This window comes from Gossypium hirsutum, chromosome D07 (genome assembly GCF_007990345.1).
Source record: "Gossypium hirsutum isolate 1008001.06 chromosome D07, Gossypium_hirsutum_v2.1, whole genome shotgun sequence".
NCBI lineage: Eukaryota > Viridiplantae > Streptophyta > Magnoliopsida > Malvales > Malvaceae > Gossypium > Gossypium hirsutum.
The window spans coordinates 28312734-28384627 of NC_053443.1; the positions used below are offsets into that span (position 1 = coordinate 28312734).

The 71894-nt window shown below is 33.4% G+C and overlaps 6 protein-coding genes, 1 long non-coding RNA gene and 1 other non-coding gene across 13 annotated transcripts in view; 3 read left to right on the plus strand and 5 right to left on the minus strand.

Annotated features, from left to right (window-relative positions):
- Positions 1-1631, minus strand: part of LOC107954631 (protein NRT1/ PTR FAMILY 5.2) — a 2768-nt gene extending 1137 nt beyond the window's left edge. The window contains exons 1-3 of the mRNA XM_041096458.1: positions 1397-1631; positions 1046-1263; positions 1-511 (exon numbers count right to left, since the gene is read on the minus strand). The exon at positions 1-511 is cut by the window's left edge and continues 61 nt beyond it. Coding sequence (XP_040952392.1) covers positions 1-511; positions 1046-1263; positions 1397-1589 — 922 coding nt within the window. The 5' untranslated portion in view covers positions 1590-1631. The remainder of the gene's footprint in view (positions 512-1045; positions 1264-1396) is intronic.
- A 19248-nt stretch (positions 1632-20879) lies between these two features.
- LOC121219165 (leucine-rich repeat receptor-like protein kinase PEPR2) lies at positions 20880-27339 on the plus strand. The gene is made up of 5 exons (XM_041096851.1): positions 20880-21122; positions 21306-21455; positions 21689-22003; positions 26881-26989; positions 27110-27339. Exons 1-5 carry the CDS (start codon positions 20880-20882, stop codon positions 27337-27339), a joined length of 1047 nt encoding a protein of 348 aa, XP_040952785.1.
- A 594-nt stretch (positions 27340-27933) lies between these two features.
- Positions 27934-30998, minus strand: LOC107954633 (acid phosphatase 1). Its single transcript, XM_016890248.2, has 3 exons — positions 28607-30998; positions 28323-28532; positions 27934-28233 (listed from the first exon to the last, which is right to left on the minus strand). The coding sequence occupies exons 1-3, from the start codon at positions 28987-28989 to the stop codon at positions 28056-28058; spliced, it is 771 nt and encodes a 256-aa protein (XP_016745737.1). The 5' UTR covers positions 28990-30998; the 3' UTR covers positions 27934-28055.
- Positions 29839-36817, minus strand: LOC107954632 (uncharacterized). 5 transcript variants are annotated; one of them, XR_001699629.2, is made up of 11 exons: positions 36194-36817; positions 35905-36003; positions 35349-35806; positions 34842-35043; positions 33981-34151; positions 33007-33107; positions 32580-32648; positions 32422-32462; positions 31434-31549; positions 30447-30707; positions 29839-30369 (listed from the first exon to the last, which is right to left on the minus strand). XR_001699629.2 is itself a non-coding variant. In XM_016890245.2 (10 exons), exons 1-9 carry the CDS (start codon positions 36359-36361, stop codon positions 31467-31469), a joined length of 1392 nt encoding a protein of 463 aa, XP_016745734.1. In that variant the 5' UTR covers positions 36362-36817; the 3' UTR covers positions 29839-30707; positions 31434-31466. The 5 variants fall into 5 exon arrangements, 4 of the variants coding, with proteins under 4 accessions (XP_016745734.1, XP_016745735.1, XP_016745736.1 ...); XM_016890245.2 differs by having other exon boundaries at positions 29839-30707; XM_016890246.2 differs by lacking the exon at positions 30447-30707 and having other exon boundaries at positions 29839-30287; positions 36194-36816.
- A 1738-nt stretch (positions 36818-38555) lies between these two features.
- On the minus strand, positions 38556-40368 carry LOC107954635 (60S ribosomal protein L23). Its single transcript, XM_016890250.2, has 5 exons — positions 40293-40368; positions 39965-40191; positions 39586-39870; positions 39271-39312; positions 38556-38788 (listed from the first exon to the last, which is right to left on the minus strand). Exons 2-5 carry the CDS (start codon positions 39975-39977, stop codon positions 38706-38708), a joined length of 423 nt encoding a protein of 140 aa, XP_016745739.1. The 5' UTR covers positions 39978-40191; positions 40293-40368; the 3' UTR covers positions 38556-38705.
- Positions 39398-39540, minus strand: LOC121219745 (small nucleolar RNA snoR137). The gene has a single exon (XR_005916636.1). It is a non-coding gene; the product is annotated as a small nucleolar RNA snoR137 (small nucleolar RNA).
- Positions 40213-42111, plus strand: LOC107954634 (glutathionyl-hydroquinone reductase YqjG). The gene is given in 4 exon segments (XM_016890249.2): positions 40213-40734; positions 40737-41043; positions 41157-41406; positions 41821-42111. Coding segments are annotated over 4 exon segments (1218 nt in total). The 5' UTR covers positions 40213-40262; the 3' UTR covers positions 42010-42111.
- A 9423-nt stretch (positions 42112-51534) lies between these two features.
- Positions 51535-54295, plus strand: LOC107954636 (uncharacterized). 2 transcript variants are annotated; one of them, XR_001699630.2, is made up of 5 exons: positions 51535-52390; positions 52504-52554; positions 52647-53015; positions 53125-53236; positions 53829-54295. It is a non-coding gene; the product is annotated as an uncharacterized lncRNA (long non-coding RNA). The 2 variants fall into 2 exon arrangements; XR_001699631.2 differs by having other exon boundaries at positions 51682-52390; positions 53633-54295.
- Positions 54296-71894: the final 17599 nt, after the last annotated feature.

A 71894-nucleotide genomic window follows, 5' to 3' on the forward strand; every position in this document is an offset into this window, starting at 1 on the left:
GCTCATGTAGCTCTTTGGGGTCGCTTGGAACAGGCACATTCCACTTCCTGACAGCAGCCACAAGCACTTGGAAAATCGTGGTTAAAGGGCTACCCAAGGCCAATTTGTGTCTGTAATGCGGGGTTCCCACCAAGAACACCAAAACAGAGACCAAGAGACCCGCTGTTGGTAGGCCATAGCCAAGGCTCCACCCCACAGTGTCTTGTATGTAGATCAAGAAAGTGTTGGAGAAGAGGGTGCCAAAGAAAATGCTAAACATCCACCAATTAAAAAAGGATAACTTTTGAACCCTTTCCTTCGGCTCGAAGTCATCAAACTGGTCTGCTCCCATAGTGGAAATGTTAGGCTTGGTTCCACCAGTTCCTATTGCGATAATGTATAGTGCACAATAGAATACGCCTTTCTGCAAATCTGAGGCTCTTTTGTTGCAGGCTTCTTCTTTGATCCCATGGCCACATGATGGAGGCCTCAAGGCAGGCACAGAAACTGCTAAGGTCACGAGTAACATTCCCTGTTTATTTCCATCGGTAATAAAATATACTTATTATCTTGATAAATACCCAAATTAAGAGAATTGTGTATATATGTTAATTCAAATGAAATTTTGTCAAGTACATCATATTAAACGCAAGCCAAACCATTAGAATATCTTGTCCTTGTCTTCGGAGATCATTACGAGGTCATATATTCTTCGTAATTAATGAAGCTGGAATATGCCATGGGAGTCAAAATTATGGATGCTTAAGATTATCTATAGAATTACGGATATTCCCAGGAAAAATAATATTAAAAGAATGGGAAAAACAAATACCCAGTTGTTCCCCACAAGGAAAACCATGTCTCCGCATCATAGAACAGCTGTTCCCCACAAGAAAAAAAAATACCAGAAATTCAAGTTGCTTAGACTAAAGGCATAATTATGCATGGGACATGGGCGAGAACGAGTACCAAATATGGAACGTAACATAATGAAGAAAACGAAGAAACGGAAGAAACTGGGCATTTTAAGGAAAGTTACAAAGGTTTAAACTTAAAAGTAAATTACTGTAAGATAAATGGCTGATGCAATAACAAAAGTCCAGTAGCGACCCAGAAAAGCATCTGCAATGTAAGCCCCTACAATCGGGGTCATCCACACTGTTCCAACCCAGATGTTAACGTTGTTTGAAGCCTTTACTGTTCCTTCGTGGAGTTTCCTCGACAAGTACAGTACTAGGTTTGATGCTATCCCGTAGTACGCCATCCTCTCAAACACTTCATATCCTGCAATATTCCCATTAAACCATAATTTCAATTTCAGACAGGTTTATTGACAACCAAAACTATGAATGTTTGAAATGAATTGAAATCTTTTGGGTTTTCTCTCAAAGACGATGATATATATATATATACTTACCAACAATGAAAGAACAAGCTTTCCATCTCCCAGTGTTTGATCTCAAGACAGGCCTGCCCTTGAGATCCACACTTCCATCTTCAGTGTACTCATCTCTTCCATCTGCTGCCCCTTTTTCTTCTTCTACCTTTGTCATTGTGAAAGCAAGAGGAGGGCTTAAAGCCTTGGGATCTAATAAAAGATCATGTGACATCTACATACAACTTTATATAGTAACTCCTCTATAAAATTAATATTATTGTGCTAAACAAATTATTTTAAAGAATTTATTTAATCATAAATAAATTATATTTATAGAAAAACTAGCATATTTAATTTATTAAAATAATGCAGGTTTGTGTACACGTTTATTTTTCTTTTTTGGTATAATCAAGATACTTTCGAGGTTCATTTCATGTTCCATAAAAACTAAACCTTTTAAGATTTGTAATTGTATTTAAAATTCAAATATGAGTTAGCTTAACACTACTTTCAACACTCTTTGGCCAATTGAATTTTAGCTCGATTGGCATAGGTATTGTTGTTAATACAAGAGAATGTAGGTTCGAGTGCGTTGAAACACATTATCATGGGTTGGGGAGGGGCTATGGATAGTTCTAGGCATTGTGTCAAAAAGAGTAGATATAATGAGAACATATAATACAATTATTCAGGTGAGGAAAATCTCAAACACATGAACAGAACTCAAACAGAAAATGAAGAAATAGGACAAGGCGTGTATCAAGCCACTATCTTTAAGGTTCTATTCAACCCCATCTATATTTGGTGTGCAAAAGAGTTTCAAGCAAATGAACCTCGATGATGCAATGAAGTTGATGACTATTTGCGTTTTGTATTGACGAGAATAGTCCACTCAGTATTGAGCAATGTATAACGAGAAAACCAACTTTTATAAAGAATTTCTGCGGTAACTCTTTATAGAACAATCTAATAAAATTAGAAGATGAAGGAAAAATAGAAAGAATTTTTAGAACTTGTTGGTATGATTTCCAAATGAAATCTCATTCATATTTATAGAAATTTCCATGTCTCTTCATAGAGACATCTTTCAACAGGTGTCTTTTATGAATAACAACATTTTTAAAAAGACAGATAGTTATTCAGCTAATATTACAACTATTGAAGTAATATTGTTTGAATAGTTATAATTTTTTTTCAAAAATCAAGTGATATAACTCTTGACCAATAACCAAAAGATTTAACTTTTGATTAATTACACCCTTTCATTTATAGTTATTGGAACACTATAAATATTTGAAAATGTTCCAACAATCTCCCCCCATTTTCAAAATATTTTAGGTTTTGCTATTATTGGAAATCAATTTGCATAAATGAAGGTGTCTTACAATTGAATTTTCACTTAATGAAAACATGTTAAAGTTAATTGAAATTGCATGGTAGACTAAGCTTTGAATCAGCTATCCCATTTGATTAACCGAATACATCTCACATAATGATTTCAACATTGGTCAATCCTCTTTTCATAAGTGTTGTCAAAGTCAAGCCTTTGAGCTCTTAGAAGCGACCACACTTCCACTCACATAGGTAGATCTCATCAAGAGTATTCTCGTAACTATAACACTCTAACGTATTTATGTTATGGATCCATTAAGAGTATATTACTCATCATTCTCTTATCATTCCAAGTACCTAGCACTTTAATCTTAGAATAAATTTATTTATAGTGCTAGTAGTCACATACTAATGATGTACTTTGTCTCATTGAACTCAAGACTTGACGTTATACCAAGCGTTGAGTCGAGTTTCCATCATGTGTGACTCTAATTAATAGGCTTGAGTCTCATCCCTTTTAAGGTCTTGTTGACTACATCTCTAGCCAGACTTTTTGTCAAAGGATCCGTCAAATTTTCACTTGACCTCACATAATTAATAGTGATCACTCCATCAAAGATTAATTGTCAGACATAGCTATGTCTTAATCCAATATGTTTGGACTTTCCATTATATACTTAGCTATATGCCTTTGCTAGAGTAGTCTCATTATCACAACGAATAGAAATAAGTGAAATTGGTTTAGGCCATAGAGGTACATCATAAAGAAAATTTCTCAATCATTCTACTTCTTTAGATGCAGGGGCTAATGCAATAAATTCGACTGTCATGATGGAATCAGTAATACATGTTTGTTTCTTGGAACCCCAAGAAATGGCTCCTCCACCAAGAATAAAGATCCATCCACTAGTAGAAGCATGATCTTCTAAACTCGTAATCCAACTAGCATTCAAATACCTTTCTAAAACTGAAGGATATCCATTATAACACAACTCATAGTTAACAGTTTTCTTAAGTACCTAAGTACTCTAGTCAAAGCTTGTCAATTTAAACTACTTGGATTACTTATGTACCTACTCAATTTCCCAACAGCATATGTAATATCTTGTCTTGTACAAGTCATCATGTACATAAGACAACCAATTAGACTTTCATATTTCAATTGATCAATTTTCCTACCAGCATTAGATACTAATTTTATTTAAGGGTCCATGGGTGTAGATGCTAGTATACAATTGAAAAGATCAAACTTTTTAAACACATTTTCAATGTGATGTGATTATGATAAAGTTATAGTGCTTTCCTCTTGGGTTATTTTAATCCCAAGAATAACATCTGTCACATCCATATCCTTCATAGTAAAGTTTGATAAGAATTTCTTTGTATTTTCTATTTGTTCCAAATTTGTGCCAAATATAAGCATGTCATCTACATATAAGCAAATTATGACACATTTTTCATTTTCAAATTTGTTATATATGCATTTATCAGATTCATTTATTTTACACCAATTAGCTAAAACAATCATGTTAAACTTTTGGTGTCATTGTTTTGGTGTTTGTTTAAGTCCATATAGAGATTTAACAAGCTTACATACCTTATGCTTCTGTCTTGGAACAACAAATCTTTTTGGTTGTTCCATGTATACTTCCTCTACCAATTCATCATTTAAAAATGTAGTTTTAACATCCATTTGGTGAACAACCAAATTATGCATTGAGGTAAGTGATATTAAGAATCTAATCATAGCAATTCTTACTATTGGAGCATAGGTATCAAAGTAATCAACACTTTGTTTTTGTGTAAAACCTTTGGCTACCAACCTTGCTTTAAATTTATCAATGGTTCCATCGACCTTCATTTTCTTTTTGAAGATCCATTTACAACCTATTGGTTTGGAACCCGATGGAAGATCAACTAAGCTCCAAGTTTGATTTCCCATTATTGAAATCATTTCATCATTTATTGTTTCTTTCCAAAACATAAAGTCTAGAGATTTCATTGCCTCTTCCAATGTAATAAGATCAAATTCTGTATTATAATAATTAGGTATTTTATTGCCTATACTTTCATATTTTCCTTTTAGAAGGAACATAATGAAATTTGGTCTAAAATCTTTGACCTTTTTAATCATTTTACTTCTTCTTAATTCTTGACAAGATTTATCATTATTATCAATTTGTTCCAATGGAATCTCATTTTCATTTGAAGAATGAATTAATTATTGTGATTGTAATTGTCTTGAAATAAAATTAAATTTATTTTCATCAAAAATAGCACCTCTTGATTCAGTAACAATATTAATTGAAATTGAATCATTTGGTTCAATTACCATGAACCTATATGCCTTGCTATTATGTGTATATCCTATAAATATGCATTTAATTCCTCTTTCACCTAACTTTTTACGTTTAGGTGTTGAAACTTTGCAATAGCTCTACAGCCCGAAACCTTCAAATGATTAAGGTTTGGTTTCCTTTTCTTTCATTGTTCATAGGGGGTTATTTTAGCTTCCTTATTAGGAACTCTATTCAATATATGACAAGTCGTCAGAGCAGCTTCTCCCCAAAAACCTTAACCAATACCTGAATATGATAACATTGAATTTACCATTTCAATCAAAACTATTTTTCCTTTCAGCTACACCGTTTTGTTGTGGTGTGTAAGGGGCTGAAACTTGATGGATAATTCCAATGGATTCAAAATAACTTGGATTATAGTATTCTCCACCTCTATCCGATCTTAAGCACTTGATAAATGATTCACACTGAAGTTCAACTTCAGATTTATAAACTTTAAATTTATCAAGCGTTTTGTCTTTTGAATGCAATAAATATACATAACAATATCTAGAACAATCATCAATAAAAGTAACAAAATATTTCTTTCCATCTAATGTAGGAGTATTATGCATGTCACATAAATCACTATGTATCAAATCAAGCAACTTTGTTTTCCTTTTAACCTTAGGGAAAGGGTTTCTAGTGATTTTAGTCAACATACATGTATTGCATTTTTCAATATTATTATTAAAAATAGAAATTAAATCTAACTTATGCATTTCATTCAATTTTCTGTAATTCAAATGACCTAATCTATAATGCCATAAACAAAAAGATCCAACCATATAAGTAGAAATAGTATTTTTATTCTTATTAATAATACCGAGTTTGAACATGTCCTTATACATATACCCTTTCCCTACAAAAATTCCTCCCTTAGACAAAATAAACTTATATGCCTCAAAAATAAGTTTGAAACCAAACTTATTTAACAGATTTTTAGACACTAAATTCTTTCTAACTTTTGGTACATAATATACATCATCCAAGGTTAAAACCTTTCCAAAAGTGAATTGTAGTTCAAAATAAATTGTGCATTAATATAGTCTTCATCAAAAGGAACGGAAGTACCTTTTACATAGATAAAAGGGGAATCTAGAGAGTTGACATGGGCATAAAATTCTCACATAATTTTTCCTAAAACATCCTCTAGGTGCAAACAAAAAATATTCCACCCATGTTTTTCAACTATAGAGGACATAAATTCATCGTATCCCATATATAGTTCATTTTAAACAAGAACCCTTGCTCAAAATAGAAAGGGTGCTTCACGATTTTGCTATTATATCTAGTGGTTGCAGCACTGTTAAAAAACGTCTTTGGCTGAGTAGCACCAGCCCTTGATGTTTCAGCAGTTTTTGCGACAGTTTTGATGCGAGCCATTAGAGAAATCTGGAAAAAATCTTGGAGAATGTAGTGGAAGAAAGATAAGAGAGATTGAAGAAAAACAAGTAATAAAAATGAAAACTTTAAGGGAATTTAAGAGACGTGAGCAGTTGAGGAGAGAAAAATAAGGGAGATAGTGATAACAGTTCAGCAAAAGTGAAACGTGCTAGGGAAGTTGTGTGACGTGGAGGAAGAGAGAAGAAAATTAATAAGATTTGGGGAGAATAAAAAAATGTGAAGTGCCTTAATCCATAAACAAAAAAAAAATTAACTACTTTGCCATGGGCTTGCCAAAAATTGGTCCAGCTAACAAAAGAACAAATCTCTCCCTTTAGACTTATCTGCCCGGTCATCCTCACGTTACCCATTTTCCCGTTTGTCGCAATGCTACAGCAAACTTCACTTATTATCACAACTGCTCAGTTCATATTCTTTATTCTGTCTCTAGAAAAAACTATTCAAAAATAAAAATAGAAATAGAAACAATATTAAATAGGTATTAAAAATAAAAATAAAGCAATTAAAGGAAAGACAGATAAAAGAAATTCTTAGCTCAAACATCGCAGAGATCGATGGAGTGCTTGTCTCAATCCACATGAGCACCCCAGTAGTGCTTTAAACGCTGCCCATTAACTTTAAATGTGACCCCTGTTTTCAAATCTTCGATATTAACATCTCCATGAAAATACACTTAGGCTACTTCAAAAGGACCTAACCAACGAGACTTTAATTTACCAGGAAACAATTTGAGCCTAAAGTTAAATAACAACACCTATTGTCCTGGTTCAAATTGCCGCGGCATGACTCCTTTATCGTTACAACGCTTGGTATTTTTCTTGTACAGCTTAGCATTCTCATATGCTTGTGCTCGGAACTCCTCCATTTCATTCAATTCTAACAACCTTTTATGGCCAGCAGCGACCCAATCCATGTTCAGGTTTTTAATAACCTAAAATGCTTTGTGCTCAAACTCAACAGAAAGGTGACATGGCTTACCATAGACAAGCTTAAAAGGTGACATCCCCAACGGAGTTTTGTATACGGTACGATATGCCCACAAAGTTTTATCCAATCTAGTAGACTAATCCTAACGAGTAGGATTCACCACTTTTTCTAGAATTTTTTTAATTTCTGTTAGAAATTTCAGCTTGTCCGTTTGTTTGGGGTGATATGTTGTGGCAATCTTATGTTTCACCCATAATGGGTGCGGCAGTTCATTTGGCTGCTATTGCACAACAAATAGCTCACGAATGTAGTGTTGGAAAAATCGAGTTTGGAAAACGCAGCGGAAAATAAGTTTAAAGAAAAAATCATCTTTTAAAAACTTTTTCAGGTTGTTATATCTAAAGTAATAAACACTTAATCAAAATTGTACATTTTTATTTCATCTATGAGGAACTCTTCGACCGAGTAGTCTTCTCCGCTATCCTCAAGCTCACGTCTGTCGAGTGTGGGCTCATTTCAAATTAGAAAATTTTTCACAAAAAAATACAAGTGAGGCAATTTTGTAATTTTTTTAAACTTCTGGGCCAAGTTATAAATAAGAAAAATATCTCTAGAAATCTTTTGAAATAATTTTTCAGAAAATTTTCTCTTTACAACTTTCTCTTGAATTTAAGTTTGTGTAAAATAATGGCACGACTCTCTTTATATAAAGAGAGTTTAGAGGGTTCAACTATGATTAAACTTTTCTTCGCAATCCTCCTACAATTTTTTCTACTTAGTTTCTTCTTAGTATTTGGATTTCATCCTTTATCTAAAGGTTAACTCAGCATTAACTATTTTATGTAAAGTATATAGAAAAAAATAGAGGTTAATCAAATATTAACTGTTTTGTATATACTGCATCACATATATTTAGGTGAATGTATCTGAGAGGTCACTCTATTATAGGAATATGATCAAATTAGTCCATCTACTATTAAACAAATCAACTTAGTCCTTGCATTATTAAAAAGAATCAAATAATGTCAAATTGGAAAGAGTTAACATTTATTGTGTGAAAGATATCATTTACTATTCAACAAAGTTAATATTTTTAAAATTTTATAGTTCTGCAAATAAAATCTTTTATTTGAAATTGAACTGTAATAAAGAATAATAATTTTCAAAGCATTTTTTATAATAAATACTAACTTTATTACAATTTAAATTTATCTTAATTATTTTAATAATATAAAAACTAAATTAATTCATGTAATAATAAAAATATTAATTTAAATCTGAACCTATAATACAAACACCTCCAAAATACTTTATCATAGGGGTGTGTTTATGTTTCTAAAAAGTATTTTGAGGAATATTTCTTAGAAATTATTAATTTATACATCTTCTGATTACTCGCATTTTTATATGACTTTACGTTTCTTACAAATTATTAATTTATACTTCTTTTAGGCTTAGAAAATCTTATGAAATAACTAAATTATTATTACAATAAATTGACATGAATGTTTTCCTTGAAAATGTATCATTACTTATCATATAGAATAAATAACTTATTGTTTTTTTTAATATCCAAAATACTAATTTTGTATTTCAATAATAAATATGGAAGAAAATTATTTTTCTCGCCCTTATCAACCAGCTTAGCAAGGCACTGCCGCTTTGAACCTCACATGGCCAAAAGAAATCATAAGCTAAATGGTAATAAATCTGTATTAAGAAATAAGGTCAACTACACCTCCTTAATCTATTAATCTATTTTGTGTTTTGGTCATTAAACTATTCAAAAGTTTTAATTTAAGTCTTTGAACTATTAAAATCGTTATTGTTTAGTTTTCTTTGTTTGCATTGCTTGCGTCAATTGAAAACTCTTCTACTCCTCTTCCACAGTTCAATTTTTTCCATAAAATAGTTTTAAACGTCACAAATTTACGAACCAAAATTTAAACAACTTTCTACTTCGATCTAAAAAATTGACCATTAAATTGGCTTGGATTTATATTATGTTATGTTACTTATTAATAGATATTAATCTATCATATTGATTGTCGAATCGTTTGGAGCTCATTGGCCATTTAAAAAAAAACTTTAACAGCATTTTGAATAATTTAATAACTAATTTGTAACGTTTTTTTAAATTGAATAACTAAGACATAAATTTACTAATAATTTAATGAATTTGATATAGTTGACTTTAAGAAATAATATTTATTCATTCTTTTCTTAATCAAATCTTTCGTTACATCTTTGTTTTCATTAACTTTTTAAATCAAGGCTTAAATTGTGTCTAGTAAAAAAAACCCTTAAATTATCTAAAGTTATAGTGATATGTCATTTATCGTTTATTTTTATGCTACAAATTTCTATGAAATATTATAATGCATATTATCAATATTAACTACATATATGCCACTTTTACTTTGTTTTTTTCCTCTTTTGTCCTTGTGTTTTAGGTGAAAGATTCGATTCCCTCGATAAGCATTTATGATGTTAGATTTATAGAATTATTACATAAGAATTATTTGACATTCGCAATTTCTACTTAATAAAATGCCCATTCATTGAATACTGTAAATATCAGATTTGTCCCTATTCAGATCTCGAATTTTTTTAAATATTACCAAAGACCCTGCTCCTTTGGTTAGTGCCACGTCCGATCACTGTCCTATTCATCTGGTTGCTAGCTTGTCTTTTCTTGTTTGAAGAACTCGTGGTCTCAAGTTTGAGAATGCTTGGTTGGCAGAGGAGGGTTTTGCTGATGCGGCTGCTTCGACTTGGGCTGAGTACCCTTCTATACAAGTGTCTCTACGAGTTGCGCTATAATTTCTCTCTCATCATGTAGAAGCCATGTACTTCATGTACCAACTTTTGATTTCTTATGTATTGTAACTCAAGCTTTTAACAAATTAAAATATATAAGTCATACATGTATAATTCATCATCTACTTAAGATTAAAATATGTTACAGTATAAATGTCACAAGTGAATAAATTCATAAACAGATTTAATATAAATTTAACTTGGGTCATGTCCGATGTATTGTCTGTCTAAACAATGACATATTTATCTTCATCTTCTAGAAGTCATTTGTTCCGATGGCCAAGATAAGACACCTTTCCAATTTAACTTTATTGACGAAATGTCAATCGATTTACTCAACTTCAATTAGACTACGAATTGTACAAATTATTTACTAATATAAGTTGTCTTCTCGTATTATGATCCAACCACATAATACAACTTAATATTAGTTAAACATTAGACAATCAATGAGCTAATATTTACTTAAATTTTACATTGAATGCAAAAATCATTGAGAACAAATATAAATGATATTAATGTATAATGAAATTTTATTTAAACCAATATGTTTGAAAAATTACTAGTACAAAAAGACGAATACACTACACTTAGTGGCACTAGATCCTAACAATCTTCTACTTGCTCTAATGAAGTAAATGAGTCATATTTTGCATTCTCATACCCTCTACATGTTTCCCAAAACTCATAAACATTAGAGGTTTGGCAAACGAATTTACAAGGTTATCTTCATATGCAATTTTGACTACATCCGCTATTCCTTCAGACCCTGCCTCTCGGATAATGTGATATTTTTTTATTAATTTTTTTTGTGCTTTTATGATTCAATGTTTCATTAGTATTAGCTATTGTTACTGTAATGACCTAGTTTCCAATGGTGTCAGAAAATGTGATTTCAGAATCTCGTTTTCGTAAACTGAATCCGTAAATATTGAATAAAGATATCTATGTAGTTAGTATATTGATGAATTGAAATTTGGTTAAGCAATTTAACCGAAAATGTGGTTAATTAAAACTTAGAGACTAAATTGTACAAGTTTAATCGCTATAGAATTTTAATTAGAAAAAAGCTTGGGGACTTACATAAGAATTATCTAAGGGACAAAAATAGTTAATAAACCAAATTAGAATAATAGTTAGTGGATTTTGATGATGGTATCCATTAAAAATAAACTATTATTAAATCATGTTAATTAAAGGTAGAAACATGTTTAATTAAACTAATTAAGGTTAATTAATGATTAGTTGAACTATATAAGTTAAAAGATCAGTGGAAAATCATCATCATCTTCATTCTTCATGCTGTCCTCCATAGAAGAAAGAAAGAAAAGCATTAAACCCTTGAACATTTGACCAATTTTATCAAGTAAGTCCCTAAGTCATTTCCTTTGATTTTTTTTAGTTACCCCATGTATCAATTTGTTCAATTATTGAAATGTTAATAAGTTTTTATTTTGAGAAATTGATTATTTAGGCTTGAAATTAATAGAAATTAAGCTTAGATTATAAAAAAGGACTAAATTGTAAAACTTAATAACCTTGTCATTAGCTTTGTTATATAAGGGACAAAATTGAATAAAATGAAAAAAAAATTATGAAACTATGTTAGGAATAGAAAATATAGAGTCCCTAATGAGAAAATGTGAAATTGGACTTTAGTCCGAAGCTATATATCAAAAGTTATACTTGTCTTGGGTCTAGGAACTAAATTAAATAAATCAAAAAATGCCTGATTTGATATTTGATTGTGAATTGGATGAAAATTGATAGTATTATATGTTTTGTGATTGTACATAGCTAACGTCAACGTTGAGCCATCGAGAGGGAAAGGAAAAACGAAAGTTGTCAACGAGTGATGCGAGACCCCGGTTTGTACTCTTATGATTTGAGATCGATTTAATTGTTTGTATATACTCATTAATTGCATAAGTGAATATAGAGGTGAGTATATATTGGTCGAATGAATTGAATTGTTGTGATTGATATTGAATATCGAGATTATGAATTGAATTTAATTGTATGATGGTATTGAATATCGAAACTGTGAATTAGTCTGAGTATAATAAAAATGAGTACGATGTGGGATGTTAAATGATATGCAATGTATGAAGTGAATTAGTAAGATATTTTCATTCAAAATAATATAGAATTATTGAAAAAAATCATATTTTAGCATTATTTAATAGGTTTTGTTCCCATTACAAAAAATATATAATTTTAATAATATTTGAGATGTTTAGTTATTATTATTTGATTATCCGATAATTTTACTGTTATTTAATTTTAATAATATTTAGATAATTATAAATCATATTTATTACTATATTGTGAAATATTACTTCAAAGACAATGAAGTGTGTTGGGCCTAAAAATAATAAAAGGGGTGAATTAACATTTTAAAATTTTCTACAAACCTTTCTAAATGACAAGTTTCGAATGAAAAGCTATTTTAATTTAATATGTTGCTATAGGTTGTTTCTCACTTTTTTTTTCCATCACTTTAAAATGTTCTTTTTTCTCTCTATTATTTTTCAAAATTAATAGAATTTTATTATAAATTCTCATTTAAAATATATATTTTAAAACTAATAAAAATATATTATTTAATAAATTTAAAAAACAAACACATAAAGTCATTATTGTTTGATATAATTAATTATGTCAAAATCATTATTGTTAGTTAATTAAAAATGTATAAAATAAATTTTTAAAAAAATCTTATTATTTCTATGTAACATATTGAATTTATGCTAACTGTAAAGAGGGAATAGAATAAAATAAAATTAAAATTAAAATTTAACTACCCCTTTATCATAAGCATCAGCTTATAGCAATGACTCATCTAAATATAGCACTCTTATACTTAACTCTGATGCTAAGTTCGCTAAGTGATTCACACATTTGTTTTCTTCCCGAAAAATATGTCAAATGCTCACTATCCAGCCTTCAATCGTGTCCAACCTATGCTTTATCAGTATGTCCGAAAGGTAATCATGCTGATGAGGCCTATTCAAGAATTATACTATCAATAATGCATCAAGCGCGAGATGCCAAGAGTTTTTGCAAGGCACAAGTCCACACAGATACCCCAAAGTTTAGATCAATTTTCATCATAAACCCTCCAATCTAATTAGCATTCTCATTGCACAAAAGACCTCCAGTTGAAGCCATCTGAAAACCCATCCGTATTAAGAATGCGTAACTTAGGAGGTTTGTTCCATTTAACCCATTGGGGCCCTCGAACTGTCCGTGGCTTACCGAGACTCGTAGCTTTGCTGATATCATTAGTAAATTTTCTAGCATAATCCATAATTTGCACCACAAGAGTGGATTGTACTCGGACCACAAATTTGTTCTTGCACTTCCATGGGTTTCATGTACAATTGTCCAAGTCACCAAAAATAAAACTTATACAAAGAAATGAAATTTTACAATTAATGATGAGTAAGGTCAAATCCATAAAAATCGATAGTAATAACTAAAACAAATAAAGTAAATAGAATAAAAGAGTTTTGTTTTTAAAGAAAACTTAAAACTAAAATTAAGAATTGAAAACAAAAAAACTAAAGTGAAAGTAGCAAAGAAAACAATAATTAAAACCGGGAAAATCAATAAGATAAACTCTAAGCAAAGCAAAATTTTCATTTATTTAAAGATGATTTTCAATGCTAATAAATTGATTATAGTTGTCGACGATCGCCTAACAACCTAATCTCTTCTTACTTTTTTGATAATGAAGAGAATCACTATGAATTACTTTCCTTATTGACAAACAAGGCTATAACAATTGCTTAGGATTTAATTGATCAATAGCATTAAGAATGAAAGAGACCCGATCCTAACTAACAAACACACAATCAGAGTTTATTTAAGTTAGATCGTCTGCCCACACTACACAAATAAGTATGCAATCATCACAAATATTAGAACCTATAACAGCCCAGTTTTAGTTAAATCGGAACAGTGGTTTCGGAACAACAAATCCGAGGTCAAAAAATTATTTTAATATTATTTTTGGTGTTTATAGCATGTGATTATATATGTGTGAAAATTTCGTGAGCTGATTTTATCGTTTAATTGCTCAATTTGAGAAAAAGGACTTAAGCGCGTAAAATGCAAAAGTTGCATTCTACTTGTTAAAGGTATTAAATAGCTATGGAATATTAATTAAGGTCCTTATGTAATAATTAGACCATTATAAAAGTGTGTGGACATTTATGTGCATGGTTAGTGGAATTTTAATGGTTTAATATCAAGGATAAAAAGGTAAACTAGTAAATAATCTTAAGTAAATAACATAAAAATTTAAAGTCATCATCTTTCTTAAGTTTGTTCCACCAAAAATTAAAAGGGAGAAAGCCATAGTTGAAGACCTAGGTCCGGCCAAAGCATTTTTGTCTATTAAGGTACGGTTTTTGTCCCGTTTTTAATGATTTTTATATTTTTGTGATCATTGCAACTAGTACTAGCTAGCTCGTGTCTTCGATTTCAAAACTGTTAAAGATTTTGATAGTTTCCGTTGATGAGCTTATGTGTTCTTTTATGTTTAATGGTGAAATATGAATATTTGATCTTAGATTTTCATATTTTATAAAGTGATTTTTGATAAAAATGCAAATTAGGGATTAAATTGTGAAATGTGTAAATTGAGGGGTTGAAATGTGAAATAAATGAAATTTATGGGCTTCTAGGGACACTATAGTAATTCGGCTAAGCTTGGGTTATATTGAATTGTGTGAATTTTGTGTATTTGTGAAATAGGGACTAAATTGATTAAATGTGAAAGTTTAGGGGATAATGTGTAAAGATGCCCAAATGTGTGTTTTTGGACCAAATTGAATGATTATATGATTAAATGAGTTAATTTTGAATACATATAGATCAAGAAAAGAGGAATTCGGAATTAGATCGGGGGAAAAGAAAAATTATCGAGTAATCGATTCGATTCGTCATTTCCGAGTATGATTTAATTTCGTATATGGTAATTTCATTATAAATGCATGTTAAATGCTTTGATATTGCATAAAATGTGATTAAGAGATTACAGATATTGTTTGAATTGTGAATACGACTCTATGAATGTGTTCGACGATGAAATCGATAAGTGTAACTTCCCGGTTGAACCTTAGGAATAGTTTAAGATAATAGTGACATGTCATTAGGTTATGTGTTGGCTTCGGGACATGATATTGGCACTACGGGTGCGAGTAATACCTTGATACTCTGGGATAAGTTACCTTGATTTGGCTACGGGCCAATGTATAGGTACTAGGGGTGTGCAAAATTCGGGTAAAACCGAAAAAATTCGGTTAACCGACCGAATTCGGTTAATCGGTTGGTTAACCGAATTTTTTCGGTCGGGGGTCGGTTAATTATTTTTTGATTTTTCGGTTAACGGTTAATTCGGTTCGAATTTTTTCGGTTAACCGAAAAAATTAATAAATAAAATTATAATATATAAATAGGCCCACTATTCATCTAAACCCAATCTAAACCCAAGTATTTAACCCAACCCAATTACCCAACCCAACCCAATCATAAAATTAAATTACAAATAATTTAATAAATAAAAATAAAATTTTAAAACTAAGACTAAAACTAAAGTCTAAAAGTCTAAAAATAATTTAATTATGTAGTGATTCAATTTGGTTAATTCGGTTAATTCGGGTAATTCGGGTAATTCGGTTAATTTGGTTAATTTTTAACCAAAAATAAAAAAACATATAATTTTCGGTTAATTCGGTTAACCGACCGAATTAACCGAAAAAATTTCGGTTCGGTTAATTTTTTTGAAAAAAATTTCGGTTCGGTTAACGGTTAAAGATTTTGAAAGGTCGGTTAATTCGGTTAATGTTATTTCGGGTCGGTTAACGGAATGAACACCCCTAATAGGTACTTATTGATTGAGATCTTCAAATATCCGAATTCTATTTCGAATGGTTCAATGGGTAAATGAATGAGATGATTTAGAAAGAGGTTAGTACGAGACGATACAGGTACGAATAGAACCTATTTGAGTATTTTAATAAAGAAAGATGATGAAATGGTATTTGATCATGTTTTAAGATATGAGAAAGGTTTGTTGTAATTGTATATATGGTGATGTTATGTACAATTAGTTGAATTGTATTTATTTGATGTATTGAATTATTCACTTACGAGCTTACTAAGCTATGAAGCTTACTTCGTGTTATTTTCTTATGTTTTATAGAGAATCAAGGCTAGCTCGAATCCAAAAGTCGTCGGGAATATCATCACGCTGTCGGACATCTAAGTTGGTACTTTTGAGTTATGTATATATGGTATATGACATGTATAGACTAGTTGTAGTACTTTGGTTGTGAATATAGTCATGAGAATTGGCTTGTAAACGAATATGTTTGCTTTGTATAGATATAGCCATGAATGATGGCTTATTTTGGTATGTTTTGGTATAAATGTGGCTAAGGTATTATAGTTGTTCAAATGGTTATATTTTGAGTTTGGTAAATGATCTATATGGTGTGATTGAAGTTGGTAATTAAAGAAGCCATGTGCTTGTGAATACATGCTTGATGATATAAGTTTTGAATAGGTATTTGGCATTGACTTGAGTATTGAATTTCGGTGAATTGGATATGCTATAAATGATGCATTTGAATTTTATTGATTGACAATTTAGTATGATGGTATAGGCTAGTTTTGATATGGTTTATTTTGATTTGTACATATATATAGCCATGCAAAAATGGCTTGTTAATGTTGCTAATGCTTGTGTATGTTAGGTAATGTAATTAGCTCATTTTGAGAAGTATGTTTTGAGCAAGTATAATGTTATTTAGTTATGAAATGGTGCCTAGTTGAGATTTTGTTTTGATATTGGTATGACCTATAGAGGTTAAATTGTTTGATCGAATGCCATTTGATGTGCCTAATCAATGATGTTTATTTGGTTGTAATAATGTTAATTAATGATGTCTAAATTGATGCCAAGTTAAGTTGCTAAAGAAGGTAATTGGAAATTAATATGTGCTGCATTACTAAGTTAATTGAATGAAAATGTTGCTGTTCGAAAATGCCATTTAAAATGTTTAATATATGTATGCCTATTAAGTCGTTTGGGATAGTTTGACTTAGATTAAGTGTTGCGATATATATATATATATACTTGGTATATGAAAACGCAATGTAATAAGCCTATTTGTAATTTGATAATTCGAATGTCTTGATAGTTGATCACATGATTCGACTGTTGGATATATGTGTTGTATGACTTTGATGCATGGTTCGTATTAGTAATATGATTAATAATGCATGTTGAATTAATTGGTTATATGCTTTATATATATATGTATGAAATTGACTTATATGAATGAGTGAATGGTTGCTATCTAAATTTGATAACTATTGTAAAGAAGTCAGTATAATTTGTGCATGAATTTTAATAAATGATCATGATAAACTATGTTTTGTTCGGTAATGCCTCGTAATCCTAATCCGACGATAGATACGGGTTAGGGGTGTTACAGAACCAATCAATCAATTAAGTTTCTAATTGACCAAGTAATCATTCTAAGCTATCAAATACCGACCGAATATTTAACAAACTTGAACAATTGTAATTAAACTAGAAGACATTAAAATACTAAAGAGAAAAGCAAACAATAAGAGCAATTTAATCTCACAAACTTTATAGAATCAAACTTCAAAAATTACTTTGACTAGAAAAGAAATTTAGAAACCCATAAAGAAAATAACACACAAAATAAAATAAATAAATAAACAAAAAAAAACTAAGAGAGGCTATGCCTCCCTCTCCCCCAAGCCTTAACCTAATAATGTATATTTATGGGGAAAATATATTGTAGAAAATAGAAAAGTGTCATTAATTAAATAAAGCAAAATTTTTCTAGACTTCTTAGTAATTTTTTGCTTCAAACTTCCAAACCGTTTTTGGGCACCTTCCAAGAACTTTTTGGGCTCAAGTCATGAAATAAATTTGGTTGAGTTTTTCAATAAACTTTGAATCAATATATTATGGGCCCAAAAAGGAGACTTATAACTCAAGTTAAGGCTAAATTGCTGAACTTGTGCTTATGTTGAAAGTCCAACCTGCAAAAACCTATCGTAGACAAACTTTAAGCTTACTTTTTTCAAATTGTTCCCTAAATCAAATATAACTAAAATATAAGCATAAATAATATAAATAATGTAATTCAGTAATAAAAAGATTTGCCCATGGTAAATTAAAAGTTTATCATATGAGTATCCCCGCTAAAAGATAAGGAGAAAAAAAATCAGTTGCCTTTGTACCACACGAAGAGCTAACCATAATTCTTCAATAGCCAAGTATTCCCGGAAGATGTGTCCAATAGGTTCCGGAGTAAAATCATAGACTACACCGGATGCATTATCAATTATAGACTTTCTCATGCATACCTGAATCATATTCAAGCTATTAAAGTAAGCCTACCAAATGAAGTACCTAATCCTCTTAGGCAAATTTAGGTGTCATATCCATTCTACTCGCATCTCTACAACTGGTGGTTTCTCAAGACTCATTAGCATATTATGGGCCGATCCCATCGAATCTTTGCCACTGCTCTCTAAGCCCCAGCAGCAAGTATCTGGAGTATGTTGGCACTACAACAATTTCCAAACTAATGTTACTGGACAAGTCATTAAAGATCGAGTCTAAATTCCATTGTCCTTCCTCGCATGTAGTTTGCAACCAAATCATTTCTCACCACAGCAATTTGCATTACACTAGGCTTTCAAGCCCAATTCTCACGCACACAACGAAGTTTAACGGCAGAGTGACCACTTCGTAACAAAATGATAACATAAATAACTAAAATGTAACATTTCAAACATAAGTGACTAAAATGTAATATGAGGCAAACAAAAGTGACTGTTTTCATAGTTTACCCTATATTTTATTGTAATCATTAAAAACAAGTGCTAATGCTATGTTCTACACGCTTGTATGTGTTCTAAACTACAATTCCTAATCACCTTCCCAAGAAATTACATGGTTATTGCTAGTCTAGTCTCCATGGAATCATTGTCTTGGTTAAAACTACAGTTCCTAATCACCTTTCCAAGTCAATTTCATGGCTATTGCTATTTGCTAGTCTAGTCCTCATGGAATTATTGAAAGATCAAATGATAGCAATGAAGGGGCAAACTTGGAAATTTTGACACATGGAATGTAAATGCCTATAAGAACGCAGTTTCATTTAAAATTTTACAAACTAAACCTACACTTGAAAGCATGTCATCAACCTTTCCAAATCCTTGTCTTGTTCTTCTCTTTAACGTTGTTTTGCTTTCTTTACTTCCATTGAAGACCATGTTTTCAACACGAACACAAGCAGAAGCACTCCTCCAATGGAAGAGCAGCTTGTCTTTTTCGCCACCTTCTCTCGATTCTTGGTCCTTCTCCAACCTCAACAATCTTTGCAACTGGACTTTCATTACCTGCGATGGTGCCACTAGAGCAGTCTCCCAAATTGACCCCTCCTATGGAAACCTATCTGGTTCCATTGCTCACTTCAACTTCACTTCATTTGCCAATCTCACTCTCTTTAACCTCAACAGCAACAACATTGATGGGTCGATTCCAGTCGCTATTGGTACTCTATCGAAGCTTGTTGTCTTAGATTTGAGCAACAATTCTTTTCAAAGAAACATGCGGGGGGAGATAGGGAATCTGACTGAGCTTCAATACCTGAGTCTATTCAACAACAGCCTCAATGGTACCATTCCTTTTCAAGTTAGCAATCTCCAAAAGTTAAGGTACCTTGACATTGGATTCAACTACTTTGTTGATCCTGATTCATTTAATTTCTCGGGCATGCCTTTATTGATACACCTTGGCTTAGCTTACAATGAATTTGAATTGGAATTCCCTCAATTTATACTCAACTGTCATAACCTTACTTTCCTGGACTTGTCAGTGAATAGGTTGAGTGGTTCAATACCAGAATCATTGTACACCAATCTGAGCCATCTTAAGTATCTCAGTCTCTGTGGTAATTCATTTGAAGGACCATTATCCTCCAACATTTCTAAGCTTTCTAAGCTCATAGTTCTTCAACTAAAAACTAATCGGTTCAATGGTTCAATTCCTAATAGTGTAGGAACCATGTCTCACCTTGAAACTATTGAATTGCATGAAAATTTTTTGAAAGGGATCTTCTTTAGGCCAACTAAGAAAGCTCAGGAGACTTGATCTTCACTCAAATGGCTTAAATTCTACAATCCCACCCGAGCTTGGTTCATGTATGAACCTCACCTTTGTTGCCCTTGCTTTGAATAATCTAAGGGGGGAGTTGCCACTTTTCTTGTCTCAACTAACCAAAATAACTTAGTTGGGATTGTCCGATAATTTTTTTCCCGATGAGATTTCACCATCTTTGATTTCCAATTGGACCAATTTGATCTCTTTACAACTTCAAAGCAATTTCTTCACAAGGAAAATTCCACCAAAAATAGGCTTATTGATTAAGTTGAGGATCCTCTTTCTCTATGATAATAAACTCTCAGGCTCAATCCCTTCAGAGATTGGAAATTTGAATTCATTGAACACTTTAGACCTTTCAAGAAATCAACTTTCAGGTCCAATTCCTCAAACTGTATGGAGTCTTTCAAACTTGGAGGCCTTACAACTTTTCTAAAATAATTTCAACGGTACAATTCCACTAGAGGTTGGCAATATGAAATCTCTTAAGTCTCTTGATATCAACACAAACATCTTCCATGGTGAATTGCCCGACACAATCTCTAACCTCACTAACTTGAATGCATTCTTGGTGTTTACCAATAGATTTTCGGGTAAGATTCCTCAAAATTTTGGTAAGAACAGCCCTCAGTTGGCCACTGTAAGTTTTTCCAACAATAGATTCTCTGAAGAATTGCCTCCTGAATTGTGCAGTGGTTTGGCTCTTGAAAATTTCACTGTAAATGGAAACAACTTCACAGGGTCATTGCCTGCTTGCTTGAAAAATTATATATAGCTAAAGAGAGTCTGGTTTGAAGGGAATCATTTTACGGGTAACATCACCAATGCATTTTGATTTCATCATGTTCTTGACTTCGTTTATCTTAGTGGCAATAAATTCATTGGTGAAATCTCACCATAGTGGGGACAATGCCGAAATCTCACCAAACTACAAATTGAGAGAGACAAAATTTCTAGTGGAATACCTGCTGAGCTTGGGAAGTTGGCTCAGTTGGGTGTTTTAAACCTGGGAGCCAATGAGCTAACTGGAGAAATTCCTTTGGAATTGGGGGTTTGAGCTTGTTGTTCAATCTCAATTTGAGCCAGAATCATCTCAGAGGTCGCATCCCTCAGACTGTGGGAAATTTAGTGATGCTAGAGTACCTTCATCTATCTAGGAACAAATTTATAGGACGAATATCAGAGAAAGTCGAGAATTGCAAAAAACTATTGAGATTGAACTTGAGTCAAAACAAGTTATCTGGTGAAATTCTACGCGAGCTAGGTAGCTTATGAGTTTTGCAGTACTCATTGGATCTCAGTAGCAATTCACTCTCTGGCTCAATCCCTCAAGACTTAGGGAAGCTTGTATCGCTGAAGATTCTAAACGTTTCACATAACGATTTCTCAAGAAGAATCCCATCTTCATTTTCCTTCATGATCAGTCTTAGTTCATTTGATTTCTCCTACAATGAGTTAACAGGCTCAATTCCAAGTAGTGGAGTATTTCGTAATGCTACTTGGAATGCTTTTGTTGGAAATTTAGGCTTATATGAAGATGTTAAAGGATTAACTCCTTGTAATTCAAGTGCTACAAAGAGAAAATCCAATAGCAAGAAGGTTTTTAATGCAATTATTTTTCCTATCTATGGTATATTAATTCTAGCAGCAATTGTTGTTGGAGTGTTTCTATATCACAAACAAAGAAAGATTCTTGATGAGCAGAGTAAAAAGTCCAAAATTTTTTAATCCACCATTTGGGGAAGAGATGGAAAATTCACATTTGGTGACATTAAAAAAAGTACAGAAGGGTTTGCCGATAAGTATTGCATTGGTAAAAGAGGATTTGGATGTGTTTACCGAGCAGTATTAGCCTCGGGTCAAGTAGTTGCAGTTAAGAAACTCAATTTGTCAAGTTCCGATGATATTCAAGAAACAAATCAAAGGAGCTTCGAGAATGAGATTCATATGTTGACTGAAGCTAGGCATCAAAATATCATATAGTTGTATGGATATTGTTCTAGAGGAGGGCGCATATACTTGGTTTATGAGTGTGTTGAAAGGGGTAGCTTGGGAAGTGTATTGTATGGAGAATAAAGGAGAGAAAAGCTAGGATGGGGTACAAGGGTGAAAATAGTGCAAGGGTTGGCGCATGCAGTTGCTTACTTGCATCATGATTGCTCTCCACCTATCATACATAGAGACAAATCCTTGAACAACATTTTGCTTGAGGGAGAGTATGAGCTAAGACTTTCATATTTTGGCACTGCTAGGTTGTTGAGTCTGAATTCATCTCACTGGACCACAGTTGCTGGCTCTTATGGGTACATAGCACTAGGTTAGCAAACAATTTACTTACTTCTATGTTGCAGAATTAAATGTTACTTTTATTTGTTATTGCAATGGTTGAGTTAGTTTAATTTATTGTCCTTTAGAGCTTGCGCTCACAATGCGAGTGACAATGAAATACGATGTTTTCAGCTTTGGAGTGGTGGCATTAGAAATCATGATGGGAAAACACTCAAGGGAAGCTTTTGAGCTCTCTGTCATCAATAACATTGTTATCAAACAACATTGAATTGCTTCTCAAGGATCTACTAGACCAACGACTTCCACCTCCTACTGACCAAATAGCAGAGGAAGTTGTATCTGTTATCACCATAGGCTTATCCTGCATAAGATTCGTGCTGGAGTCACGACCCACCATACAGTTCGTGGCATAAGAGCTGTCAACAAGAACACTAGCTTGCTTGGATCAACCATTGGGAACAATAACCATTGACAAGCTAATCAGTTTCCAAAAATAAAACAAGATTGAAACAGTACATAAGATTTCAATCCGGTCTAGTCATATAAAAGAATACTTGCATTTGCTTTGTATCATATATGAAATATGTATATTGTATAATATCCCATACAACCAATAAGAAGATTGGATTTTTGTGGATGCAAAGGTAATTTTCTATTGCGTAGTCCTGGATTGACCCCATTTTGGGGACCAAATGTTCACTAGTTCTACTTTTCTCCTTCCTCAAATATCAATTACCATTAGAAGTGCAATACTCAACTATTCTGTTCAAAACTCTATTTTTTAGTAAAAGTACCATGGACTTGAAGGTTACTATAATAGAAGTCAGATTGCATTTTACTCCCTCTACTTAAAACATGAGCAAATTAGTCTCTATATATTAGATCAAAGAGCAAACTAGATCTTCTGTTACAAATTTCATCCATTTTTCCTGTTAAAAGTTTATTACTATACACCAACATGAGTTATTAGTTATTCTATCAATCACACCAATTTTTAATGGTATAAATACACGAAATTTTTAATTAAAAATATCAATTTGTTCTTTAATTTAATGTATAGGGACTAGTTTACTCATTTTTTAAATAGTGGTAAACTACAATTTAACTCCTAATACAAATATCTCCATAATACTTTTACCTTCTATTCATCACCTTTATTACTATTTGCTTTTCTGTGGTGATAAATTGACTTTTGACTTCTGTTTGAACCTTGACTTCTACAACACATAATGTCCACTAGACTTTAATAACTTGTGTTAAACTTTGAATTTGATTGACTGACCAAACTAACGAAGATGTCAGGATGGTGCAAATATTTTGACTTTTTTTTTTCAAATATGACCTAAAATGTTTGATTAATTATGAAAATGACCCACTTACAAAATCATATACAAAAATGACTCGTTTTGAACAGAAAAGCTCAATGTCATCATTGTCATTGGCGGCACCACCCTTCATAATAGGCTAATCATTGGCTGGTCTAATGAAAAAATAATATTTTTGGGTGTCACTATTATCATTGACGGCCCCAGTATGTATATTTATGCGGTCACTTAAAAATGTCAATATTTTGAGGGGAAAAAATACTTTAATAGGTGTCGTTGTTGTCATTGGTGACACTTATGTTTTCTTTTTAAAAAAAATTATGTTAAAAAATTAGTGCTGCCATTACCTTCAGCAGCACCCGTTTGATTTTTTTTTTAAAAGGCGAAGTTGAATTGAAAATAATTGGAATCAGGAGATAGGCTTTGCAGTGGATGCAACGACAAGAAGGAGAGTCGTTGGTCGAGTGAAACAAAGAAATGAGACCAAGAAGCAATGGGTCGACCGAATCATATGAAGGGACGTTGACTTGCTCACAAAATGAGATCTAGAGTTGGGTTATTAAATCTTTAAAGAAGAAAAAGAGAGAAAAGAGGAGAAGAGAATATGAAAGGAAACTATAAAAAAGAGAACGAAATCAGAAAAAAAAAAAAGAAGGGAATTAATGATGGGGGATGAAAGAGGAGTAACGATTCAGAGAAGGGAAGGAGAAGCTAAAAGGTTAGGGAAAAAAATAATTAATAAAAAAATGAAAGTTGCTAACAATTGACAATTAATTAAGGCATTTACTTCTCTATTTTCTTTCCTTCCGAAGGTACACCATTTCCCTCCCCTTTCTTTAACTTCTTTTCTCTTTACCTTTTCTTCTTCCTTTTCTTTCTGTGTTGGATTCATCCCCTCTTTCTTCTCCCTTGTTTCAATCATTCTCCTTTTATTTTTCGGTTCCAGGCTTTTTTTCATTTTTTCTGACTTTTTTTTCATTATTTCATGGAAGATCGAGTTAGTTCAAGTTTCAGAGAAGTTATAGAATTCAACGTGTCTTTCACTCTTGGAACCTTCATTCTTCATTCATTGTTTCTGCTTCCCTTCTACTCTTCTCTTCAGTTTTGCTCTTTTCTGTAATTGAAGCTATATTGGATTTGTAGGATTTTAAACAACAAAATTTTCTTTATTAAATTAACCGATGCCGCCAATGAAAACTGTAGCAAAAAAAAGTTCAAATTCTTTTTTAAAAAATTTTTTTGAGCAATGACACCAAAAACACTATTTAGAAAAAAAAATTGGTGGCACCTATTAAAAAAATTCTTTCTTTTTCAGGGAATACAAATATTTTAAACTGGTGTGTACGTGTATTTATACTGGTGTCACCCATTCAACGGCGAGACCCAAAGAAATTATTTTTTAATTCCATGGGTCAATCATTGGGTCATTGTGATGGGTGGTAGGGATGTGCATAATTCGGGTAAAACCGAAAAAATTCGGTTAACCGACCTAATTCGGTTAATTGGTCGGTTAACCAAATTTTTTCGGTCGGGGGTCGGTTAATTTTTTTATGATTTTTCGGTTAACGGTTAATTCGGTTCGAAACCACCGAAAAAATTAATAAATAAAATTATCCAACCCAGCCCAAACTCAATTACCCAACCCAATTACCCAACCCAATAAAACTAAAACTAAAGTTTACCCAATTACCCAATCCAATAAAACTAATACTAAAAGACAACCCAATTTATTAAAGTCTAAAACCCAATTTACTTTAATAATTTATAATTTTTTTAAATTTTAAAAATAAAAAATAAAAAAAAATTGGGTAATTCGGGTAATTCAGGTAATTCGAGTAATTTTTAACCAAAAATAAAAAATACACAATTTTTGGTTAATTTGGTTAACTGACCTTATTAACCGAAAAAATTTCGGTTCGGTTAATTTTTTAAAAAAAAATCGGTTCGGTTAACGGTTAAAATTTTTGGAATGTTAGTTAATTCGGTTATAGTAATTTCGGGTCGGTTAACCGAATGAACACCCCTAATGGGTGGTGTCGTAAATGGTAATGACGACACCGAGATTTAGTGTTCAAAATGGGCCATTTACGTACATGATTTTCAGGGTGGGTTATTTTCATAAATAATTAAAAGTTTTTGGTCATTTTTATAGAAAATTCAAATATCTTTGTTAACACAATTTTTTTTTTTGGTAAAAAATGTAGCAGCAAAAATAAACTACAACATAGCTCTAAAGAAAATTTTCCATGGTTCCAAGTTGCTGAAGACCAGCTGACAACAATGCTCAAACACTCAATGGAGGATCTTTAAAAGTGCAAACCGTATTTAAATCTCTAATAGCTATCTTAGCCAAGTAATTTCCAACATTATTTTGTTCCCTTGGAATATGTCGAAATCTAACTTGTTAACCCTTCACAAGTAGAGAGTGGATAAGTCGTACCTCTGAAAGGCTATTATCCATTACATAATAGTTGCTAATAATATCAATCAGAATGGCATTGTCACTTTCCACTTCAATCTGTCCGAAACCTTCCTTTCATGCAATAGTAAGTCATCCTTGCCTTGGTTTGTAAAACTCTCGATTTGTCAACTATCATTGTAAAGCCAAGTAACCAAGTTCCATCTTAATTTCGGAACACCACTTATTGCAATATAGGATTTTTAAGAAGAGAAACATCCGTCATGTTAAGTTTCACCCAACCTATTTATGGTATTTACTAAACACTTTTCGTATATGCTCTTCTATGAAATTTTTGTGCACTTTTTGAAAATTTAAAAAATTATAAACAAAATTTATAGAACTTTTAAAATTATAATTTTATATTAAAAAATAACAATTCCTACCTATCGTGGGCTTGGCAGCAAACTCTTGGCAATTACCAGATGATCGATGGGATTTGGTTTAGAAATACAAGGGGCGCAGAGAATTGGCCAATTTCGCCTTTTGACAAATTTGGAAGGTGTAGAAGGGGTATGAGTCGTGTAGCATATGTGGGCACTATGTAAAGTCAATTTCGCATGCTTACATGACTGCTGCGCAGCTAAGGCAGTGTGGTTGAGAGTCACTCCTACCCTCACAAAATTATCGCAGGTTTTTCTCTACAACGCCTGAGGCTGAGGGGGTGGAAATTAGACAATTTTCAGAAGGCTTTTAACATTCAGTTTCCTGATTTGAGTGGCCTTCTCTGTTGGAGAATATGGAAGAAGCTCAATGAAGTTATTTTCCAGCAAAGATCACTCTTCCAGCTTCGATGTAGTCTCATAGCTGGTCTTAGGCAACAACAATCTAAGCTTCTATGGCCAACCAACCGTCCGTGGTAAGTTCTGTAGTGAAGAATGCGGGTTGGCAACCCCCACCACCGAGGTGGGTCAAGGAGCAGTCATGGCACTACCTCGTTGGCATCTGCAGGAGGTGCTATCACAGATTGTGAAGGAAGTTGGATAATAGGCTTTTGTCATAACATTGGGATTTGTTCTAGTCTGACAATAGCTTGGAGAAATGCACTGCACTTAGATATTACGGAATCTTTGGCCAAAAAAAAAGAGTCATTGTGGAAACTGAATGCGTCAAGGCTATAAAGATTTTGATCTCAGGCAGTAAGGATGCTTTCCCGTTGGCTTTACTTGAATTTACACATATTTATCGACAGGGGAACATAGTTGCGTATATCCTTGCAAAGTCGCTACAACTTTGGATAGAACATAAGACACTGTATTTTATTACCGGCCATTTCTGCTTCTCTATAGATTGAACAGGCAGAGTTTATCGTTCTGAAGTAGCTCTTATTCACCAGGCTTCGATGTTGATTGATTGAAAATTGGGGAATTTTCTATTAAGCTCTAAATTTCTCTTCTGCCAATGGTCTTTTTTTGGTTTCATCTGTACGCTTATAAAATCCAGTATCTGACCAACTATTAGAAGATAAATATAGATATTTTTACTGATATTTTATATTGGATTTCTGAAAACAACCGCAAGCAAATACAAAAGCACATGAGGTGGGAAAATGAGTGCATAAAAATTTATTCAGATGAAGTTAAGACATGTAGTAAATGGAATTTGGCAGCTTGAATGTTCTCTTTGCTTCTGGCAAACCCTTTAAGCTGCTCCATTGATCTCCAACGATTCCCCATATGCGGTACCCTTGATCCATTAATGTTTTCCTCACTTGGGACTTGTATTGTTCCACATGCATGTATTCATCTTCGAAACCCCTTTATTCATTCAATTCATAAAAAAATCAATCCAAGAGAAATGTGCAGAGAAAAAACACATGAAAACTCAGGTAAGTTGCATTGCATACCTTAAGAAGAGCCTAGACCATCCATGGTATCCAACATTAATGAGGTTATCAACGGTAGGAGATCTAAGGGTTTCTTTCCTTGAAGAGACTAGAAAGATTTTCATCCCTCTATCTTTAATGTCATGGAAGAGCTTGAATGTGTGGTCGAGAGCTGGTGCCTTGCTCTCTTCCATCCATGCCTCCAAAGAAGATGAGTTCACCTTCTCTCCCCTGGTTTTTTAGTTTCAAATCAACCAGATTCATATGTAATCAAAACTTGAAGGAATGGAAAATTTAAGACTTACCCAAAACCATGTTTCTTGAAGTAAGGAATGGTGGAGATGAGTGTATCATCAACATCGAAAATCCATGCATCTTTGCCATCACCTTTCAAAGAGCAACAGCGGCTTAAGTATAGTGTCACTTCCTCGATAGCTCTCTGGCAGTCAGCATCGTACTGTGATGAAGTCATGTACTTCTTGATGTGAGCAACGCATTCTTGGGGCACTACATCGAACTCCCTTATGTTGTTCAGCTCCACATTGATCCTCCAACTTTCACAGTAGTTTTTCAAGCTATCTTGTCTTGCATTGATATTCCATATTGGGTTCAAGATGTTCCAGTCAGCAGCTGCTAGCCCAATGCAGAGGCATCTCAGTACCAGAATGAGCACAATTTTCCTTGCCATTTTTGCAGAGAGTAGGTGAGGAATGAAGAGTGATATGAAATTGGAACGTTGATGGTGGGTAATAAAAGGAAAGAGATCACATGGGGAGGTGGGGTCTTACTCTAGGCTGGAACCATGATCCTGTCATGTAGTTATGGAATATCACATGGAATGATGATCTATTAAAATGGAAGATAGTAAATTAGTTGAGGGTTAAAGGATATAGGGACTAACCCAATGCGATTATGGCAGTCAAATTATGGTGCCTAAGTCACGTTGTTACCACGTCATGCCATTTAATTCTCAGCTGGCATGGATCAGTTTAGAAGGCACATCCATCCTCACTGTTTTCTTGGATGCTTGCCCTATATGATTGCTGGTCTCTCAATTATTTCAGGGCCAGAAGAATAAAAATACGCCCCCCGCAGTTCTTGCCATAAAGCACGGCGATGTTTTTAGTAATAATAATGACACTACACTTTTATGCTTCACGAGGTGGAACTTTTTTGAAACTTTGAATATCACCATCTAATGTCTGGGGGCTAACCCAAGATAAGATCAAAGATAATGAACCTTTTTAAAATTTGCGAGGCATGTAAATTTGGATTCTAGCTCAAGCTCAACATATAACAAAAAGTAGAATTATGTCTCGATAAAAAGAGGAAAAGCACCGGATGGTGGAGACGGCCAAATGCCCATCTCTTTTATCCTTTTTGACAGTAAAACAGATGGTTGGCCAGTAAATAATGTATGTTTCTAAACGGCTTGTTTTTCCACTTCTTTTTCCCTTTTTCCTATTTTCCTTCTCGTTTAAAATTACAGTTGAGGGGAAAATGTCGGTACATGGTTTGAAGATAATGCCATCACAGATTCTGAAACTAGTTATCACTGTTATATCATAGGAAATTCAGTGGGAGTGACAACAGACAACAGTTGAGACCAACAGGAAACCCAATAAACACAATATGGCAAAACCTTTATTTACACATCAAGTTGCCCCTCAAACGACCGAAGATTTATTTGGAGATCAGAACCGAAAGTTCGTGGTGCTGAACTCAGTGTATTACATGTTCGCGAGGAAACCCATCATCAAAGTTGAGAGAATAGCTGTGGAAGTCATAGCTGAACTGCATGCTGCCTCTTTGCAACCTCATAGCTTTCCTCCACTGGGACTTGAGCTTCAAAACAAACTGCTTCAACGCATATAATTTTGGGCAGCAACACAAAGTCGGCCTTCTTTCTGCCTCGATAAGTTTGACTGCATGCTCATCGTTTGCTATTTTCTTTTCCCACTTCAAGAACTGAATCCTCTTCACGATCTGCATGCTCAGAATTTTCAGTTCTAAGCTTTTAAAGCTAACTTCTCACTTTATATCCACTCAAAGTTGAGAGCCTGCAAGTCTAAAAGCAATAAGAACAGTAAGATATATAGTTTCAAAGAAGCATGAACTGAGCCTTTCATGCATCTAATTCCCTACCAAGAGACGTCACTGTCTAAGATGTTAGATGGCACTTAGCCATTTGTCTGACATTAGAACCACTATCACCTAATGTTCTTTCCACTTTGCTTTGCCATCATTCCTAGGTCATCCATTGTCTCAACTTGGAGAAAGAACTAGTGATATGATGTCTGAGATGGGTACTTTCTGGATTAAGTGATTAACCTTCCAAAAAGTTGCTAGCGTTTATCATTTGTGATTTTTCTCTTGGTTTACGCATGAGAACTTGCTGCAAATAATCTAAGAAATAAGAAAACAAGAGAGATTAAGAGTAGGTTGGACATGACTAAAAAGTTTATGCCGTCCATGGCAAAGTCTGACCCTTCTAGTGCTGAAAGGAGGAAACGAGAGAGAAGCAGTGCCCCTTCTAGTGCCTAAGTTTGACCCTATTATTTGCCCCACGAAAATACTTTTGACTTTATATGGAGAGTTAGGAAGGCCCACAAAGATGTGAAAATATTTTCGTTGGGCAGCTTATTTCAGATGCTTGGTGATAATAAATAGTAACAAAAACAGCCACCGAAATTACTGTATACGACAATAAGTTTCACCAACATTTCTGCGAAAAAGAGAAAATGATAACTTCCTGCTATGAGAATATAGCGATTTTCAATACCAAGTTTGGTATTTTACATCATTTTTTCAAAAAATGTCTCACTAGTTTCTTTTTTTTCCCTTTTGGGGGGAGGGTGTGGGGGTGAAATTTCACATCCTTTGTTTCACAGATTAAAATGAACCTTTTCAAAGCCTTCAATCTCACATAGTGGACCACTAACATCTATGTATTGTTGATTTTGAAGACTGATTTTTCTTGATTGCACTTTTAAGATCCTAGCTAAGGTCCACATACAGTTAGTTCTGAACATGATCTTTAACAACAAAAATTTAGATCAAAAGTAGCTCTTACTACAAGTACACAAAATGAAAATGCCACTTTCAGCAATAGATATAGAAAAGAAAACGAACCTTATTGAAGACCAGCACAACAAATTTCAGCTATCAAGCACCACATGCACCATTTATTATTTGAGAGCCACAAACATGAAAGATGTAGAGACACCAAATTCTCTCAGCAAGTTCACCTGGGAATGCATCACAGTATCTACTTATATATTTTATACAATCTTCATTTTCAAAATTAAAGTTCTTTAAATTATCAGAGAAAGAAAAGATCATCTATTTGATATCCCAGATACAAACAAAGATTAGAGTGAACTATTTCAGTTGACATAAAGCATAGAATCTCAATAGAGATGAAACAGAGAGCTATAAGTAAAAATCAGGGGTAGGTTCCCTGTTGTCCCTATATGATTGACTAGGCGTCACATGGAAAGCTTGTTTGGATCCAGAATTCCGCTCTATTTAGCTAACATGCCTATGCCAATTGTGGATGTTATACCTATGGCTTTCATCTCATAAACATGATCAAGTGTGGGTAGCCATAGGTATTAATATCTATTAAAGTGATCTACATAAATGCAGCCACCTTATGCCAGCAGACAGAAGAGAATGGGTATTAAAGTAGCAAAAGCCAGCCTCCTTTTAAATCAATCAATAAGTGGTCATGTCAAAACTACCAGGTAGGCAGATTCTAAGCAAAAATGGTAATTGCTTATTGTCTTAATCTTCACCTGCAGGGTACAAGCAAAGCAATTATAATTGGGAGATCATATTTGACAGTGAGGGTTGATTGACAGCATTGACAAAATTGTATGTAAACCATGCATTTGCTAGAAATGATTCTATTCTAAGTTTTAGGCTGGTATTTCAACAAGGCTTTCTCAAGCTCCGCTTGGAATAATACCATAAGGCAAATAGCTGACAGCCTAAGTTAATCTTGTGGCATTTGGTATTTAGCCATTTTAAGGTTCCTGACTCAGCAAGGAATGTAAAATTTACATCTATATAAAAGCATCCATAAGGAGTTTATGGATATGAGAACCAATATACTCACAGTCTTTATGCTCATTCCTGTCTTGAATACAACTGCAGCATCTGCAAGACAACATAGAGAGAGAGAGAGAGGAATTGAGATGTAAATACTTTCCTTTGATTTACAAATTTGAGACATATTATAATGATCAATTAAAATTTGATTTACGAATGCCAAACCTTATCATAGAAGGCTTTCCCTTGAATTGAATCTCAATTTCACTCAGGTAAAGTCTAAATAAGGTAGGCCTGCAATACCAGTTACAACCATCTTGAACCGTGAAGCAGGTAAACTACAAGCACTCTCAGAAATATCCAATTGCCCAATGGAAATGGACTCATTCAGTAATGAGGAGACATTCAATGATCATCAATATTCTCAATACCAACAAGCGTTCATACTTACTATATTATTTCTGCCATTAATGTTCAGTAGGTGTATACAATAGGCAATATATTTAAAATGATGTAAATTTGTGCAATCTCCAAAATTTTAGACATGCATAAAATAAGTGTTATTGCTCACAATGTAACATACAAATTGTCCTAATTATCTGGTCCAACAAAGACAATTCATATTATCCAAAGCCACACAGATTAATAGTACCAGAATGGAAGTGAAACTGCTGCCAGAGCAGGAGATGATTTCCACAATAGGTGTATTTGACCACCCAACAGTCCCATCAGATAATCAAGAATACCTCCTTCCTAATTGAGACAACCAGAATAAACAATAAATAGTGGCACAAACTAGAAGGTTAGAAGCAAGAAAAAGATGGATTTGGAGCTATAATGGTAACCAACTATAGCATGATACTTCTCATATAACTTCGAAACAAATTTGCACTACAATTGAAGATGTAAAATGCAGTGCTTCTCTTTGAGGGGCAAAATACATTCATTTGACTCATTCTCAGTGTTTTGTTGTAGATATTGCACAAATTGCATAGAAATAGCATATTCAAAATAGACACTAAAAATGTCCAATACTTGACAGACTACAAACTTAAAAGATTTGATCCTTCCCAGAGCAACAGTTTTTATGCTATAGCTAACCACAACAATTAGGCTAACAGGAGCTTTCTTTTCAGCATCAATCAAACAAATCTTTTTGAAATGTTTTTGTGCATTTATCCAGATGAAAAAATGGTATGAAGAAATGCAGTTAAACTATACATAAAGCTGCAGTATCATTCTAAGGAAAATCAAGGGGAACTCTGGGTATATTGAAGGTCTATTCAGATTCTGAGATCAGTAACTGCAAGAACAGAATCAATGACTTCTGCTTCTGCAGCATCAGGGGCTTAACATAGAACTGTGGCCTGTAAATCATTCAACTCCTTATGATACAATCATAGAAGAATAAAACCACCTTTACTATTTTAAGGAGAAGCCCACATAAAAAAGAATGCTAAAAAAAGACCAAACCCAAACTAAGCTCCTCCATTACATGTGTGCATAAATAAATAAAAAATACATTAGCACAAAGCTCATAAACACAAGTAAACCAAAATGGTTGTACACCAAGAAAATAGACATATGCAACAATCACTGATGTTAAAGTTAATCCTCAAGAAATACCTTTGATTTTTTTATTTCCTCTATTTGATGACTACTTTGAGATATTTCAAAGACCGAGTTAGCAAGCACATGATATTGCTTTGAGATGGTAACAGAATCATAAGATGCTGACATCAAGTGTTCAATTATGCAATTCCATCTGCTTGCAATGCTTCCTAGTAACAAGAGCTCCTGGTTTTCATGATATAAGGAGGAGAAAACAAGGACTTATAAGTAAATTAATGCTTAAGGAGACAAACACCTCCAAATAGAGGCTCATATAAGATAACAGGTATATCTTGAACAGACACCACATCTACCACTACCAATCTCGGGTAAGCAAAGATAAAGCAATATGAAATTAGTTAATCACATTGAGTCCAGAAATGAGAACTGAAACTATGCACTTCTAAGAAAGAAGAAAGAAAATTTCTGTTGCAACCAAATTGCAGTTTGTCTCAAATAATTGACAGTTTTAGAACAAGACCATCTCTTCCCAACAATTAAACAAGTTTTCAAGTCCCATTACATCTACCATAAACATAAAACAGTAAAAGGAAGAAACAAAATATCCTTTTCTTATCCTGATAAATCATAAACAAAAGTTACCAGAAATGTACATTCAAAGTCCAAATAAGCAAAAGGAAAATAATGCAGACCATAGCATACCAAAACTTCATACTTCCCAAGCTTTAAAACCTATCATAGCTATATTAGATGGACACGTGACATGACGGCCAAAAAACATAGAACAAATAAAGTGCAAGAACTAGACAAGTAATTGCCATGAACAACCATGGTACACTCACTGCTAGGATACACATCAACCATGGTAAAGCAAGCTTCCATCATTACTATTTATATCAAGTAGAACGAACTTACAATTGCCTGGTGCAGATCATTTTTGCTACTTTTGTCAGAAATGTGCAGCTGCCCAAACACTTTTTTCCATTGTGCATTGGCGTCTGAAAATATTAAGCTTGCACCAGACACCATCCTAATGGTTCTCTTATCAAGAAAATATGAAAAAGCCCTTGATTTCCAACGGTTCCAAGTGACAACATCAACTAATGCATCTGCACTTCTATGTACAGAAACAAAGCACATTGGCTCAGACTTTATGGAAAGTGATAAAGAGTAAGCATTTGATCTGTTGAAGAATCTTGCAGACTGCAAATACCACATCAGAAAATTGCTAGTTGAAATATAAACAAGGGAGATCCATGAGTTACAAAGAGAACAATAGAATGGCCTTTTTAGACTCTAAAAGGGTGATGTTAAGAACTTAACAGATTCCATCACCTTTTACAAACTATGATTCGCCATTCATATTTCTCTACTTCCATGGTTTCCAACAAGGAATTACTAGCAATAAATATTGTTACCTACCGCAACAAAGCTGGAACTGTTTCATGATTCATTTGCTCCCTAAATAGGCTAGATTCAGAGTCAGTCCGGCTGCTATGTCTCATGGCATTAGAAAGAACATCCAATCCTTCCTCAATAACTGAAACGCATGACACAGAAGATTGTCTCCTGAAGAGTTCATGAAGAGCAATTTTAGTAAAATTATCAGTACCAGACTTTTCGGTTTGAACAGTCGGAGTTAAATCTGGAGATGATGTACTGGTATCCCTCATACAAATCCTGCTTTGCAGTGTCAAATTATTCAAATATGCATTGAGACAGTCATGCTCTGTCTGCGAAAGGTCACTAAGATCCATCTCCACAATTGCTGTAATAACAGCTCTTAGATGTGAATCCCTCAATGGCAAATTATGGAGCAAGTGTTCCGACAAAAAACTTCTTGCCCTTCTAAGAGTAACAGATGACAAATGTGCAAGACCCTAGCACCATTTAAGAAAAAAGAAAGATATTAATAACAATACAATCTCATTGAATTTCAATTAGTAAATAAGAAAGCAGCATATATAAAGACCAGAACCTGAGGAAAGGACGGATGCGATGTCATTTCGGACAGAGCTGCATCAAGCTCCTGAATAGACTCTTGATAAACATCCAAGCTGCTTAAACGCCTAAAAACCTAAACAATAGGGTAAAAGAAATTTCAATTAATATAGTTTGCATAGCCTATTCCAGATGATGGGGGGGTGGAGAGTCCTTTCTTTTCTTTTCTTTTATTAAATGGAAAGATCTTGAACAATCATTATCGTACATAGTAAGCCAATCCACGAGCTAGTAGAGAAAAGAGAAAGAGGGTACAGACTACTGACATTTTCAAAGAAGAGGGCCCATTGAAAGGCTCGCTTGATGTTATCAGAGTCCCAGTGAGCGAGAAGACAAGAGGATTGATACCCAGAAGCCAAAACCAGGATATCAACAAACCCTTCTATCAGTTTCATCATTTCTTCCAGCGATATGTCTGGGTGAATCCATCCCATTTTCTGGTTTTCTTCCTTGAAGTCTGTTGTGAACGACGTCGATTAACAATGAGACAGAAGATAAGGAAGAGGTGTGAACCCAAGCAGGGTTTGGATCGCAAGAGAGCGGGTGCAGAAGATTGCTACGTTTTCAATAGGGGAGTTTTCCCGCCACAGCTTATAGTTTCAAGAAAGGCTAAAAATGAGAAAGAAGATGAAACTAAGTTCTACTTTCGGGTTTGTTGTCCCTTTGTTTAATTGACTCAAAAATACTCGAAAAATAAATAAGCACAAAAAAATCGCTCAGCTTCAAAAACAATCACTCAAATGGAGACTTAATGACGGATACTACATTGATTTTGGATCCATTCATTGCTTATGATTGTATCAAGCTTAAAAATTTTAATTTTTTGGGGTTAGAGGAGGTCGACACCTGAATATTTTTTTCATACACTTTCACACCAGTATACATGTATACTAATATTTGAAAAAAAAATTAGTTGCTGATAAATGGCCGGCACCACTTTATAATATTAAAAAAATAATTTATTTTTTAGTGATGACATATTTATGGCTTGCCCCTACTTTATCAAATAAAAAAACTTTTAAAAAAATTAGGTTGGGGTACTAGATGGGAAAAAATTTTGATGATCAGTGGTGATTGACGGCATTCGGCGGTGGTCGATGGTGGAACTTACGGTGGTAGGTCAGTTGGGGTGGTAGGTCAGTTGGGGTTCAAATGGGAGTTTTATAGTGGGAGGCCATTGGGGGTGAGGGAAAATTAGGAAGAAAAAAGGAGGAAAAAAAAGAAAAAAAATACCTGAGAGCACTTAACCTGTGCCTTCGGGTCACATCAGTGCAAGCCTGAAGCTGGCCAACAATGACACCGGCTATCTCATTGCCACTTAGGCCTGCTTTGCGTGGCCAGCCTGGGCATATAGTGCCCCCAATAAAAAAAATATCTGATAAAGTGGGTGCCGACCATTAGTGTGCCAACACTAAAAAAATATTTTTTTAATATTATAAAATGGTGTCGGACACTTATCCCCCAATCAAATTTTTTTTCAAATACTAATATAAATGTATATAAGTGCGGTATTGTTTAAAAAAAAATACTCATGTGTCGGCCATTAAGTCCCTCAACCTCAAAAATTAAATTTTTTTAAGCTTAACACAATCATTAGGCAATGGTTGGGTCCAAAATCAATGTGGTGCCTGCCATTAAGTCCCCTCAACCCCATTTTACTATTCATTTTTATAATTATTTATTTTTTTGGTCATCTCGGTAAAATAACTTTAATATTGAGGGGAACAACATATATGGACTTACTACGATTAGTAGTCGGGTCTTTGTCGCATGGAACGGGTGTTACGTTTGTCTGCTCCGAGAAGACCTCACAAAACAAGCCTTTTATAAGGTTCCTTACTCGACCGCAAGCAAACCCAGCTCTCATTTCTAGGTAGCATACCTCAAAACTCATTTCTCTTAAAAACGGGCTTTATTTTTTATAATCAAAATCAACTATTGCAAACATTAAATCAAAATTTCAAATCCTCAATTTTAACAGCACAATCAAAACCTAAAAAGCATCAGGCGATTTTTATATTATATCACAAACTTTTATTGGGTGCCATTTTTTTAAAGAAACAAAAAATAATAATAACTACGTGATTAATTTTGATCTTCAATATTGATTTAAATGTATCAATTCATTATTTTATATATGGATGATATTAACAATTTATGAAAACTAAATAAAAAAATTCAAAATTTAAAATTGTACAAATAAAAAATTCATAAAAACATTCAACATTAGATCATGTACAATATCAAGATTTATCCTAAAATATTATTCTCAGTAACATTCTGATCCAGGATGTTAATAAGGTTAGTGTTTCACAGTCGGCAACAATAGAACAAGATCAGCAGAATCATGCTGATGTGGTAACTGGTGTGATAAGCACATCAATTTGCATGTATTCAAGGTCTGGCTGTTTGGTAGATTCTATTGAATATTTCCCTGGGAATGTGAAGAAGCGGGTAATGTGTTAGAACTAAAGCTCGATGATTGCTTCCTATAGGGTATCATGTAGTCACAATGGGTGAGTTCTTTTTACCATGGACTGCAACAAGATCAACGTGGCTAGATATCATTGAGAGGGATCAGTCGCCTCTGCTTATGCTAAAAAACATAAATAAAGCATGTACAGAAAATAATTAAAAATGAGTTTTTAGACAACTAGATATAAGAAAATAAGTTTACAGGTTCACTACCGTTTCGCCAAAACCTCTCAGAAACATGTTATAAGTAACAGAAAAATAACATTAAAACTACAATGTCAAACAAAAACCGTGAAAAATCTTTCAAACAATAGCATTGGCAGCACTTGCAATTCTAGGCCACAGATCGGCACATTCCTTTCCAATGGGGCCAGTGATAGCAGATCCTGAAAACACGAAATCAATAAGCACCAGTAAGTTCCAAATACCCAATCAAACAAAGTACCACTTTCTGCCACTTAGCTACGGATCAATAGTGTAACAAGCCAACAAAAGACAACTGATTTTTCTTAAGTATTGCACTAACCTATGTTTCTTCCAACCATCAATATTGGGCACATGCCTTTATCCATCACTCTCAACCAAACCCAGATGTAACACAATTTTTACTAAGGGCAGAAATTAGAATAGCCACAGGCGCGTTCGTTTCAGAATTATGGTATTACCAATAGCAAAATTCCAGGAAAATTCACTTGATCTCAACTCTAACATGGCAAGAGCAATAGAACCATAGCAAACAGGAAAAGGAAACATTTAAAAAGCGATAAGAACAACATAAACATCTGAAGTTTAGATTCCCACAAGTACTCGTTGAAAACTTGTAATTTATAACTAGATATAATGAACACGATGAACTGAGTTGGTTTACCTTTCATTTCCCCTTTGGGATTGACAATGACACCAGCATTATCTGTAAACAGATAATAAACTCAAATTACATTTTGAAAGGAAAGGCAAATAAATGATAGTAATATGTAATAAGTAATAACTAAATCAAATATACCAGCAGACAGGTAACACAATGCAATAGATAAACAACATCATGCTGTTTAAAACTGGCGAATTCCCATAATTCTATGCTTCTCATTAAGAGTAACCAACGATTAAAACCAGCTATCCAATTATCAAACGAAGCAACAAAGACGAAGAAATAAAAGGAAGAGACAAGAGGAAATGTTTGGACCTTCGAAGTACATGTAGACGCCATCCTTTCTACGCCAAGGCTTCCGCTGTCGGACGATGACAGCTGGCAACACCTTCTTCCTCAAATCTGGCTTTCCTTTCTTGACGGTAGCCATGACCATGTCGCCGACACAAGCCGATGGAAGCCTGTTGAGACGACCTTTGATTCCTTTCACTGAAATGATGTAGAGGTTCTTCGCTCCCGTGTTGTCTGCGCAGTTCACCGTCGCTGCCACCGGCAAACCCAGTGACATCCTGAACTTGTTCCCCGCACTACCTCCCCTTCCTGTTGCAAATGAAAAGAAAAATAAACGTCGAGACCAGCAAAGGTGTTGGTTGGAGAATCGGAAAGTGAGAGAAAATGAAGGGAAAATGTTTACCTCGCTTCGACATTCTTGAACGGCTCTGATCCGCTCCGCCGTTTGCATATGTCTGTTTTCTTGAGAAAGGGCCGCTGCTTCATTATATAGGCTGGCCTAGGGCTTTACTTGAGATTTTTGGACTGTTTGGCTACACAGATTCAGGTTTTCACTTTCTTAAACCAAAACGCAGCGTTTTATTTAAAGGAGATCGAGCCAAGAATGATATCCTCTCCACCGTTCTTCCTCTAAAAAGATAATTGTAAATAAAAATAAAAATATTGAAAACGGTTGCAGAACTTAATAAAGAACCAAAGCAATGCATTGCATTTCGCTGCCCAGCTCTCACCTGCTGTTGCACTCTCCAGCCAAAACTACCTTAAAATTGGCATGCCACGTCAGCCCTAGAATGTTCTTCAACGACAGTGCTACTAATAACAACAGCGGTAGCACAAATGGTTTCAGTCTAATAAAAAACGTCTCCAAGCTGCTCTGGGGCGCATCCCTCCCTCCTGGAATTCTAATCTCAACCGTCCGTACAGCATGGACTTCCACGTGGCAGATCATGATGTCCCAACTGGCTCCCTCCGATCCCTCCGGCGCTTACACCAGGCCTTTCTCAAAATTCCGCCTCAACCCAACCGCCGCAACCACCAAACTTCACCTCTACGTGGGCCTCCCCTGTCCATGGGCCCACCGGACCCTAATCGTCCGTGCCCTCAAGGGCCTCGAAGAAGCCGTCCCCGTCTCCGTCGCAGGCCACGGCCTCGACGGCTCTTGGGAATTCAAAGATGTCCCGACAAGGACAATGATATCCTGGTTCCTACCATGGATAGAGTAAATAGGTGCCGGAATTTGAAGGAAGTTTATAGGCTAAGAAAAGGCGGGTATGATGGGCGGGCCACGGTGCCAATGCTGTGGGATGTAGAGAAGAAAGAAGTAGTTTGCAATGAGAGCTATGATATTATTGAGTTCTTCAATTCGGGTCTAAACGAGTTGGCCCAGCACCCTGGTTTGGATCTCTCCCCTGTGGAGCTGAAAGAGGAGATTGAAGAGTGGAATCGGGTGATTTACCCCAATGTTAACAATGGAGTTTACAGGTAAAAAGAAATTTTGAAAACTTTGCTTGATAAAATTACTTTTAACGTTTAAAACTTCTATGGTTGCATAAATTACCCCAGTTGGTTTGAGTATGATTTGGATGATGTTGTAGATGTGGATTTGCTCAAAGCCAAGAGGCATATGATGTTGCGGTGAGTGGTTTGTTTAGTACATTGGATAGGATCGATGATCACTTGGGTAGTTCACGCTACTTGTGTGGAGACAGATTGACTCTTGCGGATATTTGCTTGTTTACTACATTGATTAGGTTTGATCTTGTCTATAATGTTTTGTTCAAATGTACCAAGAAAAAGCTGTTCGAGTATACCAACCTTCACGCTTACATGCGCGATATTTATCAGGTACCGCATGGTTAAATGTTATGAAATTGTTCAGATCATAGCTGTAAACAATTATATGCATATATGTCTAAATTCTCGAACCCACTGCACTTTAACCACTCCAACTAAGCTCAAGCCGCTAGTTAATGTGAAAGAATAAGGTGATTTTAGGTTGCTTGGCAGTTCAAAAAATCCTCAGCTGTGAAATGTAGATCATTTTCATTTCTACTTCTGCTTTAGCTTAACTTGGCCTAGAAGACCTTGTTGTTTCTCCATATTTGGGCAGTGAATTTAGTTGGTAATGCTTGTATAGAGCATCTTGTATCACTCACTATAAGTCTGTTTAGGGGCATCGATTAGGATTCTGTTTTTGTTAAGGTTTTCTGACTTTAAAATCTGTAGTATGTAGAACTGTAATGTTGTGCTTCTTATCAGATTCCGAAGGTAGCCGCCACTTGCAATTTTCTGGAAATTATGGATGGGTATTACCGGATGCTTTTTCCGTTAAACCCCGGCAGCATTCGACCAGTTATGCCCTCAGTGTGTGAGCACGAATTCCTCTCTAGACCCTCCAAGAGGGAATCAATGTCTTCTGTAGGTAAAAGAGTGCAACATGTTTTGTAAGTACCTCCTTAAGTCTAAACTCATGTACATCTGTTTAATTTTGGTTTATAATGTTAAATTGGTAAAATATATTATTTTATGAAATTATGTTAAATTCTGTCACTGTTCATTCCTTTCTTTTGCATTTTGAAAAGCAGATAATAAGGTATAAAAAATGAACTCCTTTACATGCAAAACTTATTTCTTTTCACATTCCAACTATATATATTTCCGTTTACCATTATTAATAGGAACCATAAACAATAAGAATAATAAGAATACAAAGACATGATTCATAATACAAGAATTGATGCTCAGATGTTATGGCTGCATAATAATCTTAAAAAAGGTGAAAGACAAACTGGCAATAACCACAACATTGGAAGAATTTAAGAATAAACCAAAGATGCATCACTTTGATCAAACTGTTAAAAAATGTATTGTAGCATTGCTATCATCAAATCAACCTGACGATAAACTCTAATAAATTAAGAAACCACTTCCAAGAGACCTGCCGCATTAATGATGCACAAAAAGTTAAGTTATAGACTATCTTCCTGTTCATCATCTCGAATTCCAACCTTATATACATTATCAGTGTGTTCTATCATAATAAGGCTCTCCAAGAATGATAAACCACTATAGAGCGAAACACTTTTGTAGACAAAAATCACAATATTGTGAATTGAACTTAAAAACAAAATAAAATTCAAATAATAATATTAAAGAAATGTAAATATACAAATAAAAATCACAATATATTTTTTTATGAAATAAAGTGGACACATACATACATGTATATAGACCACCATTTCTAAGTCAGTCTAGTACATGGAATGCATAAGCAAATGATACGTACTTAAATATAAACACGTTTATATATTTTTAAAATGCCTTAAGAAACACTAGAATTTATTCACACCCGCAGGATGAAAATATTTTTTATAAAATAATTATATTTAAAATTGAATTAAAATTATATAGAATAATTTCTAATTAAATAATTATTAGTTAAGTTTTTTTACAATTTTGATTTATTTTTATATCACTTAATGTTACTTTGAAAGAAAAACATAATTTGAAATATTTATTGAAAGAAATTATAATTGATGAAACTGTGGAGCCATAATGAGGAAAAACTGTACATAACTACTTGTGTTTATTCAAAAATTTTGAAATTGTTATTTAAAAGAAAACTTAATGCACACTTTTGGTACTAAAATATATTGTTTTTTCCATGGTTTTTAAAGTTTTATTTTTACTCACTTCAGTTTAGGATCAAATTTTATTTCATGGGGTTTACATGAGATTTCTCTTTCTTATTCTTAAGCAAGTCCTCAAGAGGGCTTAGTTGATCCATAATTTATGTTTCAATTTATGTTTCCTTTTCGCTTGTTTCGAGAAATGTATCGATCAATTCCGATTCTTTCTTTTTCTATTGATTCTTTTCCGATCGAGATGTATGGATCCATGAATTTATGTGTCTATATCGATCTTGTTCGTGGATTAATGAAAATGTGCAAAAGCTCTATTTGCCTCTGCCATACTATGAGTATCTTCCTTTTTTAGTATGGCATCGCCACTCCCTTTGGCAGCATCCACTAATTCAGAACTTAATTTGAAAGTCATATTTTGACCCAGACGTTTTCGGGATGCCCCTAATAACCAACGAATAGCAAGTGTTTTTCCTTGTGTGGATCCTATTTCAATGGGAACTTGATGAATCGATCCGCCTATACGTCTTTCTTTTACTGCTATATCGAGAGTTACTCCACATGTAACACCCCCAACTCGTATCCCTCGCCAGAACCATGTTACAGAGCATTACCGGAGTTTACAAATCAAACAGATAGAAATTTTATCATTTCATATAACATAACATTCATGTCAAAAACCTATCAAACTCATACATATTGTCCCTTATTCAAGCCCTCGAGGCCCAAAGTACGCGTTAGAAATAAGTCGGGACTAATTTGGAAACTCAGGAAATTTTTCGGAATACATTAAAAATTTTCAAAGCTACAGGGGTCACACGGCCAAACCACATGTCCGTGTGAACATACTGACTTGCAAACCTTTACAAGCCACAGGAGACACACGGCTGTGTCACTTGACCGTGTGTCACACACGACTGAGACACACGCCCGTGTCTCTGACCTTGTGGATGAAAATAGGCTATTTTATAAGCCATTTTTCTCACCTAATTTGGTGTCAACCTACAATCAATATTATGTATATAAACAAGTCATATTATAGCATCTAAAATCAATACCTAAACATGTAGTATATTCACATAAAATCAATATGCCCTTAGGCATCTTAAATGACCAATACAATTATGTTTAACCATATATACCATGTAACCAAGTAATCAACTAACTTTTACATCTAATCACATCAATACACAACATGTAAATCATTTACTAAAACTTACCATTTGGTACCAGTTGTACCACTTATTTAATAACATAAAATACATATACACTTACTAAAACATAGTACCAAATCACACCAAGTTATAAAACATACCTCATATGCATTTTCAACTACTATTTTGTCTTTCATTATTCCACACATCAACATTATAAGGAAAATTAAGCACATACTAAAATACCAAAACACAAACCAAATATATGACTAATCTCAACAAAATACATATAGACCAACATTTAACCAAAATAACCTATACATGTCATTATAACCAAAATCAAAACATTCAAAAGTACCGAGAGAACCAATGGATAGTGTGATATAACTCTGACAAGCTTCCAACCCAATCAAGCTTCTGATAATCTATGAAATAAAGGATAAACAACTACGTAAGCAATGAATGCTTAGTAAGCTCGTACAAACTTTAAACATAATATTCCAATTCAATAATAAATTTTATATATTAAATATAAAGCTATACCAATGCCTCAAGATTTATCAACTACATAACCACCAGCTCATAAATAAGTAAGTCTATCAACATTATATATATTCATTTCTAATTTAATAGGATTTTATAAACATTATACACCATCATTAACCTTTTCATAAAACTACGAATAACTTCTTTGACTTATTTTCCATTCTATTTATTAAACATAAACTTAAATAACAACATCAATTAACTAATTAATATATTTATTCATAACATAGGTAAGTTTAACCATAACATACATAATTTCTCATATATATAAGTACATTAATCAACTCATCCCTTTTTCATCATATCACATTTTAATTATGAACTTGCCGTTTCATTTGTATAATACTAGACATAAGTATATACATCAATCATAATCTCAAGCTTGACATAAGCCCAATCACCATCATCTATACACAATATAGTACATTTATGTATATAACTCATTTTCATGTTTCAAATCACTATCCCATTTTCAATTCTCATACAATATCATCCAATATCAATCATAGTACCGTTTTCTTTAATTACCCCTATTAAAATGACTCGGTCTCGAACAGATACATGGATCCAACAAAACACATCAGTTTGGCACCTAGTGCCTCATCAGATAATTCGAAATAGTAAATTGACACCCTGTGTCTCATCGGTTAAACCGAAGTAAGTTGGCACTCAGTGCCTCATTGAATAAACCTGAAGTAATAAATTGACACCCAGTGTCTCATCGACTCGAAGTCGAATAAATCCCTGAACTCTTCCAATCCTATGGCATGCATCTATATCCGACTCAGCCCGATACAGTTAATAGGGTTCCAATTCATTTTTCAAATACAACCAATATTCATTTCAATTCAAATAATCAATACATTTAATATATATATTAATTTCAATCCATTCAACCAACTTGAATTCAATTCAATAACAAAGTGTCAAATACTCAAATTACATATGCTAACATCTTTTATTTAATTAACAATGTCCCAATTCACACAATTTCTATATAAATAACTATTCACATATCAAACCACAATTGTTTATACATTGGCATTAGCCATTCAATACTCAATTCATGAGTACATAACTCATGTATCTCATTTAGTCACAACATATCTCATTTTCATTTATGTTCGGGTCAATATTCAATAATTAACAAATCTTTCAAATTCATTTAACAATTTACCTTATCGAGATTTTTCATACGAAGAACGACTTACGGATAAGAGTACATCATCAACAGAAGCTCATAGAACTAGTCCACCAGAACACACCAACAGAAGCTTATAAGAGCTTGACAGAAGCTCATGAGAGTTTATCCATCCAAATCACTCCAAACAGAAAGTAAAACACGAGAGTTCGCAACAGATGTTGAACCTCGGTTTACTTGGGTAATATTCTGATGTCTCCCTCCAATACCACCATACACCAATTTACAAATGTACTCAAATTTCGCGTTCAATCCAAACTAAGTATTAAATTCGATAATATATTTCCAATAATAATTCAATTCCAACAATATAACACACATATATATAATATTCATCACCAAATAACGTTCATTTTAATCAAAATTATACAAAATATAGTTCATACGAACTTACCAGGCTAAATTGCAGAAATACCAAGATTTAGGGGCATTTTGGTAATTTTTCATTCCCTCAATTTTTCACTTGATCTTGATCTAAATTAATAATTTCATTCAATTTATTAATTTAAATAATAAAAAAATTCATTTCATGCAATTTGGTTATTTTTGCCATTTTTAAAAAATTGCCCCTAAAATTTTTATTTTATTCAATTTAGTCCCTGAGCCCAAATCATGCAAATTAACCATTTTTAATGCAAACCTATGCTAGAAGAATATTCATGGCATTCAATACAGCCCAATTTTTCAATAATTTCACAACAAACCCTTGTATTTTTACTATTTCAACAAATTAGTCCCTAATCAAAAAATTAATCAAAATTACTTAATAAAATACTTTTAAATACCACCCAACATCTCAAATTCATAATTTAATAACTAAAATCATATAGATTCATCAATGTCAACATTCAAAATCTTCAATAAAATCAAAAACTAGAGTAAGATTTAGTTAGACTTAATTTTAACAATCTCAAAAATATAAAAATTACAAGAAATGGGTAAGAATTGAACTCACATGAAGCTCTCCCATGTCTGTTTTTGAACCGAAAATTTGGAGAAAAAATAAATAATTTCCTAGAAACTTTCTAATTTCACTTTTATTTTATTTTAATTTCAATTTAATTACAATTTTGCCATTAATGGCTTTATCTTATTATTTTTTCCATGTTATGCGGCCTCATCTTTTCATTTAAGAATAATTGTTATTTAGGTCCTTCATTATTTATTAATCAAGCCATTTAGTCACATTATTATTATAATTAGAAAGTTTTGCATCTTTTTTCAGTTTAGTCCCTTTTAATTAATTAACTGTCGAAACGTTAAAATTTTTCAACGAAACTTTAATACTACCTTAATGACACTCCGTAAATATTTATAAAAATATTTATGGCTCGGTTTATAGAAATGAGGTCCCAATACCTTATTTTCTAAAACCACTTGAACTAGAGTTTTATCACTCGAATCTAATAATTTATTATAAGACATAAATTACTAATTCAAAATTTTTTTAAAATCATATTTGACTCATAAATATTAAATAATAAAATTTACTAGCTTACTCGCCGAATTTGGTGGCCACGAATCACTGTTTCTGACATCACTGAAAATCGAGTTGTTACACTACGTATTGCTTGACGTAAAATAGATAGTGGATTTGTTTCTATTTTTTGTTGAATCGTTTTCAAGGCTCGGTTAACCAACATGTTAACTAATCTATTATGATAAATTGGATCGGATTTTACAGTTTTTTCTTCTACAGTACCTCGACGTGACATGAGCGTAAAGGGGTTCAACAATCCATTTTCTTTTTATAATGGATAAAATCATTTATTTTGACTTTTTGACCCCATATTGTAGGGTGGATCTCGAAAAATATGAAAGATCTTCCTCCAAGCCGTACATACGACTTTCATCGAATATTGTTTTCCGTAGAATTTCATATGTATCTATGAGATCGAGTATGAAATTCTGTTTGCTCACTTTAAATTGAGAATCTGTTTCCTCCCTTCCCTGCTAGGATTGAAAATCCTGTATTTTACATATCCATACGATCGAGTCATTGGGTTTCCGAAATAGTATAAAAAGAAGTGTTTCAAATTATTGCTATTTGACCCAGACTTTTTCTAAAAGAGTCGAGGCATTTCGAAATTGTTTGTTAACACAGACAAAGTCAGGAAAAACCTTTGAAATTATTTCAATATTGGACCTTGGACATATAATAGTTCCAAATCGAATCTATTTAGAAAGAAGATTTGTTGTCTCATGGTAGCCTGCTCCAATCCCCTTACAAAACTTTCATTATTGGGTTAGCCATACACTCCACATGTTTCTAGCAATTCACATGGCATCATCAAATGATACAAAGTCTTAGATAAGAATCTACAACACACTAGAATGCCCTTGTCGGTGATCCTTTACTCCGATAACATTACCAGACGTTCTTAATTTGGTCTTTTAGATATTAAAAACTAATAGCTGAGGTATTCAATCAACCATATGCTACCACGTGTCATGCAATGATACCATTAAGACGCCATCCTTCAAAAAAACCTTAAAACATCTTCAAACAATGAAAAAAAATTTAAAAACTTACAAAAAAAATTATAAAAAATGAAATCATAAACATTATTATAATAATACTTTTTTCACTTTAAATCATGTGAAATATAGAAAAACAAGCTTCATAGATTTCAAACAAAAAAAAATCATAATTTTCAAAATCTTTTACCACTTCAATTAAAGCTTCATTTAATCCTTAAATCAGTTTTTCCTTTTATAAATTTATTCGTTACATAATTTTTTTAATCAATAATTTTTGTGTTATAAGCCTCAATTATAACTGTTCATATAACTACTCTGCTATAACTTGCAAATATCGACTCTTCATTCTAAACTTAAAATTTGATTGAATTTTATTATATATTATGTCCAGCTTTTAAATTGTATTAATTAACTACCATGTGTTTTTATTTATTTTTGTTTTAGGTAAATTACACAAACAGTCCTTAAATTTTATTTTTAATTTTATTTTGATCACTCAACTTTCAAAAGTTACATTATAATTACTAACGCTATAGAATTCTTACGTTTTGATTACTTACTCATTAACTTTGGTTAAGAGGATAATGTGACTTATTAATTTAAAGGGTTAGTAGTTAATTTGACCCTTGAACTATAACTAAAATACCATTTTCGGTATTTTTTAAAATTTCTTAAAAATAATTCTTAAAAAATAGAAAAACTTAAACTAATTAGAAAATCTATAAAAAATAATTTTTTTAAATTCATAAAAATCTTTAAGGGTAAAGTACAAGAATAGTCACCCAACTATTCAATTCGTTCTATTTTGGTCACCCAACTATTAATTTTTTTTGTTTTAGTTACTTAACTTTTTAAAATTAAATATTTAGTTACTCTTCTATTAGTTGCCTCATGAAAGTCCAATGTGGGCTTTTTTTTATTGGCCTAATATTTAAAAAATCAACAAATTTAGCCATCAATATTTATAAGATTTGTCATTTTAGTCCTAATTATAAAAATTATAAAAATATTCAAAAAAATCTTAAATATTTTCTTTTTTAAGATTTTTGTACCCAAAATGTCTTTCTATGGTATCTTCCACTTTGTTTTTTCTTTCATTCAATTGACAAAGTTGGAAATATCAAATGTCATGGCCTTGACTTAAGTTGGAAATATCAAATGCCATGGTCTTGACTTGCAATCTCTCTAATGCTTGAGCTAGATATGATAAAGACATGAGAACACTAGAACCCGGAATTGGTACTATCTCTATAGCAAAGAGTAAGGCAAGTTGGTGTCATCAACCCAACCATTTTTCTGGGTTTATAAATTTGTTAAGTTTGAGCTTCTTTCAGGGTTTTAATTAGGCATTTGAGATGAACAACGTAGCAAAAGAAAAAAGGGACTAAATAAAAAGAGATTGAATCAAAAAATAAATTTAATTTCTAGGTTTTTCACATGTTTGGTTGATGAGAAAATGAGCATGGCCGATGAGAAAAAATAAATATAAATTATAAAAATAGTAAATATAAAAATATTTTAAAGATTTTTTAAAGATTTTTTATAATTTTTAGAATATAATTAAAATGGAATTTTTTTTTCTAAAATTGAGGCTAAATTTATTGAAGTTTTTAGAATTGGGATCAAATTGATAGAATGTGTAAATATTAAAGGGCTAAATTTGTTATTAGGTCAAAATATTTAATTTTGAAAAGTTGAATGACTAAATCGAAAAAATTAATAGTTGAGTGACTAAAATAGAACAAATTGAATAGTTGAGTGACTATTCTTGTACTTTACTAAATCTTTAAATATGTATAAATCTAAAAATATTCTTAAAATTAAAACTAAAAAAAATTTAAACTGACATTTATTGCAAAATTTATTATAACAAAACTTAAAATTTTTAAATTAAATTCCATATGTTTTCCGTCGTTGATGAACGTCTTCAACCTCGTCAACAACTTCATGATGTTTTACCTAGAAATTGCTCTACAAATTTTATTTTGTTTTATTTTTTCTCAAAGCACTAAAAGTCCTGGCAAAATATATCTCAATATAATATTTGGTTTCCACTATTAGAGTGATTATCACTTCTTTAGTTTTCAAGTAACAAAATATGGGCTTACAACACTCATTTCATTCTTGAGAATCATAAAAACTTCAACCATCAATGGTTTATCTCTAGAATTTTTCTAATAATTATGAAAAAAAGAGAGAAAAAATTAAGGAAGAAGAGAGCAAGAGAAGAGCAAAATGTTTTATTATATTATCTGGGTTCTTTGATAAGTTTCAATTTTTGGAAATTTGGGTTTTTTTTTCCTTTTAATTTATAATACAAAGTACCCTTCTTCCTTTCAAAACTAATCATTTCATTTTCTAATTTTGCATTTTTTAATTTATAATAAAAAGTACTCTTCTTCTTCTCTAAACCTACCATTTTTCTCTTAAATTACAAGTCAAGATTTTACTTTTAGCTATAAAAAAACATAATTATTTTTTATTTTAATGATTTAGGAACAGCGAAGCTGTTGTTGATTTGCATGAAAAAAGAGGAAAAAAAGCAAAGAAAGATAATAATGAAGAGAGCTTAAAACAACAAAGCAAAAAACAACAACAAAAAAAAAACGATTAGGATTAAAGTGAATGTGTGGAGTTCAAATATTAAATTTTTTATGAGATTAGATATGAAAAAAATTAACTCCAAATTTCTTGGTTTTCCCTTAACAAATGATTTTCTTTTATGAATGAAAATCTTTTAGATTATATAATTTTTTTTTATTCTTTAATATATGTTTTCTGAAAGTTAGATGATGCATATACAATGTTAAACAAAAGTTAAGAACTTTCAGTAAAATTTTTCCTTTTATTTTTAATAATAATTATTAAATATGACTTTTTAATGGCACATGTGAAATTAAAAAAGAAATCCTCCACCTCTTATATATCCAACAATACCTTTTAATATGGGACTTTGCATTAAAGAATGGGCTTTGGCCAACAGTTTGTACAAAAACACAAAGCCTCCAATAAAAAAGAAACTAGGCCTACTGCAACTAACAGAAACTTTTCTTAACCTAACCCAAAACTTAAATAAACTTTCCTAAAACCCACCAGGCCCCATTTCGGTACAACCAATGCCCAACATTCAACCTGAGAAAAATCTCTTCCTCTCCCAAGATTTTCTCATTGATGATCCCAAGATTTTCTCATTACCATTTCCAGATCTTTCTTTCCCTCCTTTCGCTGCCTAATGACTCTCATTTTCCTTTTGTCAGACACGATTTCCAAATCTCTCTTCTCCTCCCATCGCTGTCTGGTGTCTCGCATCCTCCTCCAACACCATTACCTCCTTTCTTGGTAGTCGATAATCCAGATCGGTACTTCTTAAACTCGTAACTGCTTCTTTTGTAAGTTCATGTGCTACCCCATTCCCAAATCTAAACACTTTCTTGAACTGACATTCTTCAAATACTCTGCTTAATGTTTTTATGTCATGTATATATAAGCATAAAATTATTGATCCTCATTTGCTGTTTGGACCCGTCTGATAATACTGAGAGCATCCTCTTCAATTGCTACCCTTCAGAGCCCCATTTCTACCCCTAGTTGTACTACCTGCAAGCAGGCTATTGCATCCGCCACAAAGGGTGTAGGTATTCGATCGTTGACCGTCATTTTGACACCTAAAATTTCTCCTTTCGCGTTTCTACAAATTATGCCCGTACCTGATTTTTTCCTCTGTTTATCACATGCCCCATCGGAATTTATTTTGGCCATAAGTTGGTCCGGCAGTTTCTAGCGTTCATCATCACATCTCTATCCAGGTACGCTATTATTTACTGTCTTCCATTCGCTTATGTATTTATTAATAAACCGCACTGTTTTTGTCACTGACCTTTGGATTCCTTCGTGTGAAACTTTGTTTCGTCCTATCCAGACCGCCCATATGCTTCCAAAAAGGAGTTGTATTTGCGAGGCTGTCGTTTTGGTGAGTTGCTTCCCAATCCATGTCTAGAGGTTCTCATTTGGTTCTTCGTTAGACGCCTTAAACCCTAACTCTGACCATCTCTTTTACTGCAGGACAATCTCGAATAGCATGTTCCAGAGTGTCTGTGCCATCCCTACACCTGAGGCATAAAGCCGAATTACGGACTCTTCTGTAATGTAGATTATCAAACGTAGGAATATAGTTATTATAGATTCTCCGGTTCGTAATTTTAATTTTGCTAGGCAAATCTGCCTGCCATAGATTGTTGTATTACTCTTTGCTTTGTATCTTTGCTATTGTCTATTTCTGGGTTTGTACTCCCCCTTAGTAGCCTCTTGTATCCGCTTCTGACTCTGTACTCCCCCGTTGGTTCTCCACTCCAAACTCTATTATCTTCTCGCGGATGCTTTGCTAGAGGGATGTTCAGTATTGCATCTGCCTCAACGTTAGTGAACAATCTGGTAATAGTTTCTTCCTTCCATTGTCCTGAGTTTGAGTCAATTAAATCAGCCACTTTATTCACACTATTGTTCCTTACTGACTCCTGTATTCTTTTCTTTTCCAATCCAGGGACCCAAGCATCCTGCCAAATTGAAATGCAATTACCATTACCAACTCCCCAAGTCATCCCATCCTGCAGCACCTTTTTAGTTACCCATATACTTCTCCAAGTATACGAAGGGTAATTTCCTAACTCTGCCCGCATGAAATCGGTGTTTGGATAATATTTTGCCTTCAAGGTCTTTGCTAATAATGAATATGGGAATTCCATTAATCAACAACCCTGTTTTGCAAGAAGGGCCACGTTCTTCGGAAACCCATCCTACCATCCTCCTTTAATCTGCATGACTTATTCCAACTGCACCAATGTATTCTCTTCTTACCCTTCCGTTTTTGCCACCAAAAATCTACTAATTATCTGTTCCATTTCTCTACATAATGAATTTGGTAACAAGAAACACGACATAGCATAGGTTGGAGTTGATTGCAATACACATTTTATAAAGACCTTTTTTCCACCTTGCGATACGGTTTTAACGCACCAATTATTCACACGTTCTGCCATTTTGTCTTTTAGGCCCAGAAAGCTTTTCCTACTTTGTCTTCCTACAACATTTGGCAAACCCAAGTATTTTTCTGGATCCTCCAAACATCTTACTGTCAACACCTGCAAGATCAAGTCTTTTCCCCGCCTCGAGCTGTTAGAACTAAAAAAATAAAGTTGGTTTATCTAAATTAACTTTCTGCCCTGACATGCTTTCATATTTTTCCAGAATACCTTTTGCTTGCCTTCATGATACGAGCCAAGTAGGTGACACTTAATGGGTTATTTTTCCTAGTGGTCTAATCACTTGAAGCAAGGCACGACAATTAAAATCAAAGATGAATGCTTTTGTTCAAGACTTTGTTGCTACAAGTTTAATTCATCATGTTCGTGACGTTGACAAATACGGGAATGCAATTCACTGGGCCAATCTTGGAATAGTGAAAGCCCATAAATTGGTGGATTAATCTTTGATGTATCTTATTATTATTATTATTTTACTTAATTCTCATTGGTTGGGACACATCACTTATGAGTTTTACGTAATTTTATTGGTTAGGTTATTATTTATTTATTTTTTTAGATAATTTTAAAGAGTTTTATTAAGGTTCAATTACTCTTGTATTTTGCCTATAAATAGGCTTGCTTTCTACACATTGAGGGGTGGAATAAAAAGAGAGTTTGTTTTCTTCCAAATTTGTGTGAGGCAAATTTTTGAGAGTAGAGTGATTATTCTCTTTCTATTTAGTTTGGAGTTTGTTACTTTCGAGGGTATTTCGGAGTTACAATTATTCAAATTTTTTTCCCGTTCATCGGTGTTTCTAGAGGTTCTTCTTCTAGGGGTTTCGTAGGGAGCCACTCAATCATTGGCATTTTTGGTTACAAGTTAACCAAGGGTTCTATAGGGCAAATCTATCCTTTATTATTATTATTATTTAACTAATTTTATTTATTCTCGTTTTATTTCTAATTTGTGTTTCTCTTGTGTCTAGATCTGGGATTTCGCATCAGTTGGTATCAATTTCAGGCCATTCGGTGTTATTTTTGAAGCTAAAATCATATCCAAAACGAGTCAAAATACTAAAAACACTTCTCATCGATTTTGTCGATTCTTTTTTTTCTCCTCTTATTCTTTAAAAAAAGCAAAAATCGCAAAAAAAAAAAAAGAAAAAGCAAAAAGCGCAAAAAAAATCGCAAAAAAAAAGTTGCCTACCTTTCATACGTAGGTTTCTTCTTTTCTTATTATTGTTATTATTTTTATTTTATTTTTCCCAAAATTGAATTTTTTTTCCTTTTTCTTTTCTTAACTCAAGTATAATTAAAGCTTCAATTTTTGAAAATCTTAAGACACCAAACGTTTCCGATTTTTGTTTTTTTTTTAAAAATTGGGTAGAGTTTTCTTAAACGTTCTTCTTATTAAAGCTTTTCTTTGACTCTAGAGTTAAGGATCGTTGCAGGTCTACGCTTTTTGTTTCTCTTACGTTTTCTAACACTTTGTTTCTTCTTGTGTTAGCAGATATTAAGGGCACGCACAATTCCTTCATCCGTGTAGCCTCCATTACAAATTGCCTTGTCAAGTTTATTGGCCTCTTAGAGCAATTAGGGTCTTCATTGTTTCTTTGAAGTTTGCACATCCGTTATTTGATCTTGATTAGTAACCTTCTCCAAACATATTTACAAGTTTTGAATCATTCAGAGAGTTATTCTTTTGAGAGCTAACGAGTGAGGTTATTATTTGATCTTTCTTATTTCTGTTTGTTTGATCTTTCACAGATACCATGCCGCTCACTAGATCCCAAACTAGTAAAAATGAAGAGGATGAGCAAAAAAGAGAGAACGATCCTTTGGTCGAGTTGTTACAAAAAGAGATGAAAAAGTTGCAAACTCAATTCGAACATCGCATGACCCAGATGTTACAAGAGCAAAGGGAGTATCTTGATACAAAACTTACAACTCAAGAGAGATACATTACCGATAATTACAAGAAGTTGAACGAAGCCTTTATAAGCCGATCAAATTCGCGAGATCGAACTTTTAAACGAAGGGAGGACCATGTTTTTGATGATGACTTTGAGTCCGAGTATGCACCTAGAGAAATGTTGGAACGAAACAATGACACCCCAAACCGAAATTTCCTTCTTTCTCAGGGAAGAATGATCCTGATGCTTACCTTGATTGGGATGAAAAGATGGAATCAGTCTTTGCTTGTTACTATTACTCTGATGAGAAAAGGTAACATACGCTGTCGCTGAGTTCATTGATTATGCACTAATATAGTGGAATCAATTATGTAAAAGCAGGATTCTTTATAGAGAGCAACCTGTTACTACTTGGGTTGAAATGAAGCGCATCTTGCGAAAACGGTTTGTTCCACCATACTATTATCGAGAACTCCATCAAAGACTCCAACTTCTTGTTCAAGGAGATAGATCTGTGGATGACTACTACAAAGAGATGGAGACTATTCAGATTAGAGTCAATCTTGTTGAAGAGGCTGAAGTGACTATGGCTAGATTCCTTGCCGGCCTAAAGCCTGAGATTGCAAATCGAGTTGAGTTACAACACTACATAGATGTTGAAGAGATGCTTCAAGCCGCACTTACCATTGAAAAGCAATTACGAAAGAAAGGGACATCGAGGGGCGCTAGTTCAGTTTCTAATCCTGCTTAGAGAGGAAATTGGCAAAAACAAGATGATAGATTGTGGAATGGGAAAGATGCATGGTTCAAGCCAAATGAGCCTGGAACTTACTCCAAAGATAGAGGTATGCCTAATTCATTTAAAGGTTCTACTTCTACTAATCGAGCTCTATCTTCTTCTTCTACTTCTCCTAGTGTCATTAAGCAGCCAAAAGATATTACCTGCTTCAAATGCCAAGGAAGGGGTCACTATGCTCGAGAATGCCCTAATAAAAAGTCATTGGTGATTCGAGAAGATGTCGAGGTTGATTTTGAGTCTGATAACGAAGATGAGATGCCTCTTTTGGAAGATGCTGATGATGTGCATACTCATGATGAGTATGAAGAATACTTGGAATATGGTGAGAAAGCACTTGTTGCTCGAAGGGCTTTAAATGTCCAGTTTAAAGAGGAAGAGCGCGAACAAAGAGATAACATTTTCCACACGAGATGTTTGATTGGTGGACAACCTAGTTCATTGATCATCGATAGTGGAAGTTGCACCAATATGGTGAGTTCTTCCCTTGTTGAGAAACTTGGCCTACCTTGTGTGAAGCATCCAAGGCCATACCGCTTGTAATGGCTGAATGATAGTAGGGAGGTAAAAGTATCTAAACAATGCTTAGTTTCATTTTCCATTGATAGATACTCTGATAAAGTTTTGTGTGATGTTATTCCAATGCAAGCTGGGCACATATTACTTGGACGGCCATGGCAGTTTGATCGACGAGTAAATCATAATGGTTTCCTTAACCAATATACCTTTGTGTTCCTTGGAAAGAAGTTTACTTTGGCTCCACTTCCTCCTCAAGAAGTCTACAATGATCAACTCAAACTTGCCAGTGAGATGGGTAAGGGAAGTGAGGTAAAATCATTGAAAAAGGCTGAGAGTAAAGAGGCCCTTAGTGTTAAAAGCCAACTTAAAGGCCCAACATTGGTGAGTGATTGCACACACAAGTCACGAGATGAGAGAGAGAGTTTATTCGCTAGGTTTCGAGATATCAAATTTGCTCTTTGTACAAAACAAACATTTGTAATTATTAGGTTTAGGGAAAACTTTGTTTTGACTAACCCTAATACACATTTTCCTAGTTGTTTTGTTGATCTTTTGCAGGATTTTGAGGATGTATTTCCTTCTGAAATGCCTAAGGGATTACTTCCTTTACGAGGGATTGAACATCAAGTTGACTTTGTGCCTGGTTCGAGTATTCCGAATAGATCAGTCTATCGAAGCAATCCTGAAGAAACTAAGGAGTTGCAAAAGCAAGTTGAAGATCTCTTAGAGAAAGGGTTGATTCGTGAGAGTCTAAGCCCTTGTGCGGTCCCTGTACTTCTCGTCCCAAAAAAAGATGGTTCTTGGAGAATGTGTGTTGATTGTCGTGCTGTCAACAAGATTACGATAAAGTATCGACATCCAATTCCTCGATTAGATGATATGTTGGATGAGCTTAATGGTGCATGCATTTTCTCTAAAATTGACTTAAAAGTGGTTACCATCAAATAAGAATAAAACAAGGTGATGAATGGAAAACTGTTTTTAAGACCAAGTATGGCCTGTATGAGTGGTTAGTCATGCCATTTGGCTTAACTAATGCTCCTAGCACATTCATGAGATTAATGAACCACATACTTAGACTTTTTTTAGGAAAATTTGTCGTTGTGTATTTTGATGACATACTGATTTATAGCAAAACTTTGAATGATCATGTTGGGCATGTTAAATTAGTATTGGATGTGTTAAGGCATGAACGACTCTTTGCTAATCTTGAAAAATGCACCTTTTGTATGGATAAGCTTGTTTTTTTGGGTTTTGTGATAAGTTCTACAAGAATCCATGTGGATGAGGAGAAGGTAAAGGCAATTAAAGAATGGCCTATCCCTAAAACTGTTTCTGAGGTAAGGTCTTTCCTTGGGTTAACCGGTTTCTACCGCAGGTTTGTTCGTAACTTTTCCACAATTGCTTCGCCTTTGACTGCACTTATTAAAAAGGATGTATCTTTTCATTAGACAGATAAGCAAGAATTAGCATTTAATGAACTTAAAGATAAATTGTGTAATGCTCCTATTCTTGTTTTACCTAATTTTGAAAAGACCTTTGAGATTGAATGTGATGCTTCTGGTGTAGGTATAGGTGCCGTCCTCATGCAAGATAGTAAACCACTAGCCTACTTTAGTGAGAAACTTGGTGGAGCACATTTGAACTATTCGACCTATGATAAAGAGTTGTATGCCTTGGTAAGGGCATTAGAAGTTTGGCAACATTACCTTTTACCAAAGGAGTTTGTGATTCACACTGTCCATGAATCACTTAAGCACTTAAAGGGACAAGGTAAGTTGAACAAGTGACATGCGAGGTGGGTTGAATTCATTGAATCTTTTCCTTATGTTATAAGGTATAAGAAAGGTAAAGATAATATTGTGGCTGATGCTCTATCAAGGAGGTACACTTTACTTAGTATTTTGCATACTAAGTTATTAGGTTTTGAGTATCTCAAAGATTTATATGCCACTGATTCTGATTTTGCAAGCATTTATGACGCATGTGAACATGATGCATTTCACAAATTTTATAAGCATGATGGCTATCTTTTTCGAAATAATAGACTATGCTTACTAAAGTGTTCAATATGAGAATTGTTGGTTCGAGAGGCTCATAGTGGTGGTCTTATGGGTCATTTTGGAGTCACTAAGACTTATGATGTTTTACATGAGCATTTTTATTGGCCTAACATGCGAAAACTTGTTGAGAAAATTTGCTCTACTTGCATTACTTGTAAACAAGCTAAATCCACTGTGATGCCTCATGGTATATATACTCCTCTTCCTGTTCCTAGTTCACCTTGGACCGACATTTCAATGGATTTTGTAATAGGTTTACCAAGGACAAAGTGTGGACGAGATAACATCTTTGTGGTTGTGGATCGATTTTCTAAAATGGCTCATTTCATTCCATGCCATAAGACTGATGATGCAACCCATGTTGCTGATCTATTTTTCCGTGAAGTTGTGAGATTACATGGAATCCCAAGGACTATCGTTTTCGATAGAGATGCAAAATTTCTTAGTCACTTTTGGAAGGTGTTATGGGGTAAGTTAGATACTAAACTACTTTACTCTACTACATGCCACCCTCAAACTAATGGTCAAACCGAGGTGGTAAATCAAGTTTTGGGATCTTTGCTTAGAGCCATAATAGGTAAGAATGTTAAATCTTGGGAAGAATGGATACCCTATGTTGAGTTTGCTTATAATCGTTCTGTTCATTCTTCCACAGGTTTTACTCCTTTTGAGATTGTATATGGCTTTAATCCACTTACTGTTTTAGATTTGCTTCCTTTACCTTTGAATGAGATTGCTAATTTAGATGGTGAAAGGAAAGCTGATTTAGTGAAAGAGATCCATGAGAAGGCTCGTGAAGCCATTGAGAAAAAGAATGAGCCCAATCTCATCGAACTAATAAAGGGCAAAAGCAAGTCTTGTTTGAACCTAGAGATTAGGTATGGGTGCATATGAGGAATGAACGATTTCCTTCTAAGAGAAAGAATAAACTTGATGCACGAGGAGATGGACCATTCCAAGTACTCGAGAAAATAAATGACAATGCTTATCGCATTGATCTTCCTGGTGAGTATGGTGTTAGTGCTACTTTCAATGTTTCTGATCTTTCTCCTTTTGAATTTGATGCAGGTTCAGATTCGAGGACGAATCTTCTTGAAGAGGGGGACAATGATACTAGCCAATGAGGTGACACTCAAGGGGTTGTTTTTCCTAGTGGTCCAATCACTCAAAGTAATGCACGACAATTAAAATCAAAGATGAATGCTTTTGTCTAAGACTTTGTTGCTACAAGTTTAATTCATCATGTTCGTGACGTTGACAAATACGGGAATGCAATTCACTGGACCAATCTTGGAATAGTGAAAGCCTATAAATTGGTAGATTAATCTTTTATGTATCTTATTATTATTATTTACTTAATTCTCATTGGTTGGGACACATCACTTATGAGTTTTAAGTAATTTTATTGGTTTGGTTATTATTTATTTATTTTCTTAGATAATTTTAAAGAGTTTTATTAGGGTTTAATTACTCTTGTATTTTGCCTATAAATAGGCTTGCTTTCTACACATTGAGGGGGTGGAATAAAAAGAGAGTATTTGTTTTCTTCCAAATTTGTGTGAGGCAAATTTTTGAGAGTAGAGTGATTCTTCTCTTGCTATTTAGTTTGGAGTTTTTTATTTTCGAGGGTATTTCGGAGTTACAAATATTCAAATTTCTTTCCCATTCAGCGGTGTTTCTAGAGGTTCTTCTTTTAGGGGTTTCTAGAGGTTCTTCTTCTAGGCGTTTTTGGTTACAAGTTAACCAAGGGTTCCATAGGGCAAATCTATCCTTTATTATTATTATTATTATTATTATTATTTAACTAATTTTATTTATTCTCGTTTTATTTCTAATTTGTGTTTCTCTTGTGTCTAGATCCGGGATTCCGCATCACTTCATACCATTTAGTTTTCTCTCATTTTTTACTGTTCTCATTAATGTTGACAAGCCCTCCCCATAAATTAGAAATAAGTGAGGGATAAGAGGATTGCCTTGTCTTAACCCTCTATTTGGCTTAAAGCTTTTCCTCCTCTCTCCATTGAATCAAATTGAGTAAGAAACGGTATTAATGCACTTCATTATAAAATTTATCCACCTCACATCTAAATCCTTTCTCACCATCATCTTTTCTGAAAAACTCCATTCAACTCTGTTATATGTCTTGCTTATATCGAGCTTAAGTGCAAAAGTGCCCTTTTTCCCCAATCTTTTCTGTTTTAACATGTGCAAAATCTCGTAGGCAAGTAGCACATTATCAGTAACCATTCTGCCTAGTATGAAAGCAATCTATGCTTTGTCAATGCAATCATTAAGTACTTTTTTTAAATAATTAGCCACTGTCTTTGAGATGATTTTATATAAAACTGAGCAAAGGCTAATAAGTCTAAAATTTTTTAAACTGTTCGACCTAGAAATTTTTGGGATTAGCATAATGAGGGTAGAATTAATACCTTTCATATAATTTCCTTCGTTAAGAATGCTGAAGTGATATTCTCCCACATCTTATCAACAATGTGATGTTCTCCCACATCTGTATCATCCTTGGTAGCCTTCAATGAGGCAATTTCTTTTAGCGCTAAAAGGATCTCAATTTTGTACTTCGCAGTTAACTCTCGATTCATTGTCGCTGTTATGCATCTCTCAACGCCTTCAAGCCCACCCACTATAACTCCCCTTCTTTCCGATGTGAATAAGTCAGAAAAATACTTCTTCAAAATTTTGGGCATCTCTTGTTTATTCGTTTCGATCGAACCATCCTCCTGTTTAAGTTCCTTAATATGGTTAATTCTATGTGTAACAGCCCGATTCTAGGTCTAGTCGGAATAGTGGTTTCGGGACCACAAATCCGACGAGAGAAAATATGATTATTATTATATTTTCATGGTCTACAATTTTACGAAAGATTTTCGTAAAAATTTCGTTCGAAAATTTTGACGTTTGGGCACTCAATTTAGTCAAAAGGACTAAATTGTAAAAAGTGCAAAAGTTGAGTTCTACGTGTTAGAAGTGTCTAATTGTTATGAAATTATAAATTGGGGGTCCTTATATGGTAATTAGACCAATAGTTAATTGATGGACAAAAATAGACATAAGAAATGAGTGAAATAGATTTTTTAAATGGGGGCATTTTAGTCATTTAGTAATAAAAAGAATTAAAAAGGGAAAAAGATGGCAAAATGTGCTCATCTTCTTCATGGTGAACGAAATCAGCAAGGGGGAAGCCATAGTTAGGGTTTTTAAGCTTCTAAGCTCAATAGTAAGTGATTCCAAGCCCCGTTTTTAATGTTCTTTACGTTTTTGGAGTCCCGGTAACTTAATTTAGCTTATTCTATCAATAATTCGTGTTAGGGTTCATATTTGGAAAAATACCCATAGTTGAAATGTGTTTATTTTGCTGTTTTATGGTGGAATATGAAGCTAGAAATTATGTTAAACAACTTTTGCTAAGCGATTTTAAACGAAAACGGGTAAATTGACATAATTGGTAAAAATAGTTAATGTTCAAAAGTATGTGTTAGAGTGAGAATTTGATGTTGCCATAGAAGGGAAAAATGTTCAGCATATCATAAAACCTAAGAATAAGTGATGAAGTTTAATTTCCGAGCTTAGGGACAAAAGTGTAAATATGTAAAAGTTTGGGGGCAAAATTGTAAATATTCAAAAAGTTGGGTGGAGGATTATTTTAATAAATGTGAATATTAAATGAGTTAAATTTACTATTATAGATCAAGAGAGACGGGAAGATTATCTTAAACGAGGAAAAGAAAAGATAGTGGAGTGAATTGCAAAATTACAATATTTTGCACCGAGGTAAGTAAACATGTGACTTAATGTATTATTTTGATATTATTTGATTTGTGTTGAGATTTATTTGAATATAAATAAATGTTTGGCAAGATTCCAAAAATGTTGTTAAATTGGGAAATGTGGTAAGGGGTTGCAAAACACGGTTTTTGGTTGAACACTCGGAATAGGCCGAAGCATATTGCATATAAAGGGGTTGCTGTGTGCTGATTCCCCGATTCATTGGTGGTTGCTAAGTGCTGATTCCACCATATTTTAAATGTGAAAGGGGGTTGCTAAGTGCTGATTCCCCCGAGGGGTTGCTAAGTGCTGATTCCCCTATTCATTGGTGGTTGCTAAATGCTGATTCCACCGTATTTTAAATGTGAAAGGGGGTTGCTAAGTGCTGATTCCCCCGAGGGGTTGCTAAGTGCTGATTCCACCGCATCTGAAATGTGAAGGGGGTTGCTAAGTGCTAATTCCCCCAAGGGGTTGCTGTGTGCTGATTCCCCGATTCATTGGTGGTTGCTAAGTGCGGAATCCACCGATAACGGTTAACATTCCGAGTGTTCAACGAGTAAATTGGGAAGGTGAATATTCATATATGTGGTGGACAAGTTTATGGGAGGGATATTGGGTTTGATACTTAATCAACCCATGTATAAGATGGGAGGAAAATCAAAAATACAAAAAGAGACAATTTGAATGCAAAACTGTTTTGAATGGCAGCAGTTGGGCAACTATGAAAAATCACCATAAATGGTGGAAAATGAATTAGAGGTTAAATAATATATGAAATTGAATCTGAATGAGTATATTTTCATATTAAAGAAATAGAGCAAGCAAAAGAGTTGTATTTTTTGAGATATTTGAATTTTACTGAGACAGGGCTGGATTGATTTCGAAATCCCATGTTCCAATTTTGGAAAATCACCAAAAATTATAAAAAAATAATTATGGCTTGAAATCTATATGCAAGGATTCCTTTTTGAGTCTATTTTTAATAGAAACAAACTAGAAAATTTTTTGAAACTTTTACGGAGAGTTATGTGAATTTTTGTAAGGGGAGGTCAGGACTGTCGGGCAGTGAAACATGGGAAGATTTAAAGAATAAACTGTACTAATTGACTCGACAAAAAATTCTGAAAATTTTATGATAGAAAGATATATGAGTCTAGTTTCAGGAAAAATTTACAAAATTCAATTTGGAGCACTGTAGCTCCAGATAAAAATAAATTAGTGGTCATGATGCAGAAAACCGGCTTGCTGGAAATTACACAAACAATGAAATTTATTTGTGAATAAATTTATACTATGGTGTAGTCATGTGAGAAATTTATTTATTTGTCATATGTTTACTTACTAAGCTATATGCTTACTCGTTTTTATTTTTCCCTGGATTATAGTGATTTCCATCAACTCGGAATTGGGACGGAGTCAGACAATCATCTACACTATCATCCACGTTTGGGTATTTTGCTACTAGTATTCCGGAAATTATGGCATGTATAGACGACTTATGTAATGGGGCGTCACCATGTAAATATATGTTATGGCTCGATTTAAAATGTAGTGTTTATTAATGGTTAAATTGTGTATGTTTATACAACTGAACTTGGTTGGAATATTGAATTGTGTTTGAAAACTTGCAGGAGGTTTAAGCAAAAATAAGCAAAAATGCTGTCGAAATTTTTTTAAAAATTTAGTAATACCTCATACTCTGTTCCGATCAAGAATGCGGGTAAGGGGTGTTACACTATGCCTCTATGAAGCAAATCTATGAGAAAAAGATGTACAATCTCCATATTAAGTTCAAGTTTTGCTTCAATTAGATCACCGAGTGTAGCATCCATTCGGTCCTCTCTATTAAGTTCATCTACCTTTCCCTCTAAATCTTTTATCTTAACAAATTATTGCCTTTTTAATTTTCTGGCCCATCGCATTAGACCCTTCCCCAACATTATAAGATACTTTGGAACCTTCGTGTCACTATTATCCCATAAACCACATATTTCCTTTTCACATGATTCCTTTAACAACCACCATTGTTCAAATCGAAAGCGTTTTATTCGGGTTCTCTGATCATCAAACTCCATTTCCATTAATAGTGGACAATGATCCGAAAAGGAATGACTCAAGTGCTTAACCCTATAATTTGGGAACAATGCCTACCACTCTATATAGCCACAAAACGATCAAGCCTATCTCTTATGTTGTTACTCTCAAAGTTTCCTCTTTCCTATGTAAACCACGGGCCAGTGAACCCCAAATCCTCTAGTTGACATTGATTTAGAGTTTCTTTGAAAGCCCCCTTTCTCTCCCACTCTCACACCACTCCTCTTTTTTTTTCTCAAAGGAATATAAAATTTCATTGAAATCCCTACCAACAATTCATGGAAGCCTCGTATTGGCCCCAATGATTTCAACAGATTCCAAGTCATCTCCTTGAAATGAACATCTAGAGAACTATAAAACCCTATAAATCTCCAGCTTCTAGCTACAGACTCATCCTCTACCTCAACATCAATATGATTATTTGAGAAGCTTTTCAGACTTACATTAGTTCCTTCCATCCATCCTAAACTAAATCCACCTCTCGTACCTTCTGCTGGTACATCGATACCATTGTAATACCCACATTGTCGTTGAACACGCTCAATCCTTCTACAATTTAGTTTGGTCTCCATCAAGAAGACCATGTGGGGACGAATGGCTTTCAGCACATGCTGAAACCTTTTTCGAGCCCGAGGACTCCCCAGTCCTCAAACATTCCAACAAAAGATTTTTATTGTTGTCGTTTAGCCAACCTCTTGGCGATTGCCGATCTTTTTTGTTGGCTGAATGACCTTTGACCCCTCGAGCAATCCATTGAATCTAGACTACCTTCCAAAACTTGACTCCCCACTGAAACCCTCTGCCTCTTTTTCCCTTCCACTTCCTTTAAAAGCGTATCCTCTTCCTCTTGTGTTGTTTACAGTTCTTTCATATCATCCATATATCGTTCATCTCCCCTCAAACCCCCTTTAGTTCTCCTTTTAAGTTAAAACCCAAGATTGGGTTCACGTACCGTTCCCCTTCAGAATGTGACTTCATCTGCTCTCCATCCCTTTTTCCCTTCACTTTGTACCTTTATACCGAACCTGCATCCATTCAATCTACTTCCATCATCCTCCACTTGTGGGTATATTTGTTATCCTATCTTGCACCATCAAAGATGCATCCTATCCCCTAATTCAAGCTCCTGCCTTTTACTCCGAATTTGTAGCGGACAAAAGTTGTCGCCATGGCCTAGGTGACCACACAAGAAGCAAAAGAGAGTCAATTTCTCATATTGGAATTTAGTGTATAATTGTTTTTCGCTTGGTGTCATCAATTTTTTCCTTCCTTTTAAAGGAACCCTCACATCCACCAGCACTTGTACTCTCATATAATTTTGATAGCCCTTCCCAATTTGTTTTGCATCATATTCAACAAAGGATTCAATAAAATCTCCAAATTGTTTAGCCACTGCTTTCGACATCATTCCAGGCAACAAATCGTGAATTTACACCCAAAAAAAAGAATAGGTCAATGGTACCTTTATCGGGTCCTTATTCTCCAATAACATGTGAAAAACCAACAGATGGTTATTAAAAGCCCGTGGGCTCCCTTAATCACCCTCTCAATATCCACCTCATGGTAGAATTTAAGCAGAAATCTATTCTCCTCCAAATTTGAGATAACCACTACTCTAGTCGGATTCTAAACCTTGGCCAACGTATTCTTCATGGCTTGAAAATTAACCATTTGCGCAGTCGAAAAGCAGCCCACCAAGCAATAATCTTGGTTCACCTCCTTCATGTCTTCTTCCACCGCCAAAACTTCCTCCTCCCTGTCATGTATTTTCAAATTAGCAATACCGTCCTCCATCAAAATGTTTTAGTTTTTGATTGGAATAATGTTTCTTTTTGCCTATTAAATAGTGTTTTACCACCCAGACGTTGAAAAAACAACCCCTAAAACTTAATAAAATTAAAAATCCTATTCTAAATCTGCTACCCTAACAGACCAACTTTGGGAGAAAAACTACCATTGTGGCAAACCCTTTTTACTTACTTTTTAAAATGAACCAAAGATTAATGGAAAAAAAAATATTTTGTTTAATAGTTAATTAAGTTGTGAATTTTTTAGATTTGATAAATATGAAAAAAATATTATTTATTTATTTTCTACCAGAACCAACTAGAAATTATATATATTATATAGCAATTTAAAGTTACAATTAAAGCCGATTGAGTCTTAGCTCGGTTGGTATTGACATTTTTTGCCAGTGCAAGAGGATGTGGATTTGAGTGTGTTGAAATGCGTTTATCCTCCTATTTAAGGGTTAGGATGGGTTAAAGGTAATTCTAAGCACTGTATCAACTTAAAAACTTTTAGATACTTTCACAATTGAATTAGATTTCAAAAAATAAAATAAAAAGTTACAATTAAGGAAAGATTTCCAACGTTTCAAAGTCAAGAAATATCCACCTGGCAAGCTAATTATTTCCCACGTGTCTTTATTGACTAAAATTGAAAATGAATATAATTTCAATCTAATTTCCTTATAAAAATATATCAACATTAAAAACCTGTTCATATAACAAAAATCGTCTATGTCAATAATCTTTACTATAATTAATTTAGTCATAAATTATGAAAAAATATAAATATGTGCATACTTAGTCCAATTTTGTTTTTTTTCTTATTATGTCTTGATATAGAATTTTTAAAATCCAATATTGAAAAATATAAATATTTTCTTCAAGTCTCTAAAATTTAAATTTTACTCATTCATTCAATTTTAAATTATTGAAAATTGTGTTTCATATATATTTTATATAATATTTTTTTCCTTTAATAGATAAATGAAAAAGATATTAAAGATATTATTGAAATAAGACAAATTAATTTATTTATTTAGTTACTAATAAATTTTTTTACATTTTCCTTTTGAATAAGCATATATTTTTTTCTTTTTTTATACAATTTTTAGTTATGTATTTTTTGTTTAATAAATTAATTTACATAGTTTTTTTTTCTCTTTTAATCTTTAAATTATATTCCACTCTTTTTTTAAGAGTAAAATTATAATCAGGAATAATATCAAAAATCATTTAAGATTATTTTCAATATTAATTTATATTATTTTCCTTTTTCAATAATAATATTTATGAAATATTAAAAATTTTTAATAATATAATATAATATATTTTTATTAATACACACAATCAATTCGTAAAAAGAATTTTAATTTAACTAAAATAAGACAAATATTCAATCCTTACAAAACCTAAAGGAAATAACATACTCAAAATTCATACTGCAGTTTTAGAAATTAAAGGTATATTATTTTTAAAATGTTATTAAATTACTTTTTGGGTACATTTTAATTAATTTTCTTTTGAATGAATTGTTTTTCATTTAACATACTGTTCTATTAAATTTTAAAACAGTAAAAGCAAATGATATTCTCAACTCTTTTTTTTTTTTTGTTTTTTACTTCCTTTAGTAGTTGTTGGAAAAATATATTGTAATATTACAAAAGGAAAATTAAGGCCACTTCTGAAAATTGATAGTTTGCTTTGCTTTAGCTTAGTTATATGCTAAAAACTAAGGAGATTTAGTTTTTTCGCCGGGTCCGAGTTATAAGGTGCCACATTCATTGTTAGAGAAACTACAAACAATTTATAATCTAATTCACATCATTAACCATTAAATTTCGAGCAAATTAAGTATATAAATGATATATATTCATTTTTCGGGTCTTATACGAGCTTACGAAAGTTGGGTATATGCCAAACTTAAACAAAAATGGAGATATACAAACATTGCTAAGTCGGGGATTACTTTTAGGATGCTGGATCTACAGCTTGAACTACCGAGAATATACTATACCTGCTTACAGAGAAAACAAACCATACGTTGAAGAAATACGCTTAATGGTATTTTTGTGATTCAAGCCAACATTATACAAGTTTAAAACATATGCATACATTCAATCCAATTTCAATTCATAGACCATTATTATATAAGTTCATACTAACAACTTACAATACATTATAGACATACAAATAATCATTTGAACATATCAACTCACTATTTATATATACCAACTTACAAAATACCATTCATTTCACATGCTACCTAACCAATTCATAATGCCATTATATGTACTTATGGTTATTCATCTATTAACATCAACAATGACATATATATTCGATTTCATGTATGTATTTCAACTATTCTCGAGCCTATTGGCTTTTCATACTCATTCGGCCCCTGGGGCTCGTTTTCGATTCATTTCGCATATTGTCACATATTGCATTTCAATTTCATTTATCATTTTACATATCATTTAATCAATTCATATTTTATAACCTTATTAAGTAGACATGGATTCGGAATAGAAACATGGATCTGTCACCCCGAGTTGCCCGACAACAATGGTTTTCAATTAATAATTTGACCCTATGACATGCCAACTATATTCGACTTGGTCCAAACAACTAATAGGGTAACCAAATTTCTAGTTCAAGATAAACAATTCAAATCATACTTTATCATATCCAATTAATCATCAATTAACAAATTCATCATATAATACATGTTTCAACTCAATTTCATATCAATTATCACATATCAATCAAATTATAAAATTTTCTATTCTATTCAATTTAGTCTCTATCTCGATAATCAATCTCAATCGAAGCAATTCAATTAAAAAATCCAATAACAACTCACCTCAATATTATATGATGCAAAATAATACGAATATGCATTAATTAAATGTTGGGAAAATTGGTTCGAAAATGGTTTTCTTGCACAATGAAAAATGATTTTTTAAAACTGAGCCATTTTGTAAGATTTATAGCAATAAACCCTTTACCGAAATTGCACTTGTGTTTTTGACTAGACGAATCCTTGTCGTTCCTAACTTTCAACCAAACGGGCTTCTCCATTATTCTCTTACCATGAATTACTTCGATTGTGGCCTCGAATGATTCGAATCAAACACAGAATCAAAAATAGTTTTGTTTACTTTTAGTGCGAAAACAAAAAATCTCCTTAATAGAAACGGATAGAATTGTTATTTCAAAAAATAGACTTTGTAACGCCCGAAATTTTGAACTATTGTTGTTAGTTTTTGTCAATAATTAAATATTTGCTTCAGTGGTTAGGTGTCCTACTGTGTAATTGAGGCCAGGGGTTCAAGTCTCACTTTTAGAAAATTTTAATATTCTTTTGGTTCAACTCCTATCCTTGAATGTTTGACTTAATCCTATTTCTGCGTTAATTTATATTAAGAATGAGCCTGCTGGTTTGATGGTTAAGTTCTGTGTATTATCGAGTTCTATGTTCAAGTCTTTGCGTTAGAAATAAAGAAATATTTTTTCTACTCGAGAAAATTTTAGTTATAATTTTTCTTAATTAAATAGTTTCTTTTGAGAAGAAAAAATATGTTTCTTCTTCTCTTTTCTTGCTGTTTTTCTTCTTCATTCTATTTATATTCATTTTCTTTTTTTCCTTACTTTTGTAAATTGTTACTGGGTCAAATTAGAAATTCTATGTTGCTCATTGTGTCGATTGGAAGGTTATTGAGTAAGTTCTGTCATTATTCTTTTCTGTTTTAACGAGTTATCGTTTGTTATCGTTCGTTTTGTCGAAATGAGTTTTTTCACTCATTTTGCTTGGATTCTCTATTTAAGTGTGTGATTGACTTCCGTTTTAGGTAAGTATCTTACTGGAGACGCTCTTCCACACGCTAGTTCTGTTTTTCACTTTTACGTGCAAGGTGAGTGTGTGAATTTCAGGTTGGCATTGTGTCGAAGCTTTTTGACATAACTTTAGTTTGATTGTTATTTTTAGCGATTTTTTTAGAATAATTGTGTAATTGGTCACTGTATTGTCATTTTTAGGCCTCAGTTTCTTATACATCGAAACAGTGCTAGGTGTGTAACGAAAACCCGAGATTCTGTAAGTTTCAAGCACCGAAAAACATGACTCCCAAAGCCACACGATCGTGTGGTAGGCCGTGTGTGTCACACAACTGTGTGTCAAGCCGTGTAACTCACTGTTTTTGATTTAGGGTCACATGGGGCAGAGGCACGGGTGTGTGTTTAGGCCGTGTAACTCTCTATTTGTGATTAAGTGTCACACGGGCCATAGACACGTGCGTGTATCCAGGCCGTGTGAGAGTTATTTTGTGATTGGAGTCACACGGGTGTGTACTTGGTCATGTGTCAGACCATGTAACTCACTATTTTGAGCAACACAGTTGTGTGGACCACACGGGCCAGACACCTAAGCCGTGTGAATCCACACGAGCGTGTAGGCTAAAATACTGAAATTTTCCCTAGGGTCATAAGTGTCGTTCGAATCGAATGTAGGCCTTCTGTAGGGTCCGTATGATTTGAATTAGACTATATAATTTGATATCCAATATTCTGAGGTTCAATAATTGATTATTTGTATGTAAAATTGATGTGATAACTGTTAAATGATCTGTATTATTTGATTATGGATTGTATTTGGATAACTGTATGTACATCTTTGATATTTAGATATCTGTAACCTGTATCTGCATTGGGTGAGAATGATATAAGAAGGAAGTGCTGGCAGTTTAATGGTCTATTGAATTTAATGGCTAAGCCATAATTCCATATATGATTTTGGTGATTTATTGAATACTGATTTGATAGCTAGTCTGTAATAATTCTGAAACGTGTCCTACCGACACTAATTGGTGTGTAGGGTTGGATAGGTACTTGATACCCTATATGGTGTTTTTCTTATTTTGTATATGAAATTGGGAAATTGCTATTATATTTATACCGTTGTCTTACCTTTACATCTATTACACACATTGAGTTATAACCTCACTCAAATTGTTAACTGAATTTCAGGTAACCCACAAACTTAGGCAGGTCGGCTTGAAAGGATATTGGTCATCTATTTACTACTTAATGTTTTAATTGGACTTATCCTTTTATGTGTTTAGTTTGGATTTTCGTTTATACTTTGGGTTTTTACACTGGTTTGATTTTATAAATAATTTCGACTATTAAACTTTAAACATTTAAGGTTGGTTTTCGGTTGATAGTTTGATATAGCCTCCAGACTTGGCCTTAGCGCCTAGGCCGGGTATGGGGTGTTACAAACTTAATACTTGAGAATAAACTTGTTTACACTCTCAAATGAACTCTCCAAAT

Bases quoted from the DNA above. Each gene is read 5' to 3' on its own strand.
- LOC107954633 (XM_016890248.2), bottom strand. From the start codon at position 28,989: ATGGCAAGGAAAATTGTGCTCATTCTGGTACTGAGATGCCTCTGCATT. The intron at 28,533-28,606 runs GTAAGTCTTAAA...CTAAAAAACCAG, and splicing joins TTCAAGAAACATGGTTTTGG to GGGAGAGAAGGTGAACTCAT. The intron at 28,234-28,322 runs GTATGCAATGCA...GAATGAATAAAG, and splicing joins TGGTCTAGGCTCTTCTTAAG to GGGTTTCGAAGATGAATACA.
- LOC107954635 (XM_016890250.2), bottom strand. The intron at 39,313-39,585 runs GTCCAAACATTT...ATCTGTTTACAG, and splicing joins CGTCTACATGTACTTCGAAG to ATAATGCTGGTGTCATTGTC. The intron at 38,789-39,270 runs GTAAACCAACTC...TCGTGTTTTCAG, and splicing joins TCCCAAAGGGGAAATGAAAG to GATCTGCTATCACTGGCCCC.
- LOC121219165 (XM_041096851.1), top strand. From the start codon at position 20,880: ATGAAATCTCTTAAGTCTCTTGATATCAACACAAACATCTTCCATGGT. The intron at 22,004-26,880 runs GTTTTTAATGCA...TGGGCTTGGCAG, and splicing joins GAAAATCCAATAGCAAGAAG to CAAACTCTTGGCAATTACCA. The intron at 26,990-27,109 runs GTATGAGTCGTG...AAATTATCGCAG, and splicing joins ATTTGGAAGGTGTAGAAGGG to GTTTTTCTCTACAACGCCTG.
- LOC107954632 (XM_016890245.2), bottom strand. From the start codon at position 36,361: ATGGGATGGATTCACCCAGACATATCGCTGGAAGAAATGATGAAACTG. The intron at 35,807-35,904 runs GTTCTGGTCTTT...AAATGGTGCTAG, and splicing joins CGCATCCGTCCTTTCCTCAG to GGTCTTGCACATTTGTCATC. The intron at 32,463-32,579 runs GTTTGGCATTCG...GTTGTCTTGCAG, and splicing joins GGAAAGCCTTCTATGATAAG to ATGCTGCAGTTGTATTCAAG.